Source organism: Grampus griseus (genome assembly GCF_964374135.1).
Source record: "Grampus griseus genome assembly, chromosome: 17".
NCBI lineage: Eukaryota > Metazoa > Chordata > Mammalia > Artiodactyla > Delphinidae > Grampus > Grampus griseus.
The window spans coordinates 62,700,299-62,772,387 of record NC_139011.1 but is presented as its reverse complement, the minus strand read 5'-3'; the positions used below and the strand labels follow the sequence as shown (position 1 = coordinate 62,772,387).

Here is a 72,089-nt window from a genome sequence, read left to right as displayed (position 1 = left end):
ATCAGTAAATAATTATAACTTTTCCTACCTTTTAACAATAATTTTACCATTTCTTAAATGATGGTTCAAAAAAGTGATAGAAAGCAGCCTTGGTTTGTTTTTTCATAAAGGCAGTGCTATGCATTTATCAAACCTCATTTCCTTATCCTCTTCAGTACACGGCTAGCTGTATTTTCCATCCTCCTTTGTGGTCAGGTAGTACCATATAATTGAATGGGATGTGTGCAGAAGTAATGTACATCACTCCCAAGCCTGCTTCCTAAAAATTTTCTAAGTGATCTTCCTTACCTTTTCTCTTTTCCCATCTGAGGTTAGAGGCCAAAATTTCCCATTCCTTAGTGGATGTTGAAGTCAAAAAAAGGAGGAGTCTGATTCTTGAGTCATCACTTAGAAGACAGCTGCCCAGCAGAGCTGCCAGACTGAGAACTCTCATATTGAAAAGTTACATGAGAAACTTTATTGGGTAAGCCACTAAATTTGGGGCTTGTTTGTTACAGTAATTACCTTATCCTGGTTATTACACTTATTTTTAATAAGAATGACACTAATCCAAACTCCTAAACAATCGTGGCGGTTCTAAATCATCCTTTAATTTGTATTATATTAATAACTCTAGAAATCTAAAATCATTCTGAACATCTATGAAATAACTTTTTGAAATGTATCAAGATTATTATACAATTTTTTCAACTGTCTTTTTGTAAGGAATTATATTCATAGATTATACAATGTTCAATCAAAATGGGTTCTTAAAACTTTCCTAGCCATACTGAACAATTATGTTAATTTGTGAATTCGATTTGCTAAATTTCACTTTTGATTTTGAATCTCAAAAAAATCACTTGTTAATCTATTGCTTTTAATTTTTCCATTTTTCCTTTCTTTTCCTTTATATATATTTTTAGGTATTTTTATAATGTTTTCTCAAGGTTCTATTAGCTTTGTACACAGCTTCAGAAATTCTTTTTCTATTTTCTGTGGATACTTTTAAATAGAATATTAGTGTTTATTGCATGGATGTTTGAAAGAATTTTACATTAAAGTTATCCTGACCCAATGTTTTATTGTGAATGTGGATTGGTAGTATTTGGCAACTATCTCAGTTTTCCTCATGGTCACTTTACTATTCAAATATTTTACCTCTGGTCAATTTTACACATTCATGATTTCTCTGAAAATTATCTGTTTTTGTAACTAACGTATTTATTTATCAATTCTACTGTTTTTTCTTCAATTTGTGGATTTATGACTTGAAATCAAAGCAATTCCTTTGCCAGGTCTCCATGACATGCACAAAATCATTATAAACAACATATTCAAACTAAACCTGTTTAGACTTCTTTTTCCTAAATGAGGCAATCATTAAGCAGTATTCACTTGGACATTTCTCATAACAAGCTGACTCCTACTCTCTTTTTCTCATCCCTCAAGATGAGGCAATAATAAACAGAACTTGAAAAATTTCCTAATCACTGTTGCAGCAAAACAAACAACTAGAACTAGATTTCTCATCAAGATGAGAGAATTGGTGTCCACAGAGCAGAACCAAATCTGAAAATCAAACACTCACCAGCTGAGTAGATATTCAATAAATATTTGCTGAATAAGTGAATGAACGGGGGCCTCAATCACTATTGCCCATACCTCCTTGGATATTTCTGCAGGCTGGTTAAAAATTGAAAAAGAAAGTAGTCTCCATTTGGTAAATTTCAAATTATATTAAAAAATGACAAAACATGGTTGTTAAAGTATATGCAAGCTCTATAACTGAAGGTCAGCTCAGATGGCAAGGGTCCACTCTTTAATTCTGTCCTAAATTTAGGAATTATTAAATAACAATCTATTTACTTAATTTTTTCCAATTATTAAATGTGGTCTACATATATTTATTGATAATATTTTGTTGTTTTAAAATATAGCTTTTCAAAATATCTCCATCCTAATAAATATACCCTGTTCTAAGAAGTTGGGAATAGGCCAGTGGCCTAAGGGAGGAAAATGCTCTAAAATTTTAAACTAGTAATCCCTTTTTACATGTTGGAACTATGTTATTTAAACATAGTTTGGAAAATTAAGTGATTAGAGATATCAGCTTGAAGAATGAAGCACAAGTCTTCAAAGTTTTTAAGAACAGGCTTTTTAAGAACACACTTTTCATTCACCCAATTCCATCATTTAACACCTGTGAGGTAAGCAGAGGGTGGCAATTTAATTTAAGAAAGGACAACAAATCAGCTTTGGAAATATGTGTACTTTGAAGAGCAAGGATGAGACAACTATGGATGAGAGCATATGATCTTGGCTTGAAACTGTGTATAGTGTACACAATAATTTGAACAGTGAGTAAAAGATATTACTGTCTGTATTTATACTGATCATGAATGAAAGGGAACCCTTCCAGATTCTTTGCTAGTTAAATGATGAATAAGTACATATAAGTGCAGGATTCATTTGTTTACTTAAAAATTAAAACTATAACGATTTTTTTGAGGTTAGTGATGTATAGACAGTTCTAGAAATCATTTATACTCTATCTCCTTTTATTTCGTCCTTCTAAAGAATTGAAATAAATTTCGACAAAAGTTTATCTTTAGGGGCTTCATGCCAGATAAAGCTACATTTTAAAAATCTCATGAAAAAAGTTGAGCTCATAGGAGCAGAGAGTAGAAAGGTGCTTACCAGGAGCTGAGGGAATGGGAGTTGGGGTAAAGGGAAATGAGAAAATGTTGGTCAAAGGGTACAAAGTTGCAATTATGCAGGACAAATCTAGAGGTCTAATGTACAGGCATGAGGACTATACTTAATAATACTACACTGAACACTGGATATATGCTAAGAGAGATTTCAGATGCACTCATCACACAAAAATGGTAACTAATAGGAGGGGATGATATTTTAATTAGCTTGGCCATGGTAATCATTTCACCATGTATATGTATAGCAAATCATCATATTGTACACTTTATATATACAATTTTTATTAAAAATATACAAAGAAATTTTTAAAAACACACAATTAAAAAAATAAAATAAAATCCCTTGAGAATTGACTGGCTAAAATATATTTCAAGTCTACACCAGCAGCTAAAATTTTGTCTTGTTCTAAGTAAACATTGGAACTTTTAATTTCACCCATTAATTACAAAACAGCCTGTTTGGAAAATCATTGTTTCTAGTACCTCTTTATCTGCTTTTCTAAGATTTTGATATCATTTCAAAATGCAGGTTTCATTTGGGGTACTTTCTTTTCTGTCATTAGACAGCTTTGAGACAGGAAGACATTTTACCTCTCTTTTTGTTGATTTCCTCATGTCTGAATTCAAAATGTCAATAGTTTCACTAACTCATGGCTATTTTAAAAAGACAGTCAGGTATTTTGTAGGCTATCTCCAGGTTTGTGTTTGTCTGACGTTTTCTCACAATGAAGTGGTATTATAGGTTTGGGGGACAAATACTACAGGGATGAAGTGTCCTCCTTATGTCTTATCAGGGGTACATGGTGTCAACATGATGTATCTTTGGTGCTGTTACTTTTGATCACTTGGTTAAAGTGATGTCTGCCAGGTTTCTCCACCAAGTTACTATTTTTCCCTTTACATACTCAATTCTTTAGAATAAAGTCACTAATTCCAACTCACACTCAAGATGAGAGGAGTTGAGTTCCACCTCCTGGTGAGAATTCTCTCCTGGAGGTGTGACTATCTAAATATTTTACTTGGAATGCTTCTGTAAGGCAAATTTTCTCTTCCTTCTCCATTTATTTATGTATTCAGTGATTTGTTTATAGCATTGCAGGATTGTGGATATTTATTTTATTCCGTGGACTATAACTCAATAGTATCATTATGTTTTTGCTCAAATTATCTCATCTTTGGTAATTGGGAGCTTTTCCACATTGACTTCTGTGTCCTCTTGACATGCTCCCATATGTATTTTGTTGCTGTTGTTCTGAAGTTCTTTGAGGGGAATGCTTTCTTACTTTCTGGTAAAACAAACACTCTAAGTTCATCTTACATTTACCATATATAAGTCTTTGATTCACCATTTCTCTAAGAAGCCCTGGTTCTTTTCATTCGACTATGTGATTTAGAAAAAAAAGATCTATGATTTAAGATATTTCTTAAAAATTTGATTTAAGAACAGGTTTCCATTTTTTTTAAATGTACACCTGTAACTTATCTAATACTGTACATCAGCTATATCTCAATAAAAAAATTGTGATGGCAGTACAAAAATTCCCTATATTCCTCATTTAATTTCTCATATTAACATCTTATATTAGTATGGTGCATTTGTTACAATCAATGAACAGATATTGATACACTATTAATAATTAAAACCTATACTTGTCTGATTTTCTGCGTTTTAACCTAATCTCCTTTTTCTATTCCTAAACCCCATTATATTTAGCATCCTGTCTTCTTAGGTTCCTACTTAGGCTGTGACAGTTTCTCTCAAACTGTCCTTAATTTCAATGACATCGACAAATTTTAGGATTACTGGGACATTGACAGATTTGAGAAGTACTGGTCAGGTCTTTTGTAGAATATCCTTATTTAAGATTTGCCTGATGTTTTTCTCATGATTAGACAGGGGTTATGTGATTTGGGGGTGGGGGGGAAAGACCACAGAGGTAAAGTGTCCTTTGCATCACATCTTATCAAGGGTACATACACTCAACATGACTTATCATTGCTGAGGTTGACCTTGATCACATGACTGAAGTAGTGTTCGTCAGGTTTCTCCACTGCAAAGTTACTTTTTTTTTTTTTTTTTTTTTGCAGTACGCGGGCCTCTCACTACTGTGGCCTCTCCCGTTGCGGAGCACAGGCTCCAGACGCGCAGGCTCAGCGGCCATGGCTCACGGGCCCAGCCGCTCCGCGGCATGTGGGATCCTCCCGGACCGGGGCACGAACCCGTGTCCCCTGCATCGGCAGGCGGACTCTCAACCACTGCGCCACCAGGGAAGCCCCAAAGTTACTCTTTTTATACTTCATTCTGTACGGTACAATTTGGAAGATAGTTACTATGCACAAGCTCATATTCAAGGAATGGGGAGTTATGTTCCACCTTTTTGAGGGTAGATTATCACAGATAGTATTTGTAATTCTTCTGCAAGAGACATTGTCTATTCTCTCCCATTTATTTATTTATTCAAGTATTTACATCAGTGTGGACTCATGGATACTTATTTATATGTTCAGTTATATCAAGACCTGTGTTATTTTGTTGCTCACATTGCTCTAGCTTTGGGCAAGAAAAAAAAAGATTTCACTATATTCCAGTGAATAATAACAAACACATTCAGAATTTAAAAATAAGTTCCCTTAAATGAACTATCCTCAATAATAATTAGCTACTATTGGTTGTGTCTTTCTGTAAGTCAGGCACTGTAGTAAATACTTGAAGCATAATTTTAATCCTAAAAACACTACTAGGCGTCTTCATGATGAGTTAGTAAGGGCCAGCTTACTCATCTGTCATTACGTGCATGTTCAGATTCACTAGCTCAGTGAGACATGTTTCAAAGCTTGTTGTGAAAAGAAAAATCATTTAGTTAGGTTTTATAAATTTCTTTGTATGAAACCAAATTGATAGCTGGGGAATTTCACATCAAGGTTTTTGCTAATATTGTCCTTTTTTTAGTTTTGAGGTTAACAACTAAAACTTTATGTAAGTTGCTGTGTCATGATCATATCAAATATAGGTATTTAAAATTTAAACACAATGGGGATAAAATTACTTTAACAAGTGGAAAAGAAATTTCATATAATCTAGCAGTTCACTAGCCCAATTTGCAGGACAATCTTCCACTTTAAAGATTTTTTTTCAGATTATTTGTATCTTTCAAATGTCTTGCTAGATTTTCACATAGTGAAAAATCTGTTTATAATTATCTGAACTAGCACCTTTCTTTTTAGTAAAACACAGAATATTCTTGTACCATTTTAGTATACACTGAATTTTCCAGGGATGTGACTACTATATAAAATGAGGGAAGGTTTTGATCAGAACTTAATGAAGACTTATCTTTTTTACCATGTTTTTGTGTGAATTGATAGCTTGTTTCCTTTTATTGCCAGTGAGTATCCCATATCATTTAAGAGTAACTTGAAAATTTAATGATTAAAAAATAAATGTGATATTCTCATTATAACAGCAATGAGAAATAAAAGGAAAATAATTTATAATGAAATTATGCCTTTCTATCCATAAAAATTCTTGAGTTGAATACACTGGGAGACGAAATGAAGTAATCTGATGATTGTTGAACATATTCATAATAAAACACTTGGAATGAAAAGCATAAAGACAATCAGAAGAAATAGGAAAGTGTTAGGACAAATAGTAACAAATCAGTGAGTAATTTGTATGTAATAAGAGAAAGATGGAAATAACCTTAATTGAAGTAAGAATATTGTGCCAAGAAAAGTTACTGACTGTTGAATGAGAGACATAAGGAAGCATGATTGATATTCCTGTAAATAAGCTGAACTTTATTTTAAAATGTAGCATCAAACTAACTCTTGATATGATGTTAGAAATGTTTGCCATTTCAAAAGAAGTGTTTGTCATACAAACAGGCTTTTGATAAGTAAAATAGAAAGTGTTTTTCTCCTATCTAAAATTCCACCATATGTCAAGGCAACCATTAAGTCTCTAGTTCTCAAAAGTAACCTGAAAAGGCTACCTTCAGTATTTGATAGGAAACAGATATCAGGTTGTAACAAGGACAAAACAATAAATGATTCTATATCCAAGTAGTATCTCAATCCTTTGCAGACTGTATCAGAAGATAATTAAAAAACAATAGATAAGACAAAAATAAATTCAGGTTTTAAATATGAAATTTCAACAAAATAAATTACTTACCATTGTGCTATAATAAAATATTTAGTATAACAATGCTATGGTATTTTTAAACACTTATTAACTTCATTAATAATGAATTAATAATAATGAAATCATTAATAATGAAATCCTCATGAAATCTTTGCATTTTCCATGTCTCTGATAACTTAAGATTTCATTCACATAAAGAAAGGAGTCTGAAATCACCTCTATGATACATACTTAGTTTCATTACTTTTGCTGTAATTGCACTATTCAGTGAAAGACTCTTCAGCTACTGTTCAATTGAAAAAGCTATAATAATTATTCTTCTCTCCAAAAACCGTGTGCATGAACGCCTTCACTAGATTCAAATGTTTGGTAATTCAACTTTGCTCTCAAGGTCATCTTTTATTTTCAATTAAATCTTTCTTCAAAAGTTGGCTAGGGCTTCCCCGGTGGCGCACTGGTTGAGAGTCCTCCTGCCGATGCAGGGGACACGGGTTCGCGACCCGGTCCGGGAATATCCCACATGCCGCGAAGCGGCTGGGCCCGTGAGCCATGGCCGCTGAGCCTGCGTGTCCGGAGCCTGTGTTCCGCAACGGGAGAGGCCACAGTAGTGAGAGGCCCGCGTACCACAAAAAAAGAAGTTGCCTAGTGCATTCCATCTTTATTTCAAATTAATTAATATACCAATCTCCAATATTAAATTCATAAGAATTTTAAAGTCCAAGCAGCATATTTATTTAATAGCCTCCAAATAAGTACAAGATATTTATATATATATATAATCTAACTATCTCAAAAGACAAACACTATGAAAGCTCTAGGTCAGCAAGGAAACTTTTAAAGTAACTTTAATTGGTTGATGAACCAGATAATTCTATTCACTTTAATGAAATCTAGTGCACATCATTACAGATTTAGAGGAAACAACTTTTAAAATGCATAAAAACCTTTGTCATACCATTTAATATTTTAATTCTGTTGTTTAATTTTTATGGAATCCAAAATTAACAATAATATCAAATATTTAACAAAACACTATAAAAGAAACATAGAAATTGTATCACTGGTGTTTCTCTCCAACATGGTATAATAACCTCGCTTACAATTGTAATATTAAAATTTCTCCAGCAGTGCATGGCTCCTGACAGCGTTATCATCTGTGCTATTCTGTAATTGTCAACCAGAACTTTATTCTTTTAATGAGTTTCTTTTTAATACTCCAGTTACTGTGTTTACAATTTTCAAACTTTTCCTTAAAATCTTAGAAGTGTAATATATTTTTGCCAACTCCAAAACTGTTTCTTTGTAGAATGTTTATTTAATTGTGACGGTTTTCTTCGTTTCATTAGGGGAAAAAAATGTATTGACAGAGTAGGTACACTATGAACGGTCCATTTGCGAGCTAATTTTACTTTCAAGTATTCAGTTGAGTGTTTTCTTTACCACAGTTTTATATTTGACATTTGAAAATAATGGCTAAAGGCATACATATGTATATATACACATACAAACACACAAACACATATATATATTTGAAATTCATATTCCTTTCTTCTTGTCTTTCTCCCCTTCCCCTTTCGCCTCGCTCTTCTCCCCTGTCTCTTTCACCTCTCCCTGCCCCTTCTCCCCCTCCTTCTCCGTGGTTGTCCAGTATCACTGGCCACGGACTACACCAGGCCACAAACATCTTCCCCACTCCCCAAACAAACCTTGAAACTAAATAATTCCCCAAACGCAAAACTCTAACAAATTTCAAGAATGGTCCTCTAGAGGGCGCCAGCTTTCTCGCTACTTTAGAACAAGGTTGGAGAAGACAACGGGGTTTTACAAAATAAGACGTCGCTTTCTCAGAAATTCTTTATTCTGCTGACTCTGGGATGGTCACTTAGATCACCTTTCCCCAAGGTTCTGGTCTTCTGCCATGCTGCCTGGGCTTTCTCTTATTATTCTCTCAGTTTCCTTATTTCTCAGCATACAGCACACTTCCAATCTGGTGCTTCCTTGCAAACTAAATCCTCGGGGCTATAGCTTTTCCTCCTTCAAAGGAGTCTCTCAAGGTATTCCCTGAATGACTTTCCCTCTTTATACTAGATGGTAAAGTAATAATTTATCTTTTCTCCTACATTACATGTTTTTTAGACTTTTTAATAACTAGGAAAGGGACTAACAACTAACAATTGACAGCCTTGGTTCTCTGGAAGAAAAAAAAACTTACAAATTCCAAATCAATGATTTACAAATTGACTTTAGACACAATCCATTTATAAATAAATGACTCTCAGTAATGACCAAGTGGAATAAGACAGAGGAAGAAGAAAATAACAAAATTTTATTTTCATCATTTGTACCAAAGTGCCTGGTTTGCTTTCCTTTGATTGTAACATGTTCTGTCACCTGATCCCCACTCCCTAATATGCCCTGTTGACCAAGAGGCAAAATTAAACAAACAAAACCAAAGAGGAAAGTGAATCTTCATATAGTACCTTCTTTTGGACCTCTTTAAAAATGAGCCGAAAAGCATATTTCTGCTTCAGTGGGTTCCTCCCTCCACCCCAATACGGTGCTTACCAGACATCTCAAATTTCAATCTGAATAGTAATTATACACAAGGGTAGTGGTCAGGGAATACTTGAAGTGTTTTTAGGGTAAAAGAATTTCACTACTTACCAAAGGCAAAAAAATACAAAAAAAAAAAAACTTTAGCCCTCAGAGATCCTATTTTAAATCTGTCATCTAAGGTCTTAGCTTGGGAACTCTTCTAATTAATCATAATCTATTTTAAATAGTTTATAGTAACATTTATTTCTCTCAAAGATTAAAACTACCCTAAACCAAATGCCACATGTTCAACATTTTATGTTTGAAATATACTGAGTTACCAGAAGAGGGAGCAATCTATCTAGTCTCTAAATGTTTCATCTGTCTACCTTTCTAGAATTTGTATAAGCATGAAAGCTTTGAAAACTCAGTACAGTTTTACGTGAATGTGTTTGGTATTTTAAATTTTATTATGTATTTAAATAAAAGGTAAGAAAAAGTAGAGTTTCTAAATTGTATTAAGAAACTGCAATACATTTTGAGAACAAATCACTTTTCAATTACCTCCCTTTTGTGAAGAAACTAAATAAGTTATTCTTAAAATTAAGATGGAACCATAGAAGAAAGAGAATGTCAAAAGATAGTTTAATGACCTTAAAGTAGTTGTTGCTCGTCATTTCTTTTTTCCACTGCCCGGATGCAATTTTTATTATTTAACTATTCACAGATTAAGCAATGTTGGACCATGTTTTTGATATTTACTTCTTGTTTTTGCAGTATCTTAAAAGTATAACAAAAATATAATGGATTAATGGCTGATGTAAACTTATTTTGGACTAGCCATTCAAAGATTAGAAGAAAGGGATGATATCAGATATAAGTTTTCCCTTCTTTTTTCACTTTTCATTGCCAATTATAATATTCAACATTTTGTCTTAGATGACCTTGTCCAAAAATGTGTCAACAATTATTTTTCAACTTGAATGATGAGGTAAATATTTATTTCAGATGGTTTGCTTCATACCTAGACTGTTGTCCCTGGTAGATAAGATGCTTTTGAGATTAAATTTCTCTGTTTATGCCCTTAAAATAAGGAATTGCCTATGTTACATATTAGAATTACGGAAAACATATGAAATATAGAATCATGAATATACAGGAGTAACATAAACTGCACCTGTTATATTTAAATGCAGAACTGAGTTTTTCAGAGGCTCTACTCTATTGAGGAAAGGTGAATTTTGGTGACTCGATATCATGGATAAACTATCAACCTAAGTCCTGTGAACCAGGAAGGACTAGTCTCCCCTTTATAGCTGTTCACGGGGCTCCTCTGTCCACAGGAATATGCTTTGCCATATTGCTGAATCTGTTCTTCAGTGTCTCTTTTGAGCAAAAAGTCTCTCCTCCACTCATTCAGTCTTGGGAGAGAGCCTTGGGAAGAATGGATACGATCCAAGGGTGTTACTGGAATTAGAGGTCCACAGGGCCAGGTTAGTGTGAGCATGGCTGTGGTTTGGTTTTAAGGGTTTTTTATTTTATTTTTTTAGTTGCCTTTTGAAGCTGTCCCCATCTGAACCTCCAGCTCCCTCTTCCTCGTGGCCTAGATGGAAAGGCAATAAGCTGAATTTCACATTAAGCCCTGTTTTCTTCTATGCCAAATATGCCCTCTGGTTAAACAGCCTATATGTTATGTCACTCCAGGAGGGTAACCTAGGCAGGCAATGATTCTTTGAACTGCCAGGGTTCCATGTAGCACATGCAAAGAAATATTAATGGTGACCCAACAGTCAATCGAATTCACACATGTTACATTCATAGCTCCCCTTCAGCGTGCAGTTTAGTAACACAGAGCTTTCATAGTGCCAGTCAGATCTTTCTAGTCTCAGTGTTGAAGCATCTTCCTAATACCTTATTGTGGAGTAATGAAATTCTCTCCAAAGATAATAAAAGCCGTTTCTGTCAGGCTAAGTTACTTTAAACATCAATGAAATGCCATTTGGAGTCTAATTTCTTTAACAGTGAAAGAGCATGAGCTTTGGCGGGAAGGTGGAGTTCTTTTCTACAATTTCCACTGGCGAGGAAACTTGAAATTCTGGCCAGTTTTCAGGGAGGCTTGACAACTAAGGTTATTACAATGCCAACAGGAACTCACAGGACAGGGAGGGAAGCTCCTCCTCTCCCCAGCCCTTTATTACCAACTTCCTGACTTTGAACTCCCTTGGCATGTCTTAGTGGGCGGAGGGTAAACTGAGTAGAGGCAGATTAGCTGGAGTGGATGAAGATCAAGCTTCAGGGTCCATCATCCGCACGGGCCTTTGCCGTACCTCAGAAAAGGCACTAGCAATATGTTCACAGGGTACTGTGTTTTTGTAAAATTTGCAAAATCTTGTATTTTGATGAGTTAAGAACTCACCTAGATCACACTTCACCTCCTGCAGGGTGATGTGCACCTGCATCATTTTTTTTTAATATTCCACACATAAGCAACATCACGTGACACTTGTCTTTCTCTGCCGGACCCACCCCACTCAGCATGGTAATCTCCAGGTCTACCCATGCTGCCGCAAATGGCATCATTCCTTTCTTCCTAATGGCTGAGCAATATTCTGTTGTATATATGCACCACATCCCCTCCAACCATCCATCTGTTGATGGACATCTAGGTTGCTCATCATCTAGGGTGATGTTGAAATGGCCCCAGGGAGTGTTGGGTAAGGAGAACTTGAGTTGAGCAGTCATCCATCTAGTTTAGTATAGGCAGGGTAGATTTATGTAGCTCAGGATCTCTTCTAGATATAGTTGTTATTGCTAGCTGTCTGTATTAGAAATGGCTTCTTTGATCAACCATGCTGGAGGAAAGACTAAATATCTTTCTATTATGTCTTTAGGAAATATTGAAAGATTGCTGTCATATGAAGAGGCAATCAAAGACTATGCATCCAGTGGCTAAAAGATTATGTATTGAAAGGTTTCATGTAGTAATTGATAAATACATCATGATATTTTCCTAGATTTTGTGATATTAGTGTTTGTTAGCTTTTTTTAAGTTGCATTTTGCTGTCTTCTACTTTATTTTCTCATTTTGAAGAAAATATGCAACATTGAATTATTTTCTTTCATAATTTTGTTTTCCTTTTCTTAAAGAGGGTCTTGATATTTGCCTAAGCTGATACCTTTGTCACAAAAGCTGACTTGGGCCCTGACACAGAGTACAGATGGACTCCTGACTATAGCTGGTGAACCAGATGCTTCCTGTCAGAACCTGGACATCTTTTACCAAGCGTCTTTTCATAGCTAAGTCATTTTTTCCTGCCCACAACTTTATAGACTGCATTTTCTCCAATCAGGAGTAGGCAAGAAGTAAAGCACGTAAGTGCCTGATATGCATATTCTTCTGGTCTTGTTTTTGCTTCTCTCTCTGGGACCCTAAGAGTCTCCCTGCAAGACATCCTAGTGTGCTTCTACTTCCTTTCCATTAGAATGACTATTAATAACAAACCCATATATGTCAGCCTGGGATCCTCTACTCCTTTGTAGGGTAACACATTTACAGGAACTTCCATAGAGAGCTGTCAGTTCTGGTTGGCTTCTAGGTTTCTGTGTGGACCAGTCAACATCCCCATCAACAAGCACTCATTGAATGCTTAGAAAATGCATACACTGTGCTAGGCCATGGGGATGTGGGGAATTCCTAATCAGAAATTGTTCCTTATTCTAAAGGACATTGTCCATCTCTTAGTACTGATAAAGTTCATTGTATTTAGCATCACATTTGACTCTCACAACTCTTTGCAATAGGTGGATCTTTTTTTAGAGATGGATAAACTAAGATTCAGAGAGCCTCAGGGAGCTTCTGCGACTCTTCTGAGTTCATGCTGCTCAAAAATGGCAGCGCTTGGACTGGACTTCTTTGTCTGAACTCCACACCACGCCTTTGCACTGTGCCACAGATGTTGCCTACAAGTGTGTCCCCTGGCTCCTTGTTAGTTGGTAGAACGCCTTGCCAAAGAAAGTTTGGAACATATCAGATCTGGGTTCTAATCATGGCTCCCCCCAGTTGCTAGCTATGAGTCCATTAACATCTTCTAGTTTCTGTTTTATTGTACGTTAAGTAGAATAATAATTATCTCAACTTGCTGAGAGCATTTATAGAGATACTAAGAACGTGAGTCCTGGGATATGACTGCTAAAGGACAGAGGTAAGGAGGCTACAGAAGGCACACAATCTACCAACTACCGTCTTGACTCATATCTCTCTGTCTCTCTCTGTTTCTCTCTCTGTCTTTCCTTCTCTCTGTCTCTCTCTTTCAATTTAAAAGGTAACAGACAGAGGCAAACAAACCTTCTTTGGAACTGTATTCCCTGATTACATTCTCCTAACATCATTCCTAAAGGCAACCTCTACTCTAAGCTGGTATATGTCATTCCCATGCATGTTTTATAATTTCTTTACCCATATTTAAATTTGTATCAGTAATGGTATGTGCTCAGCAGAGTTTCTGGCATACAGTAAGTCCCAATAGTGTCAGTATAACAGTCCCTCTTTTTCTGCATCCTGGTCAAATATTAATATTGTCAACATGATGGTTTAAAACTGGTATTTATTATTTTAATTTGCATTTTCCTCATTACTAATGAGGTAATAAAATTCATAAGTTTATTATCCACTCAATTTTTAAATTCTGTTCCTTGGTCATTTTCTCTGGTTGGGTGGTTTGTGTTTTTATTAATAATTTTTGAGTTTCTTTGCTTATTCTGAATACAAATCTGTCAGGTATATGAGTTACAATCACCTTCTTTGAATCTGTGGTTTGTTTCTAAATTTTTTAATTGTTCTTTTATCATACCAAAGCTATTAGTTATTATCGTTATTAAATACATCAAGTTTTCTTTTGGGTATTGTGGTTTTTCTATTTCGTTTAAGAAATTCTTTCCTCACCTGGTATTAAAAAGCTATTTCACTTATATTTATTCTACAAGTTTCAAGCCCCCCTCATGTCTTTAATAAAACTGACACTGTTTTTGTTTGTGATATGAAATAAGTATAGAATTTCATTTTTTCACAATGAAAATGATTTTTCACAATGAAAATGATTTTTCACAGTGCAATTTATTGAATGATCCAGTCCCACCCCTTTATAATACCACACTTGCTATATACCAAGTTTCCAAATAGGTGTGGTTTTATTGTGTTCTAACCCATTGGTCAAACAGTCAATCCCTGAACCAGAAAGCATTTTTAATGACAGGTAGAAAGGACTTTGTTAATAGCATGTAACTAACAAGAGGCTCTGTAGCCAACCACGTGAACAACATTTGCTACTTTTCCTTTAGGCCACGCTTAGAGATCTTTAGCTTCCTAACTTCCATTGTGCATAAATCATCATGGGTTGCTATTTATAAAGATTGGCTCCTTGTCCAACTTAGTGAATGACTTCTTGACTTACTGACCACTCTAATGGGTATTTAAATCTTTTAAAAAAGACACATGACAAGGATCCAGCTGAGCTTCCACATTACTAATCCTGGTGTGCACTTATGGATGTGATCCCTGAAAAAAAAAAAAGGTGAACTTGGAGAGATAGAATCGTAGAAAACCTACTGGAAGTGTTCCTTTTTAAAACAAATTCCACCAAGCTTTGCCAACCATGCTGCTCCAACACGTGGTAGTAAGCATTGCTTTTTCTAATACCTCATCTTTTTGTGTCTTGAGCAGAAGAGAAAAGCTCACTCAAGTTATCTCCTTTGGGTCATGACTAGAATTGTTTGCTACTTTTTCCAAGATCCAAAATTCCAAAATCTTTTGAATTTGCAGCTAGAACCATTTCACTTCTTCAAGGTTTGTTAGAGAGTTAGTTTGGGAGAGTTAGTGTCTGTGTAGATGTACTTTATCATGCTTTGGGTTCAGAAATGAAAAAGAATATGATTTTGCTATATGGAAAGAATTGAAATCCTCATACATTCATGAAATTTTTACCCTCATAAACTAGGCTCAGTAAAAAAACAGTTAAAATATATCTGAAAGCCTTCCACCTAGATAGAGTAATAAAGTGGAACCCATTGGCTCCAGTTTTATAGTCAGACAGTTCAACCATCCATCTCATTAAAAACTGTATTTCCCAGTGATGTTTCCCTGCCTTCTCCTTATACTATGAGCACCTGTGGCAGGTGAGTTGTCTGGTTTTGATAATCGTCAAAAGGCCATCACTGTCAAGGCATGCCTGAGAACCTCATCTGATGCAGCTTTGAGGACCAATACTTAGATTTCATCCAATTAGCGTAATAATTCCTTTAGAAGCTCAATCACGTGGAAGGGGCACTGTTTAGAGTTCTAACCATTCAACTTTTACACAGAATAAAAACAATGTTGATTGACTGGATTTTATTTGTAAATGTATTCCTCTTTTAGAAAAGGGATACTTCATCTATAAAAAATGACAAGGTATAGAAAATGTCCATGTGTACTGAGCCCTCCATTCTTTTGAACTCATTCTTATACATCAGTTAAACTATGACTCTATCAGACTTGAATCCAGAAGAAAAGATTATTTATTGTACTAGAAATCTGGAAATAGCTATGAATTAAAAAGAAAATAGTCTTAGTAAAGTTGACAAAATAGGTGGAAATATTATCTCAGAATACGGAACCAATGTCGTTAGTTGTCCTTAGCAGGCATGATGGCCTTTAAGTTTGCCATATTTAAGTAAATGAGTATAATACTGAAATGAAGTCTTGAACCCTTTTGTCTTCTGAGATATTATCTCCAGGGGTTAAACCTCAAGCCTAGACTGACCTCCGGCTTCCAGTCTTTTCTCATAGTCATGAAAGACATGATTCTTGCATTTGAGAACAGACCAAATTATGACATTTTCCTGGCAGAAAACTCTTTTAAGTTAGAGAATTTTAATTTTAAAAAATTGACAAAGGTTTGCCAATAATTTGGCTTAGTAAATGTATATGCATAAACAATAGTGAATGGTTATTTCTTTTACTTTTCAATAAACACAAGTAAAGAAAATTCTTTTAATATGCTTTTTAATTATCATTAGGGCAGTAATAATTTGAATTACTCATTTTTATAATCACCCAAAGGTATTTACCACTGTATAATAAAACACATGGGTAAGTGAAAACTAAACTAATGAATAAAATACATTTCAGGGGTTTGTTGAAGCTCTCTGTAGGTATTTTCATGATGTTGATTACCAATGGAAAGCAACCAAAGTCATGTATACTTATGAATCAGTAAGTCATAATTACTGAGTATTCATGAAATGCCAAGACAGAGCTACTTCTGTTTAAGGATATTATATTCTCCCTTAGACAGCCACAGTAGTACAGTGACGCCAGGGTTGTGCCACAATAGTAAGGTATATTTTACCAAGGTAAATAGCTAAAAAAATTCCCCCCAAGAATGATTCTTAACTAAATGCATGTTTAAAATATAAACACATTAATGTTAAAAGTAAAATGGAACTTCACAAAAAGAAGTTGTCTTTTAAAAGAGATAGTAAAAAAGGGAAGACTGGATAGAATTGTAAAAAGGCAAACAGTGGAAGAAAAGGTATATTGTATAACTTTGAATTCTTTTTCTTCGTGTTTGCATCCCTTCAATTCTGTTCCTATCCTTTGGTTTAACAAAGCAAGCCAAGGGCAGACTTAAAACAAATTGTCAGAAGCCAAAAGTGGAGCAGGAAACCTGGTCTGATAAAGCAAAGGCAATTTGTTCAACATGTGGGAGCAGTGCTTCATCTTATTAATAGATGGTCTGTGAGCTGAATTGTCACTAACAGATAAGCTATTAATTTAAAATAGAAATTGAATCCGTCTTATGGGATTTGCAGAAGTAACATTTTTTTCTTACATATTCCTTTCCAGGTGTTCTTCTTATAACTACAGGCAATCTTAATTTTCAAATATTCCAAATGTATAATTAAAGTTACAGTTTCAGCTCACATTTAAAGTATTAGATCTTGAATAAACTTGGAGAGACTGCTACTTTGGCAAAACGAGAAACGTGTCTTGAATTCTTCTGATTCCTTCTTCAGCCGCCCTGCCTGCCATCTGGACAACAGCCATTCTTCACATCTCAAAACATGCACACCTACTTCTTCCTTCCTGGCACAAGCATGACCCTGCTTTTCAGGACATAACTTCCTTTATATAATACTGTTGAGGGCAGAAAGCCTTTGTACTTCATTTTCCCTTTTCCAGTATCAAGAAATATGCCTTACCTTGTATTTGAGCCTATACACTTCCTGTTGTTCATTTCTTCATTCAAGTGAATATACTTTTTTCCACCATCAGTCCCTTCCAAACTCAAGAATCCCACTCAGGATTGAAACAGTCTTTCAAGGCTGTTTTTCTATCATGGACAAAACTATGATATTTAAAATATATATAACATTATTATTTCTTAAAATATAAGATTATCCTGGAGTTGACTGAAACAGAAATTTACCTAGCAATTTTTTTTTTTTTTTTTTTTTTTGCAGTACACGGGCCTCTCACTGTTGTGGCCTCTCCCGTTGTGGAGCACAGGCTCCGGACGTGCAGACTCAGCGGCCATGGCTCACGGGCCCAGCCGCTCCGCGGCATGTGGGATCTTCCTGGACCGGGGCACGAACCCATGTCCCCTGCATCGGCAGGCGGACTCTCAACCACTGCACCACCAGGGAAGCCCACCTAGCAAATTTTTAAGTCAAGAAATTGTTTAGAGAAGTGATACGATTTTTCAAAGGAAGAGCAATCTCTCACTCTAGATAATTATGGAATATCATGATACATTTCATCCTTATTTACTCCTACTGGTCAGATCATGTAGACATGGATCATGTTAAGATACATCAATCAGCATTTTGCCAAGGCTCATAGAAATGTTCTCAAATGTTAAAAGTCACAGATGAGGGTATTTAGCCATGAACAAAATTTAGAAACTTCAAAACAAAATGCTTGGCACACATGTTTTCTATTAGTTTGCTACTTCTTAACTCCTGTTCCCTACTTCCAATTTTTGCATTTTCTAAAGATTCTTTACTTGCACTGGAAAGAGAAAGAAGCAGTGTGCTGGGGCAGAAGTGGTGGCAGACAGAGAGATGTCATGGTAAGCACATTAGCTCTGAGGAAAAGATTTACCATCAAATGCTGTGCAGGTCACTTTATCTTTCTGAACATCAGTAATATGTTTCACAGGGTCGTTATAATGTTGATATGTTAAATATAAAGGTATGTATCAGTCAGTCTTTTGTTGTGATAGTTTTGTGAAGCACTCAACATTAAAATCTTGGGGGTTATAGAAATATTTATTGAGTGTCTAGGGAGTCTGACAAGTTGGCTCTGGTCTCAGCTGGATCTCAGGGTTTAGACTGGTTCAGTCCTACCTGAACTAAAGGACCAATGGCCACCTGGCCACGCTCTCCTCATGACAAGAGGCAGAAACTCCAAGAAGATGCCTCCAAAAGTCTTAGCTTTTACTCATAAAAGTATGAGTCTGTTGAGCAAAGCAAGTCACATGGCCAAGGTCAAAGTCAATGGTAAGAGAAAGATTTGTAGGCAAATACAGTTGACCCTTGAAAAACTTGGGGCTTAAGGCCCCGCAACCCCACTTCACATAGTCAAAAATCCTTGTGTAACTTTCCAGTCGGCCCTTCCAATCCACAATTCAACCAACCCTGATTGTGTGGTATGTAATATTTATTGAAAAAAGCTGTGTATAAGTGGACTGGTACTTATTGTTTAGGGTCAACTGTAATTCAATATAACACCAGCTGGAATATGTGTGTTTTCAATGAATGTTTAAAACATAATGAAAACCCACTTCCATTTTTATACCTAAAATGTCACATTTTTATACCTAAACTCTAGAAAGTATATATGAAATTAAATTCTATATTATAAGCTTCTTCTGAATATAGTTTGCTATGTATTTCTTTTATATAAAAGAGTTTATATTTTAAAAGATCCAAATATCTGGATCATCAGTATAATTAAACCTTCCACTTTAAGAATAGTGTCTTCTCAAGTCTAAAAAACATGTTCTTACTCTCAACCTTCATTTTCTTTCCATGTTTTAGGGTCTACGGAAATCTAAGAGTATAGCTAGAACACTTCTATATAAGGACAATTAGGACAATTTCTTGAAAGAGTTAGGATTTGTGATGAAAACTTGAAAGGAAGGGGCAGAGAGGTACATGCAGCAATTGAGGATGATGTTATAATTTGGGGCAGAATTTGGGCAAAGAGCACAAGGACAGGAATATTCAGGAGGCAGTGAAATGCCAAGAGTTAGTACCCCAGTTAAGGGAACAGCACGAAGCAAGACAGGACCAGAATACCTTCTGTGAACAGTGCAGTTACACAGTGTTGAGGTTATGAACGTTTCAGATCTGTTTGTGAATGCTGTTTATTTAAGTATATTTCCTATTTGTCCATGTGCTCTGTTTATTATTTATAAAGTTATGATTTACAAAAACCGGTATTTGGTAGTTATTTCATTTTCTTTTCTTTTAATTCCAAAGCATTTTGAAAATCTCTGTTAATTCTTGTGCTTATTCTAGCAGAATACCTAAAGGTAACATATAGCAAGTAAACAGTAGCACATTTTCTTCCATATTTGCAGTGTGTTTCCCTACAACTTACCTAACTAAAATTAAATTTTCTTAATCTCTCTTGTTATCTAGTGAAATAATGCTTAACATTCAATTACTATCTACACATTTACATATATATAATTTTTATATTTTATAATTATATAAAAATCATTTAATTGTGGATGTTGTATTTGCAGAAAAACATCAGGGATTTTCATTTTTCCACTTTTGTTAAATATGGTTCCTTAAAATTGCCATTAAAAGTGGGCTGCAGGGTTTTTGCCAACTATTTCTTCATGGGTTAGCTAATGGTAGTTGAGAAAGTTTTTATCCTCCTTTTATTAGGATGAAAAGCCTGTCTCTGACATTAATGCTGTAGATGAAAGGGTAGATACTTTTCCTTTTATCATGCCTGCCTTTCAACAGCCCTTCCCAGTAAACCTGAAAGGCAACCTCTAACCCAGGCACATTGTGAAGCACTTCTGCAGATCTAGAAAGAGAAGTGATCATCAAAAGATGAAGCTGCAGCCAGAGTCCTCATGCCACCCTGAATGTACTTCAGAGACACTTCTTCAATTTAAAACGTTTCTAGCATTGCCTACTGTTGTGGATATTCTGATTTACAGAAATTAAAATATAATATTTCAACCGGGATGGAGTTTTTTATATCAATGAATAGCTCTTTTCAGTTTTGCATCTACAGCTGAAGCTGTAATCTGCAATGCTGCAGATGCTAACAATACACACGTGCCAGATCTTCATAAAAAGACATGCAGGGTATTCCCTGGTGGCGCAGTGGTTGAGAGTCCGCCTGCCGATGCAGGGGACACGGGTTCGTGCCCCGGTCCGGGAAGATCCCACGTGCCGCGGAGCGGCTGGGCCCGCGAGCCATGGCCGCTGAGCCTGTGTGTCCGGAGCCTGTGCTCCGCAACGGGAGAGGCCACAACAGTGAGAGTCCCGCGTACCGCAAAAAAAAGAGAAAAATCTCTAGGTGAAAGTCATCTCCAGCATGATGTGGAGTTTTGTTTGCATTGTGTATTCTTGTGTTCCTGCCTACAAGCTTGTACATCCAGAGACATGTGTGTACTTTTCTGGTCAATAAGAATATTTCAAAAATCCAAATTCAATTGTTCATTTAACATATATTGTAAGTAATACAGAGGTCACATGAACATGATCTGTTTTCTCAAGGAGGTTTTAGCATTGTTGGAGAGCTAAGAAAATATAGGACTAGCCATAATTTATATAATAGAAATTGATAAGATTTAGAGGAAAATAAAATAGAGAAAATGGTTGACTGGATCAGTGATTTTCTTTGTGGAGAATGGTTAGAGTGTGAATATTCAGAAGAGAATGAATGGAAGAAACTTCAACCAGTGAGAACTTTACCAAGAAAGGCACAGAAGCGTGCACAGAAATTATTGAACATGTTTTTTTCAAACGCGTAGAAGCAGTATTGGTGGTAGTAGATAACTTAAAAATGAATCATTTAGTGACTGCAGATCAGTCAAACTTCAAATGGATGACAAAATAGGTCCTCTGCAAATCTAAAAAGAAGCTTAAAATAATTACTTTCCTTTACATCAGGGGACAGATTAAGGAATTTTCAGGTTATGGCATCAACATGGATCTCAGCACTTGCATCTCTAAATAATCTGATTAAAGCATCGTAACTCTAGATTAAAGAACAAAGACATTTTTCTATCCCTTAATTCTGAAATTTACCTCTTTTCCAGAACAAATTCACGAAGAGTTTATAGTGATGCTTATAAGATATGCAAGCTTTTAATATAATCTCTGAAATCTTTCTATAAAAACTCAATTACTCCCTTGTCATAACATAAAAACCCATTCCAGATGGATCAAAGACCTTACAGTAAAGCATAAAATAATAAAGCTAGAAGATAACATAGGAGATTTTTCTTCATGACTTTGGGATAGGCAAATATTTATCCAACAGGTCTTACACATCACTAACCATAAAGGAAAAGATTGAAAAATTGAACTTCATTAAAATTAGGACATTCTGTTCATCAAGAGACATGATTAACAGAGTGAAAAGGCAAAAAAATGAAATGAATAAGAAATTTATAATATACTTTACATTTAAAAAGGACATGTTCACAACACTTACAAAAGATTCTTACAATTCAATAAGAAAAATGTATACAACTCAATTTACCTACTTAAATTGTACATAAGTATATGTTAGTACCCAGAAGTTCTACTCCAAGCTATACAGCCAATAAAAAAGGTGTGAATATGTGTACAAAAAGGCATGTACAGGAATGTCCTTAGCAGCATTAAGTCCTAAACAGGACTATTAAAATTCAACAACAGAATGGGTAGAAAAATTGTAGAAGGCTCATAAAAAATAAGTAAAAGAACAAAGTATTGCTATGTACAACAACATGGATGAATCTTGCGGATATATTGAATGAAAGAAACAAGATACAAAAGAAGCCAGACAATGGGGGCTTCCCTGGTGGCGCAGTGGTTGAGAGTCTGCCTGCCGATGGGTTCGTGCCCCGGTCCGGGAAGATCCCACATGCCACGGAGCGGCTGGGCCCGTGAGCCATGGCCGCTGAGCCTGCGCGTCCGGAGCCTGTGCTCCGCAACGGGAGAGACCACAACAGTGAGAGGCCCGCGTACCGCAAAAAAAAAAAAAAAAAAAAAAAAGAAGCCAGACAATGAAATTGTCTCCTGTATGATTCCATGCACATAAAGATTAAAACCAATTTTGGGTAAGAAATTAGAATATTACTTACCTTTGGGGAGAATGCACCAAGAAGGAGGCACAAAGGAAACTTCTAGAAGATGGTTATGTTCTCTATCTGGATCCCAGTGGTTTTCACACAGTGTGTTAACTTTGTAAAATTTCATTGAGCTGTACACTTAAGATTTTTGCACTTTAATGCATGTATGTTACATTTCAAAAATAAGGTTATAATGATTGAACACTTGTAGTTAGAGTAGAAGGACTTATATGTGACTATCTTGAGGTAGAGACAAATGGCTGCTTTGGAGAAAAATGGAAACTGTGTTCTACTGTAAACAGAACAGCTGTGAGAGGAAAATGCACTAAGCACTGCAAGAAACATTATAGATTGTTTTTATCACGTGTATGGCCAGTTATTTCTATCTTCTACTTAAAAATTAAACTCTTATACTGCACAATACTTTGATTAAAGCCCATTGAGTTTATAAAATAGCAACTATAAATCCTCTACTTTAGTTCTCATAATAATAATATTTAACTCTTATTGGGTACTTTCTGTTTATCTGTTTTAAGTGCTTCCATGTATTAACTAATCTTAATACACAAAGTGAAAAAGTGAGATAGCTACAGTTATTATTTTCTTTAAAGGGAAAAGGATCCAGGGCTGGTAGAGGCCAAGTAGCATAATCAAGGTCCAAGGACTAGTGACACGTCATGAAACTAACTCGGGCATCTTAATTTAAAATTACATGCTTTAAAACATTGTACTACACTGATTCCACCTCACGAAACATAACACAAATTCTATTCTTACATCCTCCAGTGGAAGATGGATTTACTAACAATATGGTGATAGAACAGTCAGTGTGCCTCAGTTTTTGTTTTTTTGCGGTACGCGGGCCTCTCACTGTTGTGGCCTCTCCCGTTGTGGCACACAGGCTCCGGACGCGCAGGCTCAGCGGCCATGGCTCACGGGCCCAGCCGCTCCACGGCATGTGGGATCTTCCCGGACCGGGGCAGGAACCCGTGTCCCCTGCATCGGCAGGCGGACTCTCAACCACTGCGCCACCAGGGAAGCCCAGTGTGCCTCAGTTTGAGATTGAGGTTTGGGGTCATGAAACTATACAGTGGGTGAAATACCCAGAGATGAATATATACCCGAGTTTGCAATCATGGGGATAGAAAAAACACATAAGAATATACTTAAAGATAATTCCTAAGTATGCACATGAGCAGAACATAATAGCAGCAGCAGCATGGAGAAAACATGACATTGCCAGAGGAAAGTATCTTCTTTGTAGAAATGTATCTATTAGAATGCTTTAAGCTGCAAGTAACTGAATTCCCAAGTCAGTGTGGCTTAAACAATACATTTACTGCTTTTTATGGCTAGAAAAACAGAGGCTAGGTGTTCAATGATTGTTCAGTGTCAGGGAGACTCAGGCACTATCTGCCTTTCTGCTCAGCCAAGGTGATAAGTCTGTCTTAGGCTTGTCCCTCTTTGCACAACAACAGGTGCATCTTTCAATTTCACAAACTGATACATCAGTGCCTGAAGGGACATTTCCTCTTTTTGCATCTTTTTATCACAAAAGAAAACCTTGCCAACCTTCTCTTCACCCCCAAGCAGATTTCTTCCTTTTTTTCAGTAGCCAAGGTTGCAAGGCAAGCCCATGTTAAGTCAATTACTGGTAGCATAGATGGAGTGTGATGATTGCCTTTGACCAATCAACATTCACCTCCTAAGGATGCCAGTTTGAGAGGATGTGAGAGGGCAAACACCCCCAGTAAATTGGAGGCTATGGGCTTGGAAGAAAGGGGGTGGGAGTCTGGTTTTGAGTTAGGCAACCAACAGTGTCTGCCACAAGAAAGTAGTAATGCTAAAAGCAACTGTGGCTTTATAAGTAACAGCCTTAGCCACAAACCAGAGTGCCCCTTTTACATGAATTCTGTGACATTTTCTTCTGTCTACACACAGATTTCTCAACAACAAATTAAAAAGTGAACACTATCATCTATGAGTATACCAGGATATTGTGTTTGATTACTCTTGAAGATGACATTTTCAGCATATATATTAAATCAGACATGACACGATGTATTATTGAAGTGTTAATATTGTGAATGTTTAATTCTTTTATATAAAAATATGACCTGCAGTACCAAATTGGAAGCCGACAGAAACACTGAGACAAGGAATACAAACTTTTTTTTTTTCCTTACCTGGAGAAAGTTTTGGAATTAAAACCTTAAAACCAAATCTAATTTTCTTTAATGTAAGCCTTTAGGTGTCTGATTTGTATATTGTGTGGAAAGGTTTATGATAGAAACATTCAAGAGTCAGTGCATTTTTCATTTCTTAGCATCTCAATTCCCTTCTTCACAACTTAAATTCTCTTTGAACATGTTACAAGTAATGTTATTACTTTTAACTGTTTTTTATTTGATACTCAGTATACTTTTCAATACCACATTAAAATTTCAGTATATAAACGTGTTCTTCATCCGATGTGACAAATGACAGTTCTTTTACCACATACTTTGGGGTCTTCCATCAGTTTCCAGGAAGGAAAACCAATGCATGAGAGTTATAAGTAACTCTGAAAAGTGCAAATGTCAGTCATTTTTTGTGCTTAAGCTGCTACAAAATTGCAAAATTACACCTTCTATGAAAGTGGTACGTGCACCAAAACTTCACTTTCTGTGCCCTTCTGATAGGTCATGTTTCCCTTTTGTCTCTTTTCTGTATTGTGAGATGAAGGAAGGTCTCACATTCACCAGGGGCTTAGATTTGAATTTTTTGATCTGATAAAGTGTAAACGGGTGGTGTGGAAAGAGACAGGTTGCAACTTGGGATGATTTGGGAATTACTATCAGAATGTTTTACTTTCTTTGACCATAGGCCATAGACGCTAGCATTTAGAGAAAAAGAAATTGAGTTCATGGCTCACTACAGAAGGGAAGCAAAGGTAAGTAAATTAAATAAATGCTTAATAAAAAACATACCTGTAGAAGAGCACCACATTAATTAGGGTGAGCCTTTGTGAATTTAAAATGAGTAATTTTCCTACTTCCAAGTATAGCATGAACAACAGCGAAACTGACTCAGTTCACTATCAGTTCTAGGTTTGGATTTTGAATTCCTGTCAAGGTAGCGCTGATAAATTAACTGAGGCTACCCTTCATATCAACTCCATAAATGATTACATCATTAGGGAAAAAAAAAGTTCTGTGGTCACCTTAGGACCCGAATGCAACGCATTTTATGCATGAAGTGGAGCTCTCAACTGTCAGGTAATCCTGAGTCACAGATCACCCACCATTCTATGAAACCTCTTCCCCATTTGGTCATCATCATCAAGGTTTTAACGGAGCCAAAAAGAACAACTTCCCAATTCTAGACAATGGGTCTTGATAATGGAAGTGATGCCCTGGAGAAAATAAAAGGAAAAGACTTCTGCTCCCCAGGCTACCTTCTCCCCAGTCCCCTCTTCCCGCCCCAGTTCTCCTTCTAAATCTCCAAAACCCAACGTGTTAACCCCACCTCCACCCTCTCCGCAGGCCCTCTAGGGGGCAGCTCCTTTTCTGTAAGGGTTGTTAGAGCCATTTTAGCATCGAGTCAGGAAGGAACTAGGAGAAGGACCTCTGAAAGCAGGGGAGCTGTGAGGGGCGGAAGGACTTGGGGGCCTGCTTGCATACGCCTCCCACAGGGTCCAGACCTTCCACGCCCGGGTCCCTGAAGCCCAAAGCACACGCACAAAGGCCAAGTGTCCCGGCTTCGCTGGGCCGAGGGGTGAGGGGCGTGGGGAGAAGCAGGGCGGCCTCTCGTCGCTCCCGCCGCGGGCCCCCGTCCAGGGCCGGGCAGAGGTGGGGTGGGCGAGGAGGGGGAGCTCACGTCACGTGCGCGCGCGCTAGGACCGCAATAAATGCCCGGGAGCTCGAGGAAGCGGCGGAAGCGCTCGGCGCCTGGCTCTGCGCGGGGCGGCTGCACCGAGCGAGGGAGCGAGGTCTTCTCCAGCCTTCGCCGCCCAGCCCGGCCCCGGTCCCCGCCCCTCGCGCCGACTGATAAGGCTCCGAGAAGCTCGGGCGCCCACCCTGGAGAGCTAACCGGGCAGCCGCTGTTCCGCCCCAGCCTCGGGCTCTTAACTTTGGAGCACTTTTTGCCTGCTCCTCCTTCCAGGTCCAGGGAGGAGCCGCGGAGGCCAGGGCCCACGTCCCCCTGCAGGCAGCGCCCCTGTCGCCCGAGGACGCGCCGTGCCCGGGTCCTGCCCGAACCGGGCTGTCTATGTGCAGTCGTGCGTGCGGGCTGCGGGAAGCCGGCCGTCTTGTTCGGCTCAGCTCTCGTAGGGAACTTCACGCTGGAGAGGTAAGGGCATTTCTAAAACCGCACCGCCTTCTCCAATCTACTTTTGGCTTCTTAAACTCTACTTAAAAAAAATAAAAAATCAACGTGCAGAGAATGGTCGGTCACTGAGGGTGGGTGGGCTGCTCGGAAAGCAGCCACGGTGGAGATTTGTGGGAGCTCCTTCTGAGTTTGTGAGTTTCACCTCCTCCCGTCGCGCCCTTTGGTTTAGGTTAAGTGAACAGTGCGCGCCTGCGGCGGGTGGGAGGAGAGGCTGTGAAGCTGCCCGCGTAACTGTTGGCTTTATCGGGTGCGGACCACAGGTTAGGCACACACTTTCTAGGAAATAAAGATTTTCTTCTTGACCTGTGGCTGTATAAGAAGAGACTTCCCCCAGCGACCGTAACTATTCACTCGCATTAATTCAGGGGTCCCTCTAGAAGTACCCATGGATATATGTGTGAATAACAGTTTGTACCTCTTTACAACATTCACCCTCAATTTCATAATTTCGTTGACATTCTGAACCAGAGATGGGACACTTGAGATAATACCTTAAAACAGAGAGAGAAACGTGAAGCTCTGGATTGATTGATAAAACATTCTAGGGACATCATACCCTTTGCAGGCTGTATGTAATATCTAGCCATTTAAAGCTTTGTAATTCAGAAATTATTTTCAAGCTTTGGCTCCTCTCGGTTACTTTTGCCATTTATTTTTGGCGTCATGCACATTATCTTGGAAAATGTTGCTGTCTATTTTGTGGAAACAATTGTGAAAAGTCCTCTGGAGGAAAAATGGATGGGAGAAAATTTATTTCAAAAAGTGCATGTCCATTTGCTGGCATTGTATAAACAAATCAAACTGGCTCCATCCCTTTGTAACTGTTGGATTAGTTTTGTTATTAGAAAATTAATATCTGCTGGGATTTTCACCCTAATTACACTGCATGTCCTTATAGCCAGACGGAGTGGAAGAACCTTTCTTGGAGCTTTTCCCGGGGACATCCTGAGATCATTCATTATGAAGTGTACTGCGCGGGAGTGGCTCAGAGTAACCACAGTGCTATTCATGGCCAGAGCAATTCCAGCCATGGTGGTTCCTAATGCCACTTTATTGGACAAACTTTTGGAAAAGTACATGGATGAGGATGGTGAGTGGTGGATGGCAAAGCAAAGAGGGAAAAGGGCCATCACGGACAATGACATGCAGAGTATCCTGGACCTTCATAATAAGTTACGAAGTCAGGTGTATCCAGCAGCCTCTAATATGGAGTATATGGTAAGAAAAATTTTCAAATGGTATGTACATAGAAATGTTTAATAATGCTTTTAGCTTCCATGGTTAAATTCCATCATGCTAGTATTTAACCTTTTACTATTCGTCCTCTATAAAATTTCAAAAAAAAAAAAAGATTTTCTTCAAGAGTCTCTTCTTCCGCATACTCTTTTATTAGTGCTCCTTTCATTCTAAGAGCTCTTTGAATTTCAGAGTAGAAGTAAATACCTTTAGGTCTAATGTTCCTACTAAGTACTTTAAATTCTACTCTTAGGAGAAAGATTCCTATCCTGAAAGTGCTGATGGTTGGTGTATTTGCTTTTAAGTGACTTAGAATAATTGTTTCCTAATTCCTAACCGATGGAATCTTCTTATGAATGGTGGATCTGAAAAAAATCAAGGATCAGTAATTTGAAGATGCTTTCCAGATGGCTGATATACATATATGGATAGATAGGTAGATAGATATAGATATATGTCATTTCTTTTTTTTTCTAGAAAAGAGTATTTTTATTAACTGTCTAATGCCCCCATATTACCTTTTTTCCCTACATTTTTTTGAATTTTATTTTATTATTTTTTTATACAGCAGGTTGTTATTAATTATCCATTTTATACATATTAGTGTATATATATCAATCCCAATCTCCCAGTTCATCACACCACCACCACACCACCCCCTAATTTACCCCCTTTGGTGTCCATACGTTTGTTCTCTCCATCTGTATCTCTATTTCTGCCTTGCAAACTATATCATTTCTAATGGTCCATTGTTTCTTAGAAGTATGTAAATGACATATTGTAAAGTGTACATTTCTGTGGTTGCTTTTTGTTAAGGAATACTTTGGCAATGGCTTTTTTTTCTTCTTCTGGATTTGTTTGTGAACTTTGACGTGTGAAAATAAGCCTGGGTGAAGGATTAAATAAAAATATGTGACTTATCCATAATAACCTTATATTCACTCAGAGTAAATTAGCAAGTTGGGGAAACAAAATTACTTTTTAAAGACTATTAGTTATTACTCTTGTAAGACTATAACTCATTAATATTAGCATACTTCATACCCTAAATATGCAGAAAAATATTCAAAAATCTATACTACTTGCATGAATTAGGAATGCACTAGCAAAGGCTGATAATAATCATTGGTGACCGGAAACTTAAGGAACAGTGGTGCTAACATTTCTCCTTTGGACACATTGCAGGGTACAGTTAATTTGAACACATTATGGTTTTTACTTTTATTTTTGCACTTACATTAGTTTTGATAGGTATTCTCTATTTAGGTAACTTTCATGAAACATGGAAATTCTAAGGTAACATTACCCATTACAGAATATTTCATTATATTATTTTAACTTTTTCTAGCAAAATATTTTACCCTAAAGAAAGTAGGTAGCACTCAAGAGAACTCATCAGAGATTAAGAATCAGGACCCAAACATCAGGCCATCAGGGTTTAAATTCTGGCACTGATACTAGCTAGGTGACTGTAGGCAACTTATAAATTTCCCTCTACTTCAGTTTCTTCATGTCTAGCACATGCACTCACCTCAGAGGGTTGTTGTGAGGATTATGTGAGGAATGAGATGACCTGTGTAAAGTTTAGCTCATTATCAGGCGTATTGCAATTACAAGGTCCCAGTACATGTTACTAAGACATATAACCAATTTTATGTCTCCTTATACTGTTTAAATAGAATATCTGACGAACTTGTTCGCTCTTTTCAAAATTCTGTGCACGATATGACATCTCTAATGTCTCACATTTCTGATTTTTGTGTATTTTAAAGTGTTTGTTCAAAGTACAAAATTCTATGACTTCTTCATCTGTGAGCTTTCAAACAGAGAGAGCCAGTTATGGAGCTTTTCCAAGTAGGCCACTGTATGCTTATTCCATGTGGATAGGTATTCAGTTGCTTTTTATTTAAAATAAGGAAGAACTTGAGAGTTTAAACCCGCAAAAAGAAATCTGAGAATATTTGTGTGTGTTTTAAGTAATATGGGAATAATGAAAGAACATTCTGTGATTTGTTTTCATGTCTGACTTCCAAAGAAAATAACTGCCTATTGTATGATGTCTGGTCTAAGATGTTTATATGAGTTTCTTTTTAGTTTCACTGGTTTCATTCTGTCCTTGAAATGTAGATTCAGAAACCAGCCAGGGTTTATGTTGTGTTGCCCTTAGATACTGTTAGTACTGGAACTATGTCCTGGCCAATAACTGGGCTGCAGAGGAGTTTATTTCCCAGTGGTAGTACTGGAACACATTTTCTAGAAAACATATTTATGGGAAAGTCTAAATGAACAATACTGTTTTATTTGAAATACTGTTGGTTTATATCTTACATATTAATAATGGAAGTACAGATGTAGATCAACCCGTGAAAACAAAATTTGTTCAAATAGTTGTTTAAAGTGTATTTATTTTGATAAAACAAAATTAAAAACTAACTAAAGAGCCACTTCCTATAAAATCTGCAATGCCCTATGATAAGTGCCACCACTTTTGGCCACTTACACTCTATGTGTCATATTATGTTAAAAATTTGCATAGCCAGTTACCTTATTTACATTTGGTGCTTATTTTAGTGTACTCTTTGTGCTTGAACTCCGGCAGCCAAGTCACATCCACGTTTATTAACATCACAATGCTACCCGTACTCTAATGCTCATTTAATAGGGTTAAAAATGGCTTCTGCAAGGTCACCTCTTCCCTTGAAGAGCTTATAGGCTGATTGAGAAGAAAGAATAGACATATTTGAAAATTTTCAAGTGAGCAAGGACACAGAGTTCTTTGTTCACATGTATGAATAATGCCAGGGGAGCACAGAATAATGGAGAATAATTTAGGAATATTCCTAAGCGAGAGAGTTAATCAGTGGGGAAGATGAGGTTTATGTTGTTCCTGGAAGGTGATCAGGACCACAAATTGTGGCCAAGAGTGGAGGCCATTTCTCAGTTAGAAGAAGAGGAACCAACACACATGGAGTAAGTGGCAGGCTGGTTGTAGGAAACTAGAAGCAGAATAGGTTGATGGAAGCAAAGCCCTGTGGCAGAATCAGGAAGGGGAGAAACGAGTTGTTAATGATAGAAACCAGTGAACTTAAGGAGAGAGATTACCAGCATTTAACTTAGGATACATTGAAAACTGGGGCTTTTAGGTCATCAAATGAAGCTGTTACTGAAGAGGCAATGGATTTTTGAGGAAAAAACACTGGCGCTGGACCTAGGTTCTCGTGTTGTCTCTGCTGCTTACTGGTATGCGAAGTCTGACGGTCAGCAATCATTTTGGGCATTGCTTTTCTCATCGGTAAAATCGATGTAGGAATATAAAACCCACAGGCTGCAATGAGGTAAGAGATTTGACCCTGTGGAGCACACTCTTAGTTTTCTTCAAGCCTTTGCTTTCCATGGGTTTTGACCCCATCACTTGGTTCTTTTATTTTTCTGGTTATTTCTTCAGCATATTCTTGTTTGCTGTTCATCTCTTAAAACTTTACTTTCGGCCCCAACGGTTTTACTTTCGGCCTTCTCCCTTCCTACAGGACTTTATCTACTCCTTTGACTTTAAATACCATCCGTATATTGACGGCTCTGTAGTTGACACTCCATCCAACTGTCCTCTTTGAGCATTGTTTTCCTATTTCCTACTGCCCACTGGGTCCTCTCCATGTAATTTGACTCCCCAGTTACTTCAAGTTTAAGATTTCTAAAAAGCAAATGAGCTGCTTTTGTTCCATCCTTGCCCACGGTCCTACTTTTCTCCCTGGATGTCATGGACATCGGCTTAGTCCTCTCTAAACAGAAGACAAACAAACAAAAAGAAAACTGGGCACATCCTCAGCTGCTGCCTTGCTCTCATTGCCCCTACCCACTTCCACGTAAAATTCACGCACAAACATAAATACACAGTTACTTGCCAGATTCTCTAGATTCTGTCTCAGAAATGTCTTTTGAATCCACGTCTTCTGTTTCATCCTAACGGATGCTCGCGGTCTCACCCTCCTCCACCGTCCCCGTGATGGGTACCGCAGCTTCCCCTGCAATGGACTGTACCGTCTAGTCCTACTTTATTTCTACTTTAGTCCGCCTTCCTCTCTGTTATTCAGTCTGTCTTTTCCCTCAGACAAATCTCTGGTGGTCACTCAGCTGCCCAAAGCTTCTGTGAACTTCTGGCTGCTCGCAAGCTGAAGCCCACCTTGAATAACTTACAAAAGGTCTAGCCCAGTATGCCCCATAGCCTCAACTCCTTTGCGTATCTTTGAATCTGTGTTCACACTTAAAATATACACTGTTCTTAGAGATGGTGGTGTTCCTCATGCCTCTGTGCCTCTTTGCTAGTTCAGTTTCCTCTGTGCCCGGAATGCCTGTGCATCCTGTCTCCTCCTGACAAATTCAAGAGTGCGCTCAGACTCTGTCTTTCTGTAAAGCTTCCTCTGATGCGCTCATTCCCCTGCCCCACTCCTTCTGTGCTCCTAAAGGATTTTATTCAAGCCTATTTATAGTATTGAAATTTTGTTGCAATTCGATATATACGTGTCTATTTCCCTTTCCAAGACTGAATTCCTAGAAGGGTAAGGATGTACCCTGCTTATATTTATAATCCTGTGCCTGATGCAAAGACGTACTCAGTAAATATTTGTTGACTGAACATTGCTGAGTGATAGTAAATATGTGTTGAATAAAGGGAGGGATGGAAGAATAGGTAAGATTATATATGAGATAAATATGAAAGACAGGTGAGAAAGGGGAATTAAAATAATAAAAGTTCTGGAAAGTAGGATATCACCAACACCAGAGATAGTGACATGGAAACTGGAAATACCAGAGATGAAGGGATAAATAATCCAGGATTTTTTTTTTAAATATTCATGCTATACTAAAAATCGTCCTGTAATATAGAGCTGCTGAGATAATACTCAAATGCTCTGGAATTTAAATAATAAATTAATTTAAATTAATTTAAATAATCATTTAATTACATAATTAAATTAATGAGTATTTACCCCTTCTAACAAATTTTTAATAGAGCCTCTAAAACTTATTGATTGGCTAAAATCCAAAATAGCTCACTGTGATAGAAAGCGTACCTAAGTCTAGAATGTATTTTAGCAACATAAGGACACGTTACCTAAAAATGACATGTGTCATTATATCATGCTAATTATATAAGCCATTTTCCACTATTATAACTATTTCCATGTCTTTTAGAGAACTGTTTTTTAATTTTAATTTTATTTATTTTTTATACAGCAGGTTCTTATTAGTTGTCTATTTTATACATATTAGTGTATATATGTCAATCTCAATCTCCCAGTTCGTCCCACCACCACCATCCCCCCGTTAACAGATACTCTGCTCTGTGCCTGCTTGCTCTCACTTCACATATGGTGAGACTAGGGGCAGAAACTCTGCACAGCATTTTTCCAAATGAAGAACAAAATATATCTGGATATTTATCCTTTTGCTGGGCAACCAGAGGCTCCAAGCCAAATAGCCAGTGGTACTTGCAGTCCATGGTACATATTGATGCAAACAATGGCTTAGTTCCAGTTGTCACATATATTCTTTATATGGTCATGCTTAACACTGGAAATCCAGATATTTTTCTTCTGTGCTTCAGTGCAGCAGATAATTCCAGAAACTGGACAGGGGATAACCTAGTTTGCTGAACAGGGTGATGCTAGTCTGAGTTCTGCCCTATTTCTGACTTTCTGTAGCATGAATCCAAGCCTGAAAAAGTGATTTTTAGCTTGTGAGTTGCTCTCACAAAACAACTCTCATAACTTCACATTTTCTGACATTATTTGCCACCAATGACGTATATCCAGAATAAATGCAGAGAATGAAATGATGGCATCATAACTTATTTACCAAAGCTCAGCGTCTACACATTTCTCATCTTGCTAAAAGTGGCAGGAATTCACTATCAGGAAGGTTTTATTGCAACTCTTGATTCCTAAAACAATGATTCTTCTCTCTGTATACTGGCACTTGTCTGGTAGCTTTCAAAAGTTAAATATTTGCATCTCTTAATGACGTACAGTATAATCCATATGCACTTAGAGGTACATGAAATATCTTTCTTGCTTCAAAGAATGTTATTCTTATTTAAAGTTTATTCTATATTTAAAATAACATTTAATTTTCTTAAAGTGTTTTTATTTTACTTCACTAATGCTGTTTACTTCACTAATGTTGTTTAGATACAATAAAGCTATGTTTTGTTTATTCCTCTACTGAATTGAAAAGTTTTCAAAACCTTAATTTGATACATAGTTGTTTGTTTTTTTGTTTGTTTGTTTTTTTAAAGACATTGAGACTTTAATGTAGTTTCCTTTTTGGAAGTTCCACTGTAGATGGCAGTACCTATAGGAAGAGAGTGACATTGTAGCTCAGTTCTACTGAATTTAGTAGTGACATTGTAGCTCAGTTCTACTACCCTGGAGTTCTGGGAGATTAAGATTCCTCATTAAATGTAAGCAGGAAACCTAGGATCTTAGAAAGGCAAGAGACGACAAGCAGTTTCATTAGGAGAGTGGAACACCCAGAGCCAGAAAAGTGTCACAAAATTTTAAAATTGTTATTGTTGCTTATTCCTTCATTCAGCAGGTATTAGGAATTTATCAAATGCCAGGCACTGTCTAGGACCCAGCAGTAAACATAACAAACATTCTTCCTTTCCTGGAATAGGTGTAAAGATCCTCATATCCCAACTCAGCCAGGGGGCCCTTGTGGCTGACACAGAGTGAGTGTGGAAGTAATGCAGAAAATGAGGTCAGAGCTTTATCTGAGGAGAACAGATACACATCACTGTAGTCATTTTAAAGACTCACTCTGAGTCTGAGTGACAAGCCATTTGAGCCATTTGAACAGAGGAATATCACGGTCTTACTTATACTTACTCAGAATCTATTTGGTTTGTTGAGAACAGACTTTAAAGTGGTGGGAGGTGGGGCAATGGTGTGAGCAGGGATTCGAGGCTATTGCAACAATCATTCCAGCAACTGATGGTGGCTAGGAGTGGGATGGTAGCCTTGAAGGTGAAGAGAAGTGGCATGGTGTGAATCCACACTGAAACTCCTTTGTAGTCATGACATCAATATTGATAAATTCAAGGAAGCCTTGTTGCAAGACCAGTGCAATTGACTTGGCCAGCCAGGCAGCCAATAGGCTGGGAGTTACTGCATCTGGTGCAAGATCTAAACCCACCCAAGCCCTGGCTGTGGTTTTTGAAAACTGGTGGCAGTTTCCATTCTGGTTTAAATATCGATGGGGAACTTTCAGCTTGTACTGACAGAGATTACAGAGGTTACAGAGATTCTAGAAATCAGCAGGTTACTGATACCCATTTTGTCAACCCAATTCCAAGAGATGAGAGGAGGTGGAAGCAAACTCTGCCTCCTTGCTTCCCAGGATAAAGGTGCTTGCTGTTTCTCCACGTGGTCTGCCCTCACCTCCAGTCTATTCTCCCACCCCCCCTAAAAACAAGAGAAGGTGAGAACTTTAGCAGAACAGGTCAGTGGCCCAGTTCCTGTTCATTAAGTACCAGTTGCACCATCATGGAATGTGTTGTTGGGATTTTATTCCATCTTGGAGGTAACACAGACAGATTTTGGATGTGGGGTGTGGCTGTACAGATATTGCCTGAGGAACTGGAAGTATTGGAGTTACCATTTTTTAAGACAGGAAAGGATGTGGATAGACCAGCTTTTGGTAGAGAAAGCTGGAGCTCAATTTTGGATAGATTAAATTTAAGATTTCCCTTAAATATCCAAGTGAATTTGTCATGTTTGCAATTAGATATATATAGTCTAATCTGGACCATACAGTTAGGATTCATCAGAATTTAGATGGTATTTAAAGGCAGTAGAAGAGATGAGATCATCAAGGGAATGAGGACAGAAAGAAGAAATGTTCAAGAAGTGAGCCCTCGACATACTTTACAGTGTAGACGTAGGGAAGGAGAGGAGCTGCAGGAAAGGGAATGGAGGACCAGGAAAAAAACCAGGGAAGCAACATGTCCTGAAAGCCAAGCGAAGAAAGGCAGAAAGGATTATCAACTCTGTTAAATGTTGCTTACAAAGATCAAGTAAAATGAGGACCCTTGAATTTTGAGATATGGAGGCCACAGTGGAGGTCTGATAAAATAGTTTGGGTGGCATCATAGTGAGCCTAGGATGGTTCAAGGAAGAATGAACCACCTCCTCTGGGCCAGGTGGGCTCTGCAGCCTTAACTCTCTTCTAACCAAAAGTTTTAACTTAGTTTTAGAAGAGGTAGTTTAGTTAGGGAACATATCCCAAACTTCTAATTATGGTCAGTAGGAAAATGCAATTTCTTAGCTTAATTGTTTCTGTAGTTACCTTTACTGAATGCCTTCATTAAAAGCAAACGTGGTCATTTATAATCATTTATAATCACAATTAAGAGTGACGTTTAGTTCAAGAACATTCTTTGCTCTCGTTCAGCTTTGTTCTTTCACACACTTCTTTTAGGAATTTATACAACCACGTAACTGTACATGATTTAAAATTTAAATTCTCGTATTTTTGATGATTTTGACTAATTGAATTAAAGTTTATGAAACTAGCATAAATCTATGCTCGTTTTATATGTTATTATGTCATATATATATATAAAATATATATATAACATAAAACATTTAGTTCATTGGAAGAAAATGTGAAAATTTAAGTGGTAATGACTTGTCTGGTGAAGGTATTATGGTAAGTATGCTTAATAACCCTTTCCTTATTTTTCTAAGTATTTGTTGTCTTCATAATTTCAAGAAGTTACAGAAAGGCATTTATAATTGATTAAAACAATTTGTTATTCTCATTGATAAATTTGTGATTAGAAAAACATTTAATTCAACAACTACTGATTGAGCATTTTTGTGCCAGGCACTGTTTTTTGGTGCTGAAGCATACATTAGTGTGTAAAAAGTTCAACAAGCTAATGAAAATAAGCAAAGTGAGATGATAGAGAATGATAAAGGTGGAGCTAACATGTTAAACAGTTGCGGAAGACCTCTCTGAGTTAGTGGCTTTTGAGCTGAGAGCTGAATGACGAGAAGGAGTCAGCTAAACAAAGCTCCAGAGATCTAAGCAGAAGGAATACTGGGCAAAAGGTCTTTAAGTCAGGAATGAGGTAGGAGTCTTCAGGGACCACAAAGAAGGCTAGGGTGGCTGAATTTTATTTAGAAATGAGGAAAGTGTTAGAAAATGAAGTAGACATATAAGCAGGGGCGAGAATTCCTTTTGGGTCATTGGTGAAGAGAAATTTGGATTTTATTTTGAGTGAAACGGAAGGTCACTGGAAAATTCTTGGCAAGGGATTGACCCGGTCATATTTCCTATTTCATAAAATTACTCTATGTTATGGAGAGTGAGCTGCAGGAGGGTCACAGCTGAAAGCAGAGAGATAGTTAGGAAGCCACTGGTATCTTCTGAGTGAGAGATGATAGTGACTGAGACCAGGGTGACAGTGGTAAAGATGGAGAGAAGTGGGTAGTTTCAGGGTATGTTTAGATGGTATTGCTGATAGTTTTCTGATAGCTTTAATGTGAAGGGTGAAGGATAAGGATCTTAGATTTTTACTCAAGCACGTTGGTGGATAGTTGAAGCATTCGTTGAGACAGGAGGAGAAACAGAAAGGAGAAGGTGGCCATGAAATCAGGCGTTTCTTTTTGGCCAAGCTTATCTTGCGATGCCATGTCATCCTCAGTTGAGTTTAATGGTCAGTGGAGAGGTGGGACTTGAGATAAAAATGTGGAAATCATGTAGATGCTATTAGGGACCATCTTAACTGACTGAACAAAACCATCTGAGAAGATTTTTATGGACGGAGGTTGAATGCCTTGAATTGAGCCCTGGCCCAGCAACATATGGAGGTTGAGCAGAAAGGAGAAGCTAGCAAAGGAAGCTGAGAACAAGTGGTCAGTGAGGTTGGGGGAAAAGACAGGCTACCCTGGTGTCCCAGAAGCCAGGAGAAGAGAGTTCAACAGCTTCCATACTGCTGAGGAGTGAAGTAAGAGGAAGAAAAGTCAACAATGGTTTTGTGGACACGGAGGCTGCCGGTGACTTTGATAAGAGTCATTTCAGGGGTGGAGTATGACCCGAAGTCTCACTGAAGTGGGAGGAAGAGAACGAAAGGTGGGGAAGTTGAGAAGGAACTAAGTAACTCCTCAAGATACCGTTGCTGTGAAGATCTGAGAAATGGAACTAGCTAGCGCTACACGGGTATATGGCAGTGCTCTTGGTTTTGTTCTTTAAAGAGCATGCTTGTAAGTTGATGGAAATGCACAAGTTGAGAAAGCACTTGACATGGAAGGGAGAAAATATAACTCCAAAGTCAGTTCATTTATTTTGACAGGAAAGGCTGAGGTTGTAGGTGCACAAGCAGGTCGTTTGGTGTATTTCATGGAAAAAGAATTTTCATGTGGGTGCTTCTGTCTTTCCCAGTGAAGTATGTAGCAAGATCGTCAGCTGAGATTGAGAAGGCAGGAATGGAGGGGTGTGAGGATAGGATATTATGAAATGGTAATTTTGGAGTTACTATCTAAAGATCTCTGTGGAGTCAAACGTATGAGATGTTTGGAAGCACTTTAAGTTCATTTGGTTCACCATGCTTTAGGTTACAAAATCTAATAGATAGAGAAGAGGTTTACTAGGGTATGTGTTACTAGAGTATGTAGTAGTAAAGTATTTCCAGAAAGCAGGAAGATTTAAAGTAATGATTTCTCTGGTTTGCCGTAGGTCACCCCACTCTTTCCAGCCACGTCATGTGGTGTCACTTGCTTGACCTCTGAAGACATTTGACTAGGCAGCTCCTGGAGATGTGAAAGACATTAAAGGCATGTTAGCCCGGGTGGGGGGAGGGCGGTGGATTTTTTAAGTATTCAGATAGTACATTATACAGATCAAGTACAGATACAGATATAGACCAAATAATGTGTTTGAGGTTCAAATTGCAGAGTGAGGTTAAATACACGTAGTTGGATGGGAACTCTAAAAATTAAATTATGGGAATGACCCAAATATGTGACTTGGATTAGTGGGTTATTAAACTCACCAAATGTAAGAACCTGGAACTATGATCCAGTGAAGCTTACTGTTTTTTTTTTCTTTTAACTAGTTAACAGAATCAATGAGGTGCAATTAAGTCAACTGCTTAGATATAACTCATTGGGAAAAAGGCAACAGATTTTCTCTAGTAGAAACTCATTATCCTAAAGGCAATATATGAATATGGATACAATCTACTTAATAGTCTATATTGAATGCTTTATATTTTGTTTTTAATCAAAGAAAAATTTGAAGTCAAACGTCAGGAAATTGAGTAGCAAGTGTTTTTCATGGGAAAGCAGCTAGGTATGATTTGGGGAATAGAAAGAAGGGGTGCTTTAGTCTAGTGCCACTCAGACTTTACTGTGCATACGAATTCCCTGGAACCTTGTTAACATACAGATTTTGATTCAGTAGGTCTGGGTGGGCCCCAGTATTCTGCATTCCTAACCAGCTCCCAGGTGAAGAGGCAGCTGCTGTCTGGGATTGGAACTTTGAGTAGAAAGCTTTAGGCTCTCCGGAGAAAGCGAGGTCTAAATTAAGACAAGTTGACGCGAGAATCCAGATTCTTTCTTTTTCATCTCAACTCTCACACTCACCTTCTCCTTTTTATAGCAACTCTAGCTGTTAGTGCAGGAAAATAGAAACTCCTTTTCACTCCCTTTCATGAAGTGCTTAGAAACCACAAAGATAAAGAAGCTTGAACAGTAAGAGTCCCCAAGACTCAACGTTTAAATCAGCTTGGAAGAGGGGTAGAAAATGACCCCAAGACTCAATGTTTAAATCAGCTTGGAGGAGGGGTAGAAAATGAAATGTCAAATTTAGCTGATGGCACAGTTCTGCAGGATGGTGGAAAGTGAAGTGCAGTCAGTGACAGGAGAGACTCTAAAGGCCATATGAGTGAGAAGGAAGTAGAATTCCAAAGCGAGCAAGAAAGGAGGTGGCTGTGTGGGGCTGGGAATGGTCAGCTAGATCAGTTAATGAGCTATTAGATAAGACCCAAGAACGAGCATGGGAGTTACTCTTTATAACTCTCCCCTTTGCGTTATTGTTGCAACTCAAACAGTACAAAGTAAGCAAACAGTACAAAGTAACCATCTAAACAGGGGAATAAAATATAAAACTATATCTTATGTTTGCTGAAGACATGGCAAATCCAAATCTGAAATACTGAAAGATTGACTGATATGCTCAAAAGAAGCTACAGTGAGATCAGATGTTGTCCAGAGGCAGGAAACCAAAGAGATAAAAAAGGTGGGGGGGGGGGGAGGGAGACTTTTGAATGAAGATGGAATAAAAGCATCAGAACTCCTGTCTAGAAAGAAAGGGCTGAGAGAAGAGCTTTGTGAACTGAATTCCGTGAACGTAGTGAATACATCTAAACAAATAAAAAGCGGTGCTATTTCACAGGAACATCTGTACTGTTATTCCGTATACCTTGGATTTTTTTATGCTGTAGGGATCTTGCCAAGCCCTGTTGCTTTTGCAGATGTTAGAATGACTTATGTGCATCTCGTTTTCTCTCTAGTGAATTTCTGCTCTTCCTTCAAGACTCACCTCTAAAGACGAATCTGCTCTTGTCTAAACCCTCCTGTACGGAGTTAGGTGCACTTCACCCCAGTTCCCTGGCTTCCACAGCGTTTCCTACCTGCCTTTGCCTCTGTTATTTACATCCTTGTCTCTTTCTCTAGCCTTACTTTCCTTTGTGGGAAGGAACTGTGCTTTCGTAATTTTTGCATTTCCCCGGCTGAGAGGCTGACACATGCTGTAAGCTCAGTTTATGCTAGTTGAAAGGGAAAAAATGGAATGAATGAATGAAAAAATAAAAAGATGATTGGATTTTCAACAGTGATTCTAAAATGGGCAGAATGAAAGAGGATTTGATTTGTTTTGACAAGAAAATACTATTAGAAAGTTGCAAAAGCATTCATTTCAAAGTGTTTATGTTTTATTTTTAAGTACATTAGCTTTTTGGTTAGGGTAAAATCATTCTAATAAGTATGACAAGTGGCTAAATTAGCATTGGATTTTAGTGACTTTTCAGAGTTATATTGGGTTATGGACACCGCTGTCTCATGAAGTGGGGATGCCCAGACCCTTCAGCAAGTAGGGATAGAGTCTTCCAGGAGATACAATGATCAGAATGCCATGGCTTTTGCTGGAGAACTGTTTTCAAAATGTAAATCAGAGTGTGATAAGAAGTACAAATGAATATATTTTAAACTGTATATAAATCTAAAAGTATTTCAGAATAAAGCAGTAACCAGGAAAGTCTTCTTAGAAGAGGTACATTTTGAAATAGTGTTTGGAAGACGTTATAGTCAATGTGTGGTAGGGGCCGTGGTTGAGGGCATTGGATGATGAGAACCTTAACTGATAAGATGTTGATATGAGAATATGTGTACAGTTGATTCAAAGAAGAGGGCATGGCAGTCATGATCTGTGAGAACAGCTGAAAAGATGAAAATAATCTTGCTCTATCAAGTGCGACTCATGGCAGACTTGAGCAACATAGCCCTATACATTTTCCTTCTCTGCATACCTATGAAGAAGCATTTTATTTGACATAATTTGGTATTAGTTTGACTTTTGTAAGTTATACGGTTATTACAAAGGATTTCCAAACTTTGATTTTATTAACACTTTTTAAACTATTCCTCTGTGTGTGTGTGTGTGTGTGTGTGTATGTGTGTGTGTGTACACTAAACTAAGCCTAAACTACACAGGTACTTACTTGGAGGCTTCAGTGGAAATATCATCCTGGAAATTTAATGGGAACAAAGGTCCTGACTTATAGAGTTGATTATCAATAGATTCAAAGCAAAGCCAGGCATAACTTACTCTAAACTTCGTTTTATAACTAACAGTGTGTTAAATTTGAATTCTAAGAAATTTACTTTTTCACTGGAAATTAGGTGACAGTGATTATCTTTTTTTAATCATTCAAAATTTGGGATTTAAATTTCTTCCTTAGTCTCGTGAATATTAACAATGTGCCATAAAAAGATTATGTGAATCACAGCAAATGAAGCAGATTCTTAGAGGAACAGAGGAATAAGAGAACATTTATTAAGATATATTAGGTATCAGGTAATATGTTAGGCAGCTTACTAATACACATTCTGTGAGATGTTTTTATTCTCAGATATTATTTCTCATTAGGAAAACAAATGCCACAATAACAAGGATTTAACAGGAAAAAATTAATGAAGGCTCTGTATGCAGAGTTGTGGGCAGGGCTTAGGCGAGCCACAAGGATGGGGGACACCCAGGCATGAATCGTGGTACCACAGCCTGGCGAGGACCAGAGCCTGATAGTAGGGCTGTATGAAAGGACACAGGCGCCATCACTGTGAGGCAGAGTACTCAGGGGATGAGTGGGGTTGAAGAGGGGGTAATACATACTTAAATTCACCTCTCACCCTCTTACTTCCTGTCCATGTCTTCTACTGGCCAAATTCAACTAGAACCCAGGAGCCAAGAGCGCCTGAAGTAACTCAGGTTGTAGAGTTGAGCGTCTTGGAACATAGAGTATGGCAGCAAGTGGCTGAGAGTGACTATGTGCGAAAAAATGAAGAATATTTAACACAATATTCTTTCTCAAATTTTCAAATAAAGACTTTGGTAAACCGTATTTTTTTTACATCATCTTCTTAGTCATTGTTTAGTTGTTGAAGACAAATGTATAGGCAAGTTCCTAAGGGACACCTAAACGTCTGATTGACCATGCTATGGTTACTAAACCAGCTTTGAGTTTCCTAGCAGCCAAGGAAAACAGGAGACCATATGGTTTACATAGCTCTCAGTGACTGTTTGGAAGCATAATAATTTATCGTTCTTGAAGCAGGAATTAGTGAAAACTTAACACAGAATTCCCAATATAGGAACAATGAGCAACTTACTATAGCAGTTTCATTAAAAGTATGTAAACATATGCATTTAAATGTTTCTTATATTAGCCTTTGGTTTAAGTTGAAGTAATGGTGTTAAATTTTAGGTTTCGGTTTCTATTTGTCCAAAAACTTTATCTTTTACTAATTTTTCCAAAAAGAAGTTTTCATTCGTTAACCCATCTCTTTTTTCTTTTTGAAAATTAAAAAGACATCCCCAAGTACAATAAATAAAAGCAACTAATATTTTATTTACTTGCAAAACTTGTTACTTTCAGTTTGCTATTTAAATATATGAACTGATGCATGCAGAGTGATTTATTATGAAAGTTTATCTTTCCTAGCATGCATATTTTAGGCTTGACTTTTAGATTAATCATATATCTATCTAAATTTATGAGCTATAAATAAACTAAAACATAGGTCCTCATTTTTATAAATTGGCTCAATATTTGTAGATGACTTAAATAACTGATAGGTGGTACTGTACTTTCTCAAGTTTCCTTTGAGGTCTCCTTAAACATTCAGAATATAGTCTTGCAGATTAACTACTTCTCTCCTAAATGACAACAAAAATAATGAAAGCATTATAGTGTTGAATTTATCGCAAAGTCAATACAAAGATAGATATATATGACCTTTACAAAAATAATCCGAGTTCAGCTTTTCAAGAATTACCTTTTGTTTAGCCTAGGTACATCATGAACACCCTTTCACCCGAGTTTATATCACACATGTATGTTTGACGCAGGGAATTTAGGTTCCTGTATCTCTGATCCAAGATATTGCCCAGGACAGGCCAGCTGAGGCTAGAGATAATCGATGAGTACATATTGGCAACATATTATATGCCAAGTATATTAGGTGACATTAGGAAAACACAGAAAAAGTATGAGACAGTTTTTGATTTAAAATTCTAGTTTGAGAATTAAGACCGAAAGTAGTAGAAACAGATCTAGGAGAACATACAGTAATTGGTAAATTATATGTTTAAGAAGGTTCAGAGAAGGGTGAGATAAATGGAGTATGTATTGTGGTTGGAATGACTTCCAAGAGGAGAGTGATTGTGAACAGGACTTTGGTGAAAGGATAAGGTTTAAGTAACTAAGGAGGCGGGGAAAGAAAGAACAGTCCTGTAGGGGAAGATTTCTGATGGATTCAATGGCCGAGAAATATGAACAGACAGGTACTAGAATCTTGCTTCTTGAAGTATTCAGTGTATGGTTCTGGCACCAGTGTTAGAAATGTCATAACTTTTTGATTTCTCTCCTGACCTACCAAGTCAGAATCAGATCTCCTGATGATTTACCAGCACTTTAATGTTCCAGAGAGCCCGCAGTAGAGGACCCATGTTGAGGAGTGGGTTATAAGTGTGGTAGGTAAGTTATCGCCAGACTTGAGAGGGCCTTGGCAGGGAGATGAGAGATGAATCAGCAGATATTCTGTAGAAATGTAAGGATTTTGTTGAATTAATGTCTAGGCTGCCTCACAAAGACCATCTGCCCTACACCATGCATTTGGTCTATCTGTATAATATTGAAACAATGGGTTTAATTAAAATGATCTTGTCAGTTTATCCACACATTAAATTTTCATTCCAAAAATTATTTTAATTTTAGTAAAAGGAAGTGGCAATTCCCTAAATTATCTTTTTAAAGACTTTTAAGGCTTTGTTTTGAAGTAGATTTTAAGTAAAACTCTGCCGCATCTGCCTCGCATCTCTGTAATTTACAGGAGACCCTAATATGTGCATTGCCCTGAGGTAATGCTGCTGCTTTCTCAGTACCTGGCAAAGCCTCTATGTCCTGAAACACAGGTGTTCCCTTTGAAATCTGAGCCTCGTGCATTTTCCCTGTAACTACAGTCTTTTCAAAGGAGGTGAAGCACAGAAGTTAAACACCTGAGGTAATATCTGAGTTGTAAGGAATGTGCTACTACTGTTTTCCGTAGTGCTTTTTATATCAGATGACTTTGTCACAGAAACCTCATACACTCTTTCAGCGTAGATTGAATGATTGATTAATTGATTTCATTGACGTCTATTTCTTTGTTATAGTTCTGATAATTCCACCATCGGGGAGAAAAGAAGGTGGCTAAGATTTTATAATGAGGCATTATTTTTGGAATTTGAAGTTTTGTGAACCGTCAAATGTGTTACTTCCATAGAAAAACAAATTCTTTCCTGGAGATCAAGTTATTGCTATTGAGAGGATAACACTGACAGCTTATTCCATAAGATTTTGGGATTGCACTTTCTGGTTTAAGTAGGAAAACAACAGTGATTTGGGAGGGATTTATGTGGTGACATATGATGGATATTTACAAACCTGTTTTTCCAGAAGGTATGACAGGACAAGAATTATCTTTCTTTTTTTTTTTTTTTTTTGTGGTACGCGGGCCTCTAGCTGTTGTGGCCTCTCCCGTTGCAGAGCACAGGCTCCGGACACGCAGGCTCAGCGGCCATGGCTCACGGGCCCAGCCGCTCCGCGGCATGTGGGATGTTCCCGGACCGGGGCACGAACCCGTGTCCCCTGCATTGGCAGGCGGACTCTAAGAATTATCTTTTAAAGGTGGTGTTTGAAAGAGATAGCTCTATATGTCTTTGATTTTCTTTAACTGCTTCTATATTCATGAGCTGGTTGAAAAATCCTGGTGTTCCTTTTAGCTGTGTAGAAAAATTACGTGTGGAAGTCTGTGCCTTATTTCAAAGATTTTACCATTTGGTTTTCAGGACTAAGCTGAAGAGAGACCCATTTTGAACTTCTTACTGAGAATGTCTTCTTGTCGTATTCAATTATGTTGAAGTTTTACTGGGAAGTTTTATGGAAGGTTTTCAGTTGTATTTCTCTGTTTTGGACAATATTAAAACTTTCTCCAGTAGAGGTGATTCGGAAACAGTTCTCCTCTAGACTCATAATTAGAAGCTTTGAAACCTTCTTGGCTTCGCAGTCTTGAAAATCACAAATCAACTTTTTCTTCTTAGCTAAGAAATAGCCTCTATTGTCATCAGAAATATTATTTTATGTTTGAAAGTTTTCATGGGATTCTACAAGCAATACAGGGCACTCTAGAAGAGACTATAAGTACAAAATAATAGAATTTTAAAGCTAAAAGGAATTGAAGAGACTTACTCCAGCTTACTAATGTCAGAGACAAGGAAACAGAAGCCAAGCTTGACATAATTAAAGAGATAAATTTGAAAGTACACAATTTAAATGGGAAAGAAGACTCTTCCAGGGTGTATCATGTATTTTAATTAACCTTAGTTTGAATAATTGGAACAAGTGCAAGCTTAGTTTTATCTCTGTCTATATAAAAAAAGGAAAGAAACACTTATCATTAATGACCTTGCTTGCATATGTCTAGAAGAAATAGCCCTAAGGAAAGAGTATTTTCAATACTCAAAGGTATTTTCAATACATGGAAAGCTGGAATGGTATCATTACTTCTGACAGCCAGTGACTGCTCAGAACTGAGGTAGACTTAGAGACATGAGGGTGGTTTTCTGTATGCATATATATATGTCTAAAAAGACAAATCTTTGTGGGATTCATTTTCACATTTTATTGCAAATGCTTATATAGTTTTTTAAAAATAATTTCATTGTTATTTATCGTTTTTAGTAGGAAGGTAAGACCAGAGCTTTCAGCCTAGATCTGGATTTCCAGTGTAACTGCATTTTCAACACCACTGTGCTTTGATGTTATTACTTTGCCAGAGAGCAATGCATATTTTAAAAGTCCATATTAAATTGCAAATTGTGTCATGGACTGGTGTTAATTGCCATTAATTAAGATACCTAATAGTAAGATAGTCAAAGACCTTTTTTTTTTTTTGCCTTTATCTTGGAAATCCAGTAAAGCTGTATCAATTCTGCAAAAAGTTATAACGAATTAAAACATTATTTCTAGAGAATGGTAGAAAATCTTGCAATCCTATTTCTCCCTGCTTAGAATGACACTGAACAGTTATTAAATTATGTGAGAGTTTCCAGGCAGGAGATTATTTCTCTGTGCATTTAAAGGTATCAGATCATGCTGGTCAATTTCCTGTTAAAATTTCTTTGTTTACTCATATATTTTTTCATTGCTGAACTTAACTATATAAAATAAACTACTTCACAGCTTCAGTGTCACCTAACGTATTTCCTTTGGTAGACTAACTATCATGATACCTTCACCAAGAAGTGCTTATCAATACCTTTGTGGATAAAGGGATTTCCATTATCTCCATCCCTACCTCTGATCTTTGACGATTTATGTATGAAGAGTCTAATTACACAAATTTGCATCAAGCAGATAATATCACAAAACTTTACTTCATGTGCTTTAATGCAATCTAAAATAATAATAATTAAAAAGTTCAGATTAATGTTTGACATATTTGAAAAAGAGTCTACTGTTCACTTTAGTTTTGTATACTAATATTTTTGAAGCCTCAGTTTTAAGAAAATGGTCTTCAGACAAATTCATAGTGACTAATTAACATTGGCTTTCAACTCTTGTTTAATGTACTACAATAATAATTTTGACGCTATAAAGAGTCGGTGATTTCCAGGACATGAATCGTAGAATTATGTAAATCTGGAAAGAGCTATACATTTACAATAATCAAAGAATATATTTGAAAATACTTAATCCTTTGTAAGAGAGAAGCTATTCTCAATATCAAAGAGAAAGAAAGAGTCATATTACTAATGACTGTTTTTGCCTGATGTATAGGGATACAACTTCTGGTAAGCTAGCAATATTAACCCTATTAAAAACTACAATCCTGAGTGATTTGCAACTGTCATTGTTATTATAATAGGATAACAAGTATTCTGATAGGAATATGAATTGTTTATGCCCACCATATTTCACAAACGATAGCAGTCAATGGAATTTTCTGTACATGTCTAGCTGCATAATTTTTGATTTTTACAAAGAGTATTTTAGTGCTGAAACGACTATATGTTTCTAGGTTTACTTTCGAAAGTGCTTTGTCAAGTTTTAAGGTTTCTTATGTACACACACACAGGAAACGATAGGGCCACTATGGTGAACTGGTTGAAAAATGTCACTGGAGACAAAGTATGTTAATAGTATTCTAAATGTTTCTTTTACTAATAAAACTTCAGTTAAAGACTTTACTATGTTCTCGGAAGGAACAGCTTACTTATGTAGATGGAAAATAGAGTGGTTTTTATTTCTGCACACCTCAAGTACCCATTCTATAAAGAAATGGTAATTTTAAGTGTGGCTTGGCTTTAAATTAGTCCTGGGTGAATAGTTCAGAGAGAAAAAATGAAGCCGGTTAGGCCATCTTGACTTAATTTGCAATCTAGAATTTAAATAGAAATGTATAGAGAGTAACCTGCATTTAAATGGGATGGGTATGAATTATTGCCAGTCTTAAAACATTATGTTGTAGCATAAAAATATACATTCCATGCTGTTGTCATGTTAAATGATGGTATTTCTTACAGGACAGCTATATTTTCAGTGATTTGTTTAAAAAGAATGTCCTTGATTTGTATTATTGAACTTGCCCTAAACACCAATGCTTGATTAGATTTTTCAAGTAATTACTTTTAAAATTGTCACTAACTAATATTTATTAAATATTGATAGCAAATTTTAGTTGCATGCCCTCTGCCTCAGTTCTTATATTAAAATAATGTATGTCCCTATTTTAATATTATAATAGTTAATTTTATATGCTCCACCCCCCATTTTTAATGGATTAAATAGAAGACAAGTTATGCTATAAAACAACTTATCCATAATATATACTCAACAATTGATAACTCAGAGGGACCTGAGTTATCGTCTATGTCAACTGACACATTTTACAAATAAGAAAACATAGCTTAAAGCATTTTAATGATATGTCTTAGATTTTTTTTCCAGTTTCTACACAACAGATATATAAACAAACTTTGGAAATACAGCATATTTGTGAATTTGGAAATGGTTGTATATCTTCTCTAAAAACGATCCATCTTTAATTTCGTAAGAAAAACTGACATCTAAGGTTGTAGAATTGTGTGTAAAACAAGACTAAATTGACCTTGAATAAGGGTCTTAAGGACTCCCTTGGTGGGGTTTCTTGCTCTGGGTCTCTCACTTGTTTGCAGTGACCTGGACATGCAAACTCACAGATCTCTTGACTGGTCTAGGAAAATTCAGACAGTGGGAACTCCTCTTGCATCTCTGTCTCTGTGTGGTCTCTCCATCTTATTTTTTTCAGCTACCTATTTAGGGTAGGTGAACTCCTAATTTGTGGACTCAGGTCTTTTAAGATGTGTGTCTTTAAAAGAGAAAGAATCAGATAGAGTCTGTATTTCCTAACCTAGCTTGGGAAGTCTCACAGCACCATTCTGTTTGTTGGAAGGGAATCACTATCTAGCTTAAATTGAAGTGAAGGGGAGGGAATTCAACTCCACCCTTTGTGGGAAGAGTGTTTTAAAACCATCCCAGTGGTTTCAAGCCTTTTTTTTTTTTCCATCTAGGAACGTTTACGTTTTTCTTCTGGTTCCCGGCTGCTCTTTGACTATGAGATTGCTGTGTTGCTAGATTAGAAACCTATGGATAAGTATAGTTTCACTATGCTTATGACTAAAGTATTATATGAGAACCTGATTTCCAAGATCGAAAACAAAAATTTGATTGTCTCTTAAGGACAGCTTACTTTCCAGGGAACTCTACTTTGGAACATGTTTGCTTTTGAGAGATGACCATCTCTCCAACCTTCTGAAAACAAAAGGAAATCAGCATCTTACTCATTTTCTGGGACTTCAGCCAAATTCTTTGTTTCTTACCTAATTTGTCTGGGGATATAATGACAGCAAGTTGAATTATGCCTTTGCATATTACATAATACGTAATTATAAAAATTAGGTCTAACTTAAGTAATGAATTTAATTAATAGTATGCTTGTATTTGGCGAATAAAGTGCTTGCCTGATAAATACTTACTGATGTCTGTATCACAAAATCAGTCATCTTGAACATTTGATATTAATTCAAAGTGAAATTCAAGTTTTTACGAAAACCGGATACTTTTGCTGCTGTTAATTTTTTAGTGGCATGTAAATACACTTTTTTGTGTGTGTGTTTTTGCTAGATAATAAAGATGCACTATAACGAAAATATACTTACCCTAATTTTGTATACATTTTACTTTTTGTCTTTGAAAGCATGATTTTATGTATTTCAGATCCACAAGTGAATGAGGAGGAATGTTTAATATAAAAAGATTATATGAAGAGTGAAGAAACTTCCCTTCCCCACACGTACTTTTTTTTTGGTGCTTCTTTCTAGTGTCTTGTCCATTTGGCCTATAGTCATGATTAGGTTTCTTCTATCCTTAAAAATCAAAGAAAGTAAAATTCTCTCTAGAGCCTGGCATCAAATCTTTTTTGGCTTCTGCCCATCTTTCTTCTTCGTCTCTAAAGTATTAACAAAGTAAGTCCCACTTGCCTTCTCCACTTTCTCTTTCCAGTCACTTATTAACCTTCTGTGCTGTGATTTTCTGCCTAGGACAGATCTGAAATTGCTCTTAACAATGAATTAGCACCTAGCAGACCTCATCTTCCTTGACTTCTCTGTAACATTTGACCTTAATTGCCCACTCTCTTCTCCTGGAGTCTCTTGTCCTGTCACTTTTATAATTTAATCCTCTTTCAGTTTTCTCTTAACCTTTCTGATTCCATTTTCCCTAGTTCATCTTACTAACTCATTGGTTTTTTCTCCCTTCAATTTTGATAACCCCAGACTTTTCTTTTCATTTCTTTTCTCATTCTGTATCATCTTCCTGAAGAAATTGATCTCTGAGTGAATAACTTCAAAATCCATATCTTCAGAGTGTATTTCTTTCCCCAGAACCCCAGTCATCTATTTCCACTTTCTTCTTGACATATATACTGCATGTATCGCAGACACCTCACACATCATCCTTGAAATATGCATTGAAGTGAATAGACATACACTTCTATTACAACAATCTATTTCTCCTTCTGTTTTTCTTTCTCACAGTTTGGTAACCTCATCAGTCTTCACCCTTTTTTTTTCCCCCTCACCACCTTCCTTCAGTCATCTGTCAACTTCTACGAATTTAAATTCCTAAACATTATTTCAGACTGTCTGCTTTTCTCCAGTCTCACTGCTATCACCTTAGGTTGTGTCCTCATTTTCTAGTTCCAGGACTATTTTTCTACCCTCTTAACATGCCCAGAATCCTATAATTGTGCCAATATTGAGTCCAGTTCTATCCAGCTCTTTGTTTTTACCACCACACTCACTATACTGCCTGATTTTCAAATTAACAAATTGAATATTAAACCCAGGACGTATGAAATTATTTCAGTAATAATTTTATAATTTTAAATATCACTTTATAAATTATTTTTAAAATATGAATTAATATTATTGAATTTTGTACACAAAAATGCATTTATATTTTATAGGATACAGATTCATTAACCATTCGTGTATTGAGCAAATGTTTATTAACCACCTTGCCATATGGCAGACACAGATAATAGGCAGAAGGTACCAGCGTGAGTTAACTAACTGCCCCCAAGCAACTCACAGTCCCATGAAAGAGACATGTAGATGAATACTAACACTGCTGTGTAATAGCTGCTAAACAAAGGAGCATAACAAAGCTTTAAGAGCCCAAAGTAGGGAATAGCTTACTTCTAAGGGAACTGAAAATGTGTCAAGAATGTATTACATAAAGCTGTATTGTGAAGTAAGAGTTAGAGCCTGTTTGACAAATAATTGGGAGAAGGAAGTCTTAGGCAGAGGAAACGATGCCAGCAAAAGCAAGGAATAACATGATTTATGACAGGGAACAGTATACAGAGATTTGTTGGATGCGGTTAGAGGAATCACTTAAGCGTATTTGTGTCCACTTAGGTAATTCTGATCACTTGTAGAGCAGATTGGAGGGATGAGAGGTGGATGAAAAGAGATTAATTAGGAGGCTAGTGCAAAAATCTATATGAGAGATGGAGAGAACCCAGACTAAGATGCTGACTTTGCTAAGAAGAAGGGAGAAAACATAAGAACTGAGTAACACTATATTCTAAAGAAATATCCAAACTGTATATATACATTACCTGTTCGTGTCTGTATTTTGTTTTTGTTTTGAATTGTAGACATGGGATGTAGAACTGGAAAGATCTGCAGAATCCTGGGCTGAAACTTGTTTGTGGGAACATGGACCTGCAAGCATGCTTCCATCAATTGGACAGAATTTGGGAGCACATTGGGGAAGGTAGCTTAAAATACAACTTCTTGTTTCTGAAAACATAAGAACTTGAAATGAAATACTTACTAATTCATCATTGTAAGTTTTCAAAGGCTCAGTGCCTAAAAGGAAAACAAGCAGTCACACCAAGACAAATAAAAAATAAATATCCTGCCAGAATGATCAGTAGTATTTTAAACTTATTTTTGTTTCAAGTAATTGATATATTAGTGATGTAAAGTGCAAAAGTATTTAATATTAATAAGTTACCCAAAACTGCCTCTCTACCCAACTTCATCAATCTTTTTGGCAATATTTGGTTTTATATTTTCTCCAGCCTTACTTGATTTTTGTGGTTATTTTCTTTCAAATAGATATAGACCCCCAACATTTCATGTACAAGCATGGTATGATGAAGTCAAAGACTTTAGCTACCCATATGAACATGAGTGCAACCCGTATTGTCCATTCAGATGTTCTGGTCCTGTATGTACTCATTATACACAGGTTTGTTTTGGGTATATTACACTTTATTCGTTTAATTTGAGTTCGTGTAAACTAACAAAGTTTTTGTGTGTGTGTGTGTGGGGGAGAACTTAGGATACTGAACATTTGCCTTCCTTATGTCATTTATATGGTTATTAAAAATATATTAATATTGATCTATGTAGAACAAGCTTATAAATTTTTATAAACAAGAATAGTTATCGAAAAAAGTACAGACATTTCCTTAAAAATATTATTTCAATGATTTTACATATAAAATACTTTAATATGACCCCAGTAAATGCAAAAGGGAAGAAATTTACCATCTTCAAATTCAGATGTCAATTTTTTTATTTTCAAAAAATAAAAATATGGTTTTATTTACCATGACATTCAATATTCACATGTGTGCAGCATTTATCATGTTTTTAAATTTTCAGTGTTTGGATTGGGTATTGGACATGTTCTAAAACTTCTAAATCAAACAACAAATGGCAGATTTGACTAGATAAAGCTCACTACAGATCTGAGTTTCTAGAATTTCTATGACTGATTATTAGTGACTATAAAGCAAATGGTTCTGTATGCCTTTGCATGGGACAAGATTAAGATCAGTATTGGACTCCCTGATAGCCAGTGGCACAGTGAAAATGTCACATTGTATAAGAAATTTGAACACCTAAACTTTTGCTCCAGTACTTTCTGCTTTAAGATGAGAAATTCTGTTCATTTGGTAGGTAAGTTTCTTCACAGGAAAATTAATATGGCATTTAGGACTGTGAGGATGTAACATTTGAATTATTTAGTAATAAATAAGATGTTTATGTCTTATATCTGGATAGAGTTATATACCTGTGTATCTCTTTTTTTTTAAAGTTAAATTAAGTATTTCCCCAAGTCTCAGGAAAAATATTGTTTCTGACATTGCCTCATTTCATTTTGAATAGTAACTGTTGGTTGTCCAGTTCACTTTTATGCATTTTCTCTCAGATATGTTGCTGTCTTACTTCATCTCAGCCTACTTTTTCTAAGCCTTGCTTTTCTCTAATGTAGGTGGTGTGGGCAACAAGTAGCAGAATAGGCTGTGCCATTAATTTGTGCCATAACATGAACATCTGGGGGCAGATATGGCCCAAAGCTGTCTACTTGGTGTGCAATTATTCCCCAAAGTAAGTAAACAAAACACTACTTGCATATGTAAGTATTTCTTAACAACATAAAAATAACTTTATATTTTTTGATTTTTTTCCTTATTTTCAGTGTGTATTATTGAGTAAACTGCATTGTTTTAACTGAGTTTATGTCATATGGCAACAATTATGGTTGCCTGATGTGTAAAATTGGTGCTTAAAAGGAATATGAAAATTGAAAATATAATCTTTGTAAAGATAGGAATCATATTTTTAGGGCTTCAGTTTTATTTATTGCACTACTATATTGTGTAAATGTTTAATAATTTTGGTTTATTAGAGATGAGAAACTATAGACTGAGAAATGTATTTTCACCTATGTAAAGACCCTTCAAATAATTACATTGAAAATATTGTACAACTGAACTTAGGGTCAAATCTACGTCTAAAATCTGTTTTTATTAAAACAAATGGGGTATAGATGAATATTCCATAGCAGAGGTTAGTGTTTTGCAGAAGTTGGGTTTTTCAGTTTTTAGCAATATACATAACACATTATTTCGAATATTTTCAAAAGAATGAGGTAGCAGTGTATGTTTAAACTTAGTAATGAGATATCACTTCCCATCTGTCAGAATGGCTATCATTAAAAAGAACACAAATAACAAATGTTAGTGACGATGTAGAGAAAAGGGAACCCTTGTCCGCTGTTGGTGGGAATGTAAATTAGTGCAGCCACCGTAGAAAAACAGTATGGAGGTTTCTCAAAAAACTAAAAATAGACCACCTCTTAATGGAGTGGATTATCTTTTGAAGGGGAAACTGGTGGGGCCACGCCCCCTACAAACATGGCCGGCCCTGTTCTGCTTGCCCACCTAGTTTTGGAGGAGGCTGTAGAGAAAATCTGTGCTACAAAGGTATGTGATATTGTGTTGTAATATTCAGTTTGATTTATATTTTCATCCAACTTCTGCATTAATTTGTGTTTGAAAGCCCAAAGCACATTTAATTATTACATGAAAAGTTTCTAGAACTCTATTTCAAATATTTAGAAGTCATTTAAAATATTTTTTTAAAATTTATAATATTAATAAGTCTATTATACCAACATGTATTTAAAGGAAAGATTCATGATTATTCCAGATAACCACTTAATTCTACTTTGAAATTATCCCAGAGTGACAAGTATATTTTCATTTTTAAAAGCCATCTTGATATAGTGTTGACTAGAATTATTTCCATAAATGTCATGATTTCTGAAGAATTTAGCAGTTTAACACAATTTATTTTAAGCACTTTAAGAGTTTTTGCCTAAATACCTATCCATGAATCTTACTGAACCATGCCCAATGAATTATACTAATTCTCTGCTTCTTACTGCAGAGTATACAATTTGTCATGCCAAAATAACAACAACAACAAAAATATATATATATAATAGTATTATAAAACTGTTGTAAAAAATACTGTCTCAAATGTACTGGATGTCCTCAAAAATAAATATAAATATGATGTCCTTTTTGTAACACATGAAGATAAAACTTACCTGACAAAGCTTTGTGAAAGTCATGCTTTTTATTGGGCATCCAAGTGAACATTTTTACACTCTTGTACTACTTTGTTCTTAAAGATGACTAAATGAAGAATAATGCAGACCAGGTGTATTTGAAAATATGTGTAAATGCAGCCACTTTTCAGTACTTATAAAGAGATATCTTTTTTCCTTAATGATTGAGTTCTCACTAGCTATAATAAGTAGACAAGAAGTAAGCATATAGTTCACTGTGTAATATGAGCCATTTTTAATTCCTGAAAGCTTTTTTCATTGTGCCTGAGTCTGTTTTCCATCCCCCAGACCTCCAACCTGCTTGCTCCATTGCCAATGACCACAGTGTCTTACTAAAGCTGACTTTCCTCTGAATTCATACTTCCTTTTTCTAGATTCTGAATTCTTAGACATACATGCAAATAACCACATTTTCAAAATGTGCCCCTGTCAAGCCCTTAATACAAGCCAACCTGGAAAAAATATTAAATTCAAAGTTTGCATATTTTCCATTGTTAAGTTTAAATTTCTGCACATTGAATTTCCTTCTGCAGTAGAAACCTTTCCATGGAAACTGATATTGTGGTAAATAGCACAATTCTCCTTTCAGGAGAATTTTAAATGTGATCCTTTGGAGAATTTTAAATGTTATCCTCCTGAAAATATGATGTCATTTGAGAAAACAAATTCAAATTCACTAAGCCCGACTTCATTAGATCACTGTGTAGACCTCATGATGTCATTACGAAAGGTAATCACTGATACCACTTTAAAATATAAGTAAAGTTTAGAAATGATTCCATTTAACGTTAGCATAAATGAGTCAAGGGCTCAAAGGTTTATGCATCTGTTTTATTTATTCCAATGCAGTATGTAAGATCACCACCTTAAGCCAAAACTTGTGCCAATATACAGTACTGATTTTTCTGGTAGCTTTCAGTGTTAAACAGGCATATAAAGGTATATCATGGGTAATTTGTGCACATTTAAGATGGATTCATATTTCCTAAATCCATTCTCTCTAACAGAAGGATCAGATAGCTATTACCCTCCTCAAGAAGAAGAAACAAATGAAATTGAACGGCAGCAATCACAAGTCCATGACACCCACATCCGGACAATAGCAGATGATAGTAACAGAAACGAAGTCATAAGCACACAGCAAATGTGTAAGATCTCCGCATTATTTATATTTTAAAGTTTACATTGCTGGCATATTCAACTATATTTTATTAATCTGAACATTTTTAGAATGGCAAAAACTTGGCGTTAGACTGTATGGGATGAATTAGAGCAGCTGTTGCATCATCTAAATTATTATTATTTTCTAAATTTTAGCTCAAATTGTTTCTTGCGAAATAAGATTAAGAGACCAGTGCAAAGGCACAACCTGCAATAGGTAATATTTATCATTACTCTCAAAATTAACTGGCAAGATATAAAAAATATTTTCATTCTATATGGACATTCAGAGAAGCTAAATTTTCTTCCCCATTTCTTTTATTTAGATATGAATGCCCTGCTGGCTGTTTGGATAGTAAAGCTAAAGTTATTGGCAGTGTACATTATGAAATGGTAGGTATTATAAATGTCATTATTTGAGGATAGGATCCTTTCATATAATATTTTGATTTTTTAATGGGAAAAATAACAATTTATATATGTATAGCTATTTTGCTCAGAATTGTTTAAAGCCATACATAGTAACAAGTTGTATCCTATGCAGAATTCTTATCATTTTAACATCCTTTTATCCCTTCCTTTTCTGCCAGCAATCCAGCATCTGTAGAGCTGCAATTCATTATGGTATAATAGACAATGATGGTGGTTGGGTGGATATCACTAGACAAGGAAGAAAACATTATTTCATCAAATCCAATAGAAATGGTGTTCAAACAATTGGGTAAGTACCTAAATAATCTTTTGGACCAGAGGTTTTAAGTTGTAACAATAAGTTACATTCATTTAGAGCAAAGCGTAGAAGAATTTAGTTTATAAAGAGAGAAGGTAATTTTCAAGGTTCATTTCAACTACATAATTTCCATGGGCAAAAAGAAGGAAAAGTATCTGAATTCAAAGTTGAACCCTTTTGCTTATAAAGATCATGCTAACATTCTAAATTTTCTAGTTTCATTAAGAATGTACAAATTTATAGTTTTTCCCATTGTGAAGCAATACATTTCTCAGCTATGATAAAAAGTGCCTGAGAAGGCTAATTGATTTGCATATTCTTCCTGCCCTGTTTGGGAGAATTATTTATTTCATGCAACAGTAACTTTGTTAATAAGGTAGATTACTAGGTAAAAGAGCATTTTGCAAAGTCTCTAAATATGTAATACACTATGTCACCTTTCTTTTGTCTGTTAAAATGTGATTTGACCCAGTATAAAAGCGTTGATTAACTTTTGAAATGTTTGTCATATTAAATATGTATTATTATATTATATTATGTATTATTATAAAACAACATATTTTCATATATACTCTATAGAAAGTAGAAAAATGTAGGCTTTTGAAATATCTTTGTAGTTTCTCTTTCTCCTATGTAAAATAATAGACATTATTGAACCTCATAATGGAATGCCTTTTCTTAGGAAATATGATAGTCTCCCTTCCTTTGTAATGAACGATTGCATGATACTCCACAGTATAGAATTCATAATGATAAGAAAGAATTTGTTAAGAATCCTTGTAAATTGGTGGAATGATGCCCTCTGTACACAATTTTATTCAAAGGCCTGATGTGTGGTTTTTAGCCATTAGTGATTAATCTCTTAAGTAAAAGCTTTACAGAAACACTTATGGATTAATTTATTCACTCAACAGATACTTATCTTAAATAAATAATAAATATTAGTTTTTAGCTTTGGTAAACCAAACATTGGGTGTTGCATTAAAGAACATTTATTTCCTATTATTTACCTTTTTCTTTTAACTTGTTTTTTTAATTGTTTATTATATAAACTCTCTTGAAACGTGTGTGTGTCATATTAAAGTACCATCACAAATAAGCATTACCTTTTGCAATAGATGTTTTTTATGAAAGCCTGGGTATAGATAAACTAATTAAAATACCTATTCTTATATGCTTGCTTTTTAATAAAACATATAAGGAGGAATTCATTCATTTATTGTAGACATTTTACTAGATACTAGGGGGAACAAAAAAATGAATGATGCATATTCCTTTAAGGTCCTTATTATTTAGTAGTCTTTTTACACTGCCTTGTATTGACTATTTTGAAAGATTAAATTGTTTGCTTCCATGGTAACAGGGAATGAGTATATTGAGAGTTTTAATTTTAATAGGAAACAAATATATAGATACAAATGTGTATTATTTTATGCTATTATGTATAAGTTTTTGAGATTGATAATGAAGAGATTTTTCTCTGATATCAAGAATGGTATTTATTTGGCTCATACTTGAATGTAATATGAATTTAGCATAAAACAGATGATTAATTCTTATACTGCTACATGTCTAGGTATAGAATTCAAAGTTGAACCCTTTTGCTTATAAAGATCATGCTAACACTAAATTTTCTAGTTTCATTAAGAATGTACAAATGTATAGTTTTTCCCATTGTGAAGCAATACATTAAATAAGAACATTTAAGAAAATGTTCTTAAATAAGAACATTTAAGAAAAAATCAAACATTCATAGACTTAAAAAATATAAGAATTTATGTTGATGGTGATGCATGTAAGATGTTGATGATTGAAATTTTTATGTTTTTATCTTCAGCAAGTATCAGTCTGCTAATTCCTTCACAGTCTCTAAAGTAACAGGTTAGCACTTTTTTCGTCTTATTTTCTTACCACTCTGTTGCACATTATTCTTTCTAAAGGATTTGCTTATTGTTTTGTGTTTGAATTCTTCAGTTCAGGCTGTCACTTGTGAAACAACTGTGGAACAGCTCTGTCCTTTTCATAAGCCTGCTTCACATTGCCCAAGGTACTGTTTTCTAGATTTTCTCCGTTTTTAACCTGTAAACAGGGGGCCTTTTACCCCTGATAACTGCTTTTGCCTGAGATTCTGGTGTCTCTAGGACTCAGAAGATGTATCATCTTGGACTGCTAGCAGCAGGGAGCAATGGACACCACAAACTGCATGCACTCTAGGCACTCCTAGTGTAGTTTCTCCAAAAAATATGTGTGTGCTTTTTTTTTTTTTTTTTTGTCTCCACGAAAATCTTTATTTTAGCATTTAAAAGAAAGAATCACATGTTCATTCCCCTACAGCTCTATGAGGCTTGGCCACCCAGTAAGTTACAAGTTACGCACGTCAGGCACTTGTCTGGTCATTGCATGACTCGACTCTTTAATGGATCACATCAGGGCCAAGCAGCCCCTTTCCCTATGATTAGATGTAAAGGCAGGTACTGTTAAAGTGTGTCAGCATTTTTATTCAAAGCATAACGGAAGTTATAGACGAAGGAATGTTTACTAGATCACTATCTACATTCTCACAAATATATAACAAGGTGTTAAAACCAGAGACTAGAACTCAGACAAGCAAAAAGCTCCTGCAGTCTTTCTTTGACCTGAACTTACCTACGAAGAAATGAACTCAGTTTGAATCTACTGATCTTGGCCTTCCACAGACCAAGTGCTAAATATGGTTAAGGTAGAGCGTGCACAGCATGATCCTAAGGGCAGAACAGCTGGTTTTATCGCCATAGGGTGGGCAGTGAATGCGCAGCAGTTCTCAAATGCAAAAATAAAATTTTATAGTCAATGGGGACACCCTTCCTCCTACAGAAGACATTTTTTATAAAAATCAACCTTTAATTCAAAGTTATAAAAACTCATTCATTTATTACTTATATTTAAGTGGTTCTGGTTTAGATGCTAAAGTGTACTGTGTTATACGAATTTTAGGAACATGAAACTTAAATAAGAAATGTAGGCATTTCTTAAAAACTGTGTTGAAGAAGATCGGCTTCAATTGGTAAAGGTAGTTGCAATGAAGTTTTGTTTTTTTTTTTAAGAATACTTTTAGGAAACTAATTGATACTTTTATCAAACAATGATTTTCATATAGTCATTTTGTTGAGACTGATTTACTATGTAGAATGAATTATGTTTTTTCCAGTCTTAGCTTTGATTTCCTTTTAGTGTATGAGTGTGTGTACTTGCGTGTGTGTATGTGAATCCAGAAGAGCCAATCAATTTAAATGAGTGCCACTTGGCAGTTTCTTAAACTCTGGGAGTGAATTTTTAAAAATACCATGTGACTGACTGAACACTGATAATTGGACCCTATGTTTAAATAAAAGAACTTTTGGAAACTTTGAAAAAAGGCGCTGAAGTATCAGGAAGGGAGTAGGATATCTGGAGAAAGAACATTTCCATTCAGAGGGAAAGATAAACTCAAAGGCCCCGAGGATGAGATTATTCTGTATGTTTGAAGAATAACTATTAGGCCAGTGTGACAGGAGCTGGGTGAGAAAGTGAAAGAGGGGTAGGATATAATGTCAGAGAAAGACAGAATACTCAGGGCTTATTGGCTATTATAAGGATCCTGTCACTTGTTCTGAATTAGATGGAAAGCCACTAGAATATTTGGAGCAGAGGAATGATATGATTAGACTTGTATTCTTCAGTGTAAGTGTGTGGCAAAATAGATTGGAGGGGGCAAAATCGGAAGCAGGGAGACCATAGGGGAGCCTATTGCAGTGAGCTAGATATTGGAAGATAGAGCTCAGAGTTACAGTGATTGAGGTGCTTAAGGATGCTGTGATTTTATTTCAGTGTACAACGAATAGAAATTGGGTTGAATATTAGGTTGAGGTAAGGAAGGGAGTTAAGGATAGAATAAAGGTATTTTTTGGCCTGAGCACCTGAATAATGGAGTTGACATTTATTGTTGGAAGCCTACAGAAAGAAGATATTTGCGGACTGGGTGAGAAGATTAGGAATTTGGTTTCAAATATGCTAAATTTGAGATATTTATTAGGTCTACGTGGAGATATTCAGTAAGCAATAGGACATACAGATTTAGAATTAAGAGAAGAGGTCCAACTGGAGATACAAATTTGGAAATCAATAGTTTATAGATGATAATCAAAGCCATGAAATTGGATGAGATACCAAAGATGTGAACATAGAGAAAAGAAACTATGAGATGTCTGTGGCAGACAATGATTCAGTTTTTCCAAGTTATGTGTTTACTAAATTCTGCAGTCATATTGGGTACCAAATTCCCAGATACTGAGAGAGAGATACTTCCTGATGTTTCTTTCTGCTTTGGATACCCAAATTAGAAAGCTTCCTGGCTAAGCTTTTTTTTTTTTTTAAAGAAAAAGAAAGAGAAAAGAAACACATCTGTGCCAAAAGCTGGAAGTAGGTAAAGTAAGCAGAAGCAATTGTGCTTACTGCTGGGATTGTACAATTGACCTATTTCAGAAGGAAAACATGTGTATATATACACTGGAATGCTACTCAATCATAAAAAATAATGAAATTTTGCCATTTGCAACAACATGGATGGACTTGGAGGGCATTATGCTAAGTGAAATAAGATAGAGTAACACAAATACTTTATGATATCACTTCTATATGGAATCTAAAAAAAAAAATACAACAAACTAGTGAATATAACAAGAAAGAAACAGGCTCACAGGTACAGAGAACAAACTGGTGGTTACCAGTGGGGAGGTACAGTATAGGGGTAGAGGATTAAGAGGTACAAACTATTAGGTATGAAATAAGCTGCAAGGATATATTGTAAAACACAGAATATAGCCAATATTTTATACTAACTATAAATGGAGTATAACCTTTTAAAAACTGTGAATCACCATATTGTATACCTGTAACATATAATATTGTACATCAGCTATACTTCAATAAAAAATAATGAGTAGGATTTAGAATGCTGAGTTTACTTTTGTGTATGCATGTCTATGATCTTACTAATAAGAAAGACTGAAATAACCAGCTACTTAATATTTGTAAGCATGTATTTATTTTTTAGAGTATACTGTCCTCGGAACTGTATGCAGGCAAATCCACATTATGCTCGTGTAATTGGAACTCGAATTTATTCTGATGTAAGTACCCTAATCTATGCAGCTCTCAGTATCTATCTATATGCATGCACACGTGTTTAAATGTATATATGTACATTTATATACAGAAAAAGGAACAGATTCTGTGTTGATATACATATTCTCGGAAAGGTAACACTAAAAACTAAATATCTATATGCAAATATGCATGCATAATCATTTATCTTAACTAAATTTTTCTTCATATCCTATCTATATCTCTTATATCAGATACTAAATGAAATAGCTTGGATGCATCCTTGGGAAGGAAAAAGCATTTTATTTTTCTTTAACCTTCCTTTTGGTTCTTCAGTACTTGAAGTATAAACTGGATAATTAAGAGTTTGTCAAATGTATGAACAATATCTCCACTGCCAAATGGGCATTTAGCAGGTAGCATAGAATCAAAACCAGGTAATCATTAAAATACATACAAAAGGAAACCAGTTGAGGGTGTATTGTAATGGATGCCAGGACTGGGGTTGGACGAGGAAGATTAGCTGTGATGGCTTCAGGGCCGATAAGTGCTTTCTGATCCAGGTTTCAAGTGTGGGTTGGTAAAGAGGATTAGCGCACATTTTAGGTGGGGTGAATGGCACCTACAAAGACATGGAGATGAGGTGAGAGCAAGTGAGCTGAAAGTGGGTGTGACTTGTAGGTTTGCTTGTATCTGAGCTGGTGAGATGTGAAGCTAAAAGGGGCTGCAGCCAACTTAGTGTGAGGGATGGAGGGAGGGATCCGGCTCTTGAAACATGTAATTGGAGAGTCTAAATACATGCTGATAAGTTTAGATTTTATGTGGCAGACATTTGGAAACCACTACCAATATCTAATCCAAAGAGTTCCAAAAGAAATATATTCTTGATGTACTTATTCAGTAGAATACTATGGAAATACAATTGTGAAGAGTCCTGAAATGTGAGTGTTACCACCACTTGGTGAATTCATTTCGGGTTCAGGTTTTTTTGTTTTTCAGTTCAGCTTTACCGTTAAAATTATTCTCCGAATCTAAGTCTCTCTCCCAGCTCCAGGTTTGCAGTATTCTTATCTGCAATTTCAATGTCCTGTTGGGATCAGAATTTGGTAGTCCTCACAATTTGTGCTTATCTTCTTGTCTCTGAAAACATGCTTTTTCTAATTTTTCTGTGAACATCATGGTCATTCTTTACCTTCTGAGTTATTGCCACTTTCTCTGTGAAGTGTATTGCTGGTTCTCCTAACCCAAGTATGGTGTTGCTTTTCTTTTTTATAAATTTATTTACTTTTTAAACTTTTTGGCTGTGTTGGGTCTTTGTTGCTGTGCGTGGGCTTTCTCTTGTTGTGGCGAGCGGGGGCTACTCTTTGTTGCGGTGCGCGGGCTTCTCACTGTCGTGGCTCCTCTTGTTGCGGAGCGCGGGCCCTAGGCACGCGGACTTCAGTGGTTGTGGCACGTGGGGTCAGTAGTTGTGGCTTATGGGCTCTAGAGCTCAGGCTCAGTAGTTGTGGTGCACGGGCTTGGTTGCTCCGTGGCGTGTGGGATCTTCCCGGACCAGGGCTCGAACCCGTGTCCCCTGCATTGGCAGGTGGATTCTTAACCACTGGACCACCAGGGAAGCCCGGTGTTGCTTTTCTTTAACCCTATTACTTTGTTTTTTCCTTTTATTTAGCACTTAACTGATTCTGTTAGGCGTTATGATTGTTTCCCCACCTCTTTTATTAATTTTTAAGTTTCTTGAAGGCAGCAGCTGGGCAAATTATGCCTTATTTTTCATCAACAATTTTACATGTGCCAAGATGTGAACAAGACAGGCCTAGTTCCTGCTTTAACAGAATTTAGAGTACGCAGTGATATCAGACATTTGGCAAACACCTTGAAACATAAATGTTTGTTTAAAAAAAATTAATAAATATATATGAATGAGGAAATCTAGAATCATCAGAGATTTCCAAAGAAATCATTCTTCCCAGTTTGTCCCCTTAAGTAAAAAAACTTTTAATTTTACTCATGTCTGGTGAAAATCTTTCAAAATATCCTATACACTTCTGTACCTATAAGCCATCTCTTTGCTAGAGTTCAGGTTTTTATTAGAACTTATATCCTGAGATCATTTTATCTTTCTATCTCAGTGAAATGGGGTAAGAAATTTTGTATTACTATGTAGAACAAGTTGAAAATATATATTTTTTATGTGCCAAATACAGAATCAGAGATTCAGCCATTAATTAAGCAATCTTCCCATCCCTTACAAAATACATTATCTATTTAAATACAAGATATGGAAAAATGAGAAACAATCTATCAATCTCCCTCTCTCCCCCATCTTTCTCTCTTTCCATTTATAGAGTTACAACTTGTATACTATTGCTTTCAGCTTTTATTTCTCATTTATGACAGATGAAATTAATTTCTGCATTCATTAAAAATGTTCCACTGTTTTCACAGATATAGTTTTTTCTTTTCGTGGTATATTAGTTCTTACAATGTGCGGGTAGGAAAAGAAAATCTCTTCTGACCTTTGAACTCAAATCGTAATGCCTGCTGACTGCATAGTTATGGGCAAAACAATAGTTTCAAACCATATTAAGTGCTTGGATTTAGTGAATGTTATATCTAAGCACTTTTATTGCCTTGGGAAAAGTGCTGATGATAACCTTTTAACAGAACAGGATAAATACTGAAAAGTGTACAGTTATTTTTAATTCCATCTGTTATGAACCATATCGGACACAAATATTAATTCAGTGAGGGACTTTAAATGGTGAATAAAATGTGTCCTCAGAGTAAGGATATGGGGTTTTGGATGTATGGTATTTTGTGATATAGCAAAAACATGAAAAGTATTAGACAGCTTGGCATTCGGTCTCTCTGATCTAATAAATACTGACTGATGCCAGAGTTCAGAGCACAGTAATAAAGCAAGGTCACGTAAGATACACATGCTTATGTGAACTTAGAAAAGCACATTAGGTCACTCACATGTGCATAGAGATAAGAAAAGAATACACCAGTGGGTTCAGAAAAGACCCATCGGGATATGGGGTAGATTGCTTTATACTGAAACAGTTCAAGCGTTTCATTTTGTAGGATTTTGTCAGGCTATGCTCAGCTATTGACAAATTTTGGTAGAACATTTGGATGAAAGCAATTGTCAAAATCTACAGAAGACTTTAATTGGCCAAAAGAAAAGCGTTGACTTCTAGAATTCAGTCGTGTTAAAAAAATGGAAAGCGTTTGTTGGACCTGAGACAATTTTCTCCTTTATAGAAATTCCATTCAATTCAGATTATATAACTGGTACAATGCAAAAATAGAACTTCCTTAGTACCTCATGTCAGACCATTCAAACCAGAGTGATGTACATTGCAAATCTAGGTAGAAGTGATGGTTATTCTTCATCTTTTTTTCTTCTTGGGCTTATTCTTTTGGGCAAGTTTTCTCTACATAGGTTATATCATCTAATAGGAAAAACCTCCTCATTTAATGTATGCCTGTATTTTGGAAAAGGGACTGTAGAGATATACAGAACTATGTTTGAGTTGCTCAAAGTCAAAACTGAATATAAATGAGGTCCAGATAATACCCCCTGTGAACGTTTGGTCGGAGTGACCTGAGTAGGAACTAGCAAAGGCTGAAATTTAAGAGTGATAAGTAGGCCCTTGAAGAGATAAAGGAGCTAATTTGCATTTTATTGCTTGGACAGTAGTAAAAGCTTGCTGTTTGGACAGATTAGCTGGTGAAAGGATCTTATCCTTGCAGCCACCCTTAAGATCTACCTTCAGGTGCGACTTGCTTGGCTCTAACTTTGTGTCTTTTAAAACATTCCTTTATGCACAAAACATCATCCTGTAACTGCTCACTGGGTATCCACACAGAGACAGATGTCAGCGACCTTGTGTCCAATAGAAGAGTAGGCTGGACAAGTTCAGCAGACGTTTTCTAATGATGGTGGTTTTTTCCTTTCTTCTTCAGCTGTCCAGTATCTGCAGAGCAGCTGTACATGCTGGCGTGGTTCAAAATCACGGGGGTTATGTTGACGTGATGCCTGTGGACAAAAGAAAGACTTACACTGCTTCTTTTCAGAATGGAATCTTCTCAGAAAGGTAAATAAATTGATATATATGTTTATAAACATATATGTATTTAGATATATCATCTTTCCCATTATGCTGGCTTTACAACCAACTCTCCGTAGCATGGCTTTGAGGTTTCGTGACTGAGCCAGTGTGTTTCCTTTGCACGCTGTGTAATAGTACATCTTCCAGGGATGGGAGAAGCTGCAGTACCAGAGATGCCTGTCTCCTGCAGGCTTATAAAAATCAACATGAAAATCGGATTATGAGTCAGAACCACTCTTTTGTTAATTGATCTTATAATAAGGAAATTTCTTTCATCCTCTTTTAGATTTTCTAGGTTAGTTTTTACATGTAACTCTTTCTAGGTGAGCGAGGCACTGAATATTTCTCTACTCCAGTTATCTGACAAAGTATTTGACCAAAACAATGAGTCTGATTTTCCCCGGCACCAAATTCTCTTTTTGATTGGAAGTTCGATGCCTAATATGATGTAAATGAACTCTTTCAGGTCATCTGGTATTTGGCTCATTAGTATTATATATTTCAGTGGTTTGAGAAAATTCATGTGACTTACTTTATTGAGTAATAATAAAAGTTAAGAGAAAAAAACCCTGTAGTGATTTTTTTTAAATCATTGGTACTTGGGGAAGTAATATTAAGTCCCATGTATTTTGTATAGATACAGATAAATCCCTAACTTTTAAACATTTACTAGGTTCTTCAAAATTGCCAGTGGAGGGTTTGCACATATGGTAAAGTTTCTGTAAAGGACACAAAAGGATATGCCATGCAGGATACCTAGATTGCCTTCCACATAAGCCATCCTCATAAAATGACAGCTTTGTACTTAGCATCTATTTTCAGATGAGACTGTATCAGGAGGCCATTGTTAAGGAGGTGGCTTCTCCACAGCCTGACTTAGCTGGCTCATATCAATGCCCTAGAGTACTAACTTACCGTTTCTTAAGTCTGAAAAAATGTAAATTGTATTGCCATCATACTTAGTAATATTTTTAACATCTAAAAAAAATTTAGTGAGGAAATTTAATGGTCAAACCTGTAAGATCCTGAGAATTTCTTCACTGAAATGTAAACAGACACACAGAGCTCACTCCCCACACCCTTCCCCCATCTCTCTCCTTCTCTCTCTCTGTCTATATATATGAAAGGCACAATATATAAAGTAGATGGAGTTATAGAGTATGATATGCAGTTTTAGAAGCTAAACTGAGTAATGTGGCTTCATTTACCTGTCATATTTCTTAAATTTATTTTAAACCTATAAGGTAGATGATATCCTAAGAAAACTGAGAATAATAATTATTTATGAACATCTACTATGAATTTTCCAGATGCTCGAGGGCCCTTTAAGTATATTGACTCCGCTCTACCAGTAGCCTTACAAAGTCGGTTCTCTAAACCCTAATTTACAGACATGTTAACTGAGGCTCAGAAAGGTTAAATGATAAGCCCAACGTCATATAACTAGTCAGTCTCAGAGCTCAGATTCAGAACTAGTTCTGTTGAGTTCAAAAATGTGTATTTTTCCGGTGTATCACTGCGTAAAAAGACACTTTCCAGGGCACTTTGTCAGTTTGTTTCCTACAAATAAAAATGGCTTTCAATTAGCTGTCTACTTGTATGAAAAACCTGGCTTGTGTATGTGTGTGTGTTTATTGTGTAATGTTCTGTGTGCACACTTGTGACATTCTCATCTCTTCTTCTAAAATTCTCCCCTTTCTTTCCTTACACGTGAATAAATATGTAAAAGAAATTGCACTTTGTCTCTCTCTTAGCATTTGTGTTTATCTCTAAAAGCTTTTTTGTATTATTAAGAAAATAATACTTTATGCAAAAAATATGGACTTCAAAAGTTTACATTTGATTAGAATAAATAATAATTAATGCCATTATCAACCAGTTTTAACTTGAGGCATTTAAGCAAAACATACCTTGATTAATATTGTCAAATAAAATATAAATAATTTAATAAAGAGTAAAAGGAATGGTTTTGCATTGCTTTAAAGTCCTGTTTTAAAATACTTCTGAAATGAGATTGAGTGCTCTGTGTGTGTGTGTATGTTTCCATTTCAGTGAAGAAATACTTAGGACCTTCCAGATTTGACCATTAAATTTCCTCACTAAGATTTTTTTGAAACCACAGATGTTAAAATATTAATAAGTATGCTAGCTATATAATTTAAATTTTGTCAGACTTAGGGAATAATAAGTTAGTATTCCAGAGTATCTCTTAAGTATCTCCATCTCTTTAACTTGCAGTTAGCTTTTAACCATGCCGGTCAGTTGTAAACCTGTATCTTAGTATTTCCCCAGTAAAATGGCATAAGAGCCACTTAACTGTACTTTATTGGAACTAAAGGTGGTAATATATGAAAACATGACCTGAAATCTATAACGTTCTATATAAAGGACTATTATTACCACTATGCACCTTACATTTTTTTTAGCAAACTTGTGTACAGCCAAGATTTTAAGAATTATGTCATCCTCACTCAAGCTTTCCAATAACTATAAATCATAGTTGAATCATAGAAAGTTGGCCATCTGGATTCATAGAGCTGCTTTCTTGACGGTCATAAGAAAGCATGATTTGTTTGAAGGATTATATATGGAGATGACATCAATACACTCTGTGTATTTTTTGCAGTTTACAGAATCCTCCAGGAGGAAAGGCATTCAGAGTATTTGCTGTTGTGTGAAATGGAACACTTGGAGGAGGAACACTATTCCAAATGCCATATTTCTGAAGTTTGTATAAAACTGTAACATTACTGTACAGAAGATATCAACTATTTTCAACCCCCCATGAGTGTCAAATGCATATAAATTGTGATAGACTACGTCTATAAAATAAAACATGGGACATTATTAGTTTAGGGAAAAGTAATGAATATGTAATGGTTTTAGAAATCCTGTGTTAAATATTGCTATATTTTCTTAGCAGTTATTTCTACAGTATTACATAGTCATAATTGTTCTACATTTCATATGTTATATTATATGGTGCTTTGTATATGCCACTAGTAAAATGAAACTAAACATTGAATGTGAATGTTCCTCAGAAAATCATCTGGTGCATTTAAAAACAATAATAAAAATAGTAACTCTAAAAATGAAAAAAACACATACTGCATTTTCCCAAGTTCAATGCTATGATTACCTACTCCATATAATATCAAATTATTTTCCACATAATACCTGTATAGTTTTTCTCTTTTATTAAGTTTAGGCATATAGAATATTAAGTCCTGATATTGCACTTATTTTGTATAAAATAATTCCTTAATATCCAAGTGAATCTGTTAAAATGTTTGATTTCTTGGGAACGGTCTTAATAGTAAATGGAATTACGTCAGAGTAGTGGTACGAAAACATTTCTAGTGATCATATAATAAATGTAGGATTAAGCATGGGCAACCAGAGCTTTCTATGTATTGTTCAAACTGGGGTCACACATTTATATTGTATCCTGGCAAATACTCCTGCGGGCCAGGAAGTATAATAGCAAAAAGTTTAACAAACATGAACTGATGTATTGCATCACCATTGCCACTGATTTTCTTAATGGTAAATGGCCTTGTGTATAAATGTTGCCATATTATGGTATCTATAATGGTGATATATTTGTTTGTATGAAAAATGTATTGTGCTTTAAGACTAAAAAACTGTAAAATGTTAATTTTGGTAATTTTTTTTCTGCTGGTGAATTTACTCTTTCCTTGTAAACATATTAAAATTAATCATGTTTCAAAGTATTTTTTTTAGTCCCCTTTGTATCCTTATTTTGATTTAGAAATCATTTTCAGTTAACAAAATTATTGTAAGTCTTTTGAATTTGGGTTTTGACATTAATCTAAACAACACCCCTTATATCAGATGTTTCAGAGTCACCCTGATTATTTAGTTATTTGTTTGTGAAAGCCGAGACAGACAATATATATATAGAAACATATTAAGGGAAATTTCGAAAAAGAGAGATTTATTTATAAACTAGAAGGAAGGAATCTGAAAGATACAAAGTGATTATGAAAAATTGGCAACAAATACTTCAAATATTTTTAGAAAGGAAATGAGTAGGTGTTTAGGAACAGATAAAAGAGAGATAAATTACAGGAGGGATCAGAGAAAGCAAGAGATCTGGATCATACCAAAAAAGGAAAGAAAAGAGGGGCTCACATAAATAGCTGCTGGAGAGGCAATTGGTGAAGAAACTAACATCATGATCAGTTATCAAGTATTGGCTGGGAATTGGTTCAAAATGTAGGTAATCAAAAAGTAACCATTTATATATTAAAAATGTCAAAACTTAAAGCAAATTTTGTGGGATCATATTTTTTTCCAAAAGACACAGACACCTTCCTAAATACTGTGATTGAAATGTAAACACATATAGTGAGATTCATCTTCTGTTCCTCACTCCTCCCCCCCACCCCGAGTAGGGACGCCCCATTAATTCTGCCAGTATAAGAATTGTTATATTTGTCTCTCGTTTAGCTATTCATCATCAGTTTTCTGTACTATTGCCATGTCTCCAAGTGGAGCCTTTTCATTTTGTTCCTCTCCATTCTTTTTCAGTGCATCATTAATTTTTACTGGAATTACTCTCTTCCATAAGTCCGTTATTTAAGAAAACCAAATCATCTTATAAAAGCATTTAAGACCCTCCATAGTCTTGCTCCATATTGCTTATCTCTGCTGTTCTACAGGGTGTGGCCTGGAGTAAGTTACATAACTTTCTATGCTTCAATTACCTCACCTGAAAAATGGGACAAATAATACCTCATAGGGATTGCTCTAAGAATTAATTGAGATATTATGTATAACCTACTTAAAAGAACATTAAACATACAATATATGGTCAATATACGTTAGTTTTTATTACTAATATCTTTATAATCATTTTTGTTGTTATTTACCATGGGGAAACTATGCATCTGTCATAATACACTACTGATCCTTCAGCATTTAACTAAATGTGAAATCCTCCAGGAATTTTTCTGCAACTCTCCTGGTAAGAATAAAATAATACTCTCTAATATGCCTTTTTAACTTAACCATATTAATTTTTAAATTTTGCCTTATATTATATTTAGTTCTTTAAATTTAAGGATAAGCTCCTGAATATTGGTAATACTCTTATCTATCTCTGTACCCCAGAGACACAGTAATTTTTATCCTCTATAAATAGTGGGTCAGTATTGTTGAATGAATAGTCCAACAATTCCTAATTTTATTCTTGATGACATAAGTAAACATTGTGCATGTTGTCACAGCAGAAATAAAATATTATA

The 72,089-nt window shown here is 36.0% G+C and overlaps 1 protein-coding gene across 1 annotated transcript; it reads left to right on the top strand.

Annotated features, from left to right (window-relative positions):
- Window positions 1-26,984: 26,984 nt before the first annotated feature.
- On the top strand, window positions 26,985-70,495 carry CRISPLD1 (cysteine rich secretory protein LCCL domain containing 1). Its single transcript, XM_082674466.1, has 15 exons — window positions 26,985-27,056; window positions 27,994-28,313; window positions 52,415-52,533; window positions 52,881-53,013; window positions 54,046-54,161; window positions 54,939-55,039; window positions 56,697-56,837; window positions 57,007-57,067; window positions 57,177-57,243; window positions 57,441-57,571; window positions 59,418-59,461; window positions 59,555-59,627; window positions 62,652-62,727; window positions 66,674-66,804; window positions 69,446-70,495. Exons 2-15 carry the CDS (start codon window positions 28,056-28,058, stop codon window positions 69,495-69,497), a joined length of 1,503 nt encoding a protein of 500 aa, XP_082530592.1. The 5' UTR covers window positions 26,985-27,056; window positions 27,994-28,055; the 3' UTR covers window positions 69,498-70,495.
- The last annotated feature ends 1,594 nt before the right edge of the window (window positions 70,496-72,089 follow it).

Excerpts from the sequence above, each read along its gene's own strand:
- CRISPLD1 (XM_082674466.1), top strand. The coding sequence starts at position 28,056 with ATGAAGTGTACTGCGCGGGAGTGGCTCAGAGTAACCACAGTGCTATTC. Across the intron at positions 59,628-62,651 it reads CCTGCTTCACATTGCCCAAG|AGTATACTGTCCTCGGAACT; the intron begins GTACTGTTTTCT and ends TTTATTTTTTAG. Across the intron at positions 62,728-66,673 it reads GAACTCGAATTTATTCTGAT|CTGTCCAGTATCTGCAGAGC; the intron begins GTAAGTACCCTA and ends TTTCTTCTTCAG.